The 72,089-nt window shown below is 32.7% G+C and overlaps 1 protein-coding gene and 1 pseudogene across 1 annotated transcript; one reads left to right on the top strand and one right to left on the bottom strand.

Annotated features, from left to right (window-relative positions):
- Nucleotides 1-16,259: 16,259 nt before the first annotated feature.
- On the bottom strand, nucleotides 16,260-66,423 carry LOC145259706 (glycerol-3-phosphate dehydrogenase [NAD(+)], cytoplasmic-like). Its single transcript, XM_080117382.1, has 9 exons — nucleotides 66,019-66,423; nucleotides 45,814-45,994; nucleotides 43,009-43,149; nucleotides 38,776-38,914; nucleotides 34,664-34,776; nucleotides 27,822-27,942; nucleotides 25,730-25,839; nucleotides 24,763-24,869; nucleotides 16,260-16,706 (listed from the first exon to the last, which is right to left on the bottom strand). Exons 1-9 carry the CDS (start codon nucleotides 66,372-66,374, stop codon nucleotides 16,604-16,606), a joined length of 1,371 nt encoding a protein of 456 aa, XP_079973508.1. The 5' UTR covers nucleotides 66,375-66,423; the 3' UTR covers nucleotides 16,260-16,603.
- LOC145260148 (5S ribosomal RNA) lies at nucleotides 46,146-46,262 on the top strand (annotated as a pseudogene).
- Nucleotides 66,424-72,089: the final 5,666 nt, after the last annotated feature.

Here is a 72,089-nt window from a genome sequence, read left to right as displayed (position 1 = left end):
ACCAATTTTTTAAACACCTCCCCCATCCCATCGGAGTTCCTTACTCGACCCAAGCAACGCCGAGGAACTCCACGACACTACCACTTTTTAACACCTTTCTTCACCCCCAAGTTTGGGTTTTGTCACCAAGGTGTGCAGACGTACTCAAAAGACCAGGAAGCGAGGCTAAACAAACATAACATGTAGACACATAATAAGACTCCAGTAAAACACTGAAACATCTGAAATAAATTTATATTTATAAAATATAAGGTCGTTGTTGTGTGTTTCACAAAGAAGAAAAGTCAGGTATGTCTCATATATAGCAGACTCCTGGGAAAACATGAGACAACTGGAATAAAAATGTATATCTATCTATATATATAAAAGCGAAAATGTATGTGTTTTCTGTATGTCTACAAAAGGCTTTTTTTCAAAGAAGCGGTCAGTCGCCTAACAACTTTTTAAAACTTTTTATATCACATGTAAATCGTAATATCTCAGAGTTAACAACGGAGCTCGCCTGTCTATTTAATTTGCTTGACTTCGGGGAGATAAATATTCAACAATTTTCGCTCGCCGCATTTGCGTTAGGCCTTTTCCTATAATAAAAGCGACACTAATTGTCTAGGTATTTTTCCGGTCTCGATCGCCGAAAATGTCCGAAAGCAACCAGCTTTGATCAATGTGGAAATATTATTTCCTTATATCAGAAGACAATTGCTATTCAATTTGGACAAGTGGAGCTGTTTCCTCCTACCCCCAACATCTTGGGGGAAAAAAGCGTTTCCGCACTAAATGAAATGCTACCCCGCAGTCAAAAGTTGACCTCATTAAGTCATTAAAACGTGCACCTGCTAATTTAAGTAATTAAATAAATTCAAACGTGTTTCCGTTAGCATCTCGCGGTGGCTCAATGGTTAACGTCGCACTCTTTTTTTTTCACAGTTTAATTTCCAACTTTGTCTCAAGGGTTCGGGTTCGATCCTCATACTTACCTACCAAAACATTTTTTATTTTAACCCCACCCCCCGGAGTTTTGATTTACCCAAAACCACACACACCTCCAAACACCCTGGAAACGCCGGGTACCCCTCGCTAGTTTATAAATATAAAAGCGAAAATGTGAGTATGTATTATGTATGTATGTATGTGTGTTTGTGTGTCCGCTAAAAACTTTCGACAGACAGAACAAAAATTCACAAACTTGGTATCATATTGAAGCTCCATCCTTCGCCCGAAAAATATCGAAAAATTGGCCAAAAAACGTTCATTTTTTTACCCTGAAATCAATAATTTTCTACAGGGGAGGGGGGGTCAACAAAAACCGTCCTCTCATGACGACGACCGGTTCTACACATGTATCAGATGACGTCCTGACCTGATTTAGTTTAAATTGTTGAAGAACTGACTAAATTTCATGTAAGTCGTGTTAGCTCAGTTGGTTAGAGCATCGGGTCATTATCTTACGTTTTGGATTCGAATCGTGGTGTGAGATGTCTTTTTTTTTTATTTTTTAAATTTAAATATTGAACCAGTGTTATTTAAGCCATTTTTTCACGTAATGTTCGTTTTTCTGTTTTTTTTTCACTTCACTTATTCTTAGGTTTTCATTAACACCCCCCCCCACCGACCACACACACCCAAAAACATCCGGCTACCCACCGATTTTTTAACTTTTAATATTGAAACAGGCTTATTTAAGTCATTTTTCACGTGTTTTTTTTTTCTCAGAAGTTTTAACGTCCGTTTTTCTGTTTTCTTTTTTATTTTTTCGATTTTTACATTTAACATCGTTCGTTTGCCTTACGTTAGTTTTTTTTGTGTGTTTTTTTTTTTTTTTTTGATGTTTTGATTATCCCTCCCCCCACCCCGGGTACCCCCGCTTAAGTGTTTTCTTTTTTTTTACTTCGCTTATTCTTACGTTTTCATTAACAACCACACACACCTACAAACACTCTGGCAACGCCGGGTACCCCCCCCCGCTAGTAAAATATAAACGGTTGCACTTGTAGTCCCTTAGAGACACGTATCCAGATTCTAGTATGTTTCATTGTCTGTTGTGAATTGTCGTACGTGTATATTTCATTTCACATCCAACTGCTGTGATCGACACCGAAGAAGACGCCGACCTATGATAAGAAAGGTATGAACTCTTCTCTCATATATTCTATCATCTAATATGAACCTCTATCTTATATTAAGTTGCTTATTTTTACATGTCGATAGTTTGGTAGGATAAAATATGATTTATCGCACTGTTCTGACCTTAGTGTTGGCTGCAAACAGTTGCATTAATGGTGGAATTATTTGTTGGTGATGATACATTGCTTGTTGAGCTGCCGCACGGGCTGAAGTATAAAGATTAAAAACTGGATCGTATTTTAAAAGTGCTAATAATAAAAGAAAACAAGTGTCACGTGTAAGTTACACGTGTATTGCAGTTGACAACGTACAAAAAAAACGCAAACATAACGTAACAATAATCAACACAGTTCTGTAATTTTAGTTTATAGAATAGTTTGGACAATATAGAATTCTTTAATCTTTTGTTGAATTCATGAATATTGTAATTTACTTTAACTTTTATCATTTTTCCCCCTTATGTAAAAGTTAGAAAGAAGAAACTCAACACAACTGGTTAGCCATTTCTCGTTATAATTTATTTCACCTCGCCAGATGCGACAGGAGGATCATTAAGTGGGGCTAGGTTAGCACTGGTTTAACTGGAGAATAATCCTATCATGCCGCAAATCAATACTGGTCAATAACCAAGATAATTTGATTGAAAGATTGGTCAATAATAACGTCGACGTGCAGATAAGTTTCCAGACATTTTTTTTTGTACATGCATTTAAAATTGTCGTAGACGCTTGAACATTCAGTATGTTGTTGCTTTGTATCCTATGAGATGACTGACCAATTTTTATGATTACAGGTTCACATCAACAGCTACAGCAGGAATTGGAATACACTCTAATAAAGCCTGATTGTCACAGTTGGTGAATTTAAAAAATGCTAGTTGGGCGTAAGAACACTTTAGAAGAACGATATGCAATAAAATCTGTTTTAAACTTAGAAACTGCCACAGAAACGTATGGAATGCTTCAGACTGCTTTTGGGCCATCTTGCATGAACTGAGCATCAGTTTTTGAGTGGCATAAGAGATTCAAGGAAGGCAGGGAGTCTCTGATGGATGATGAGAACATTAGAATTCATTGGCCAAATAAAGAATTTCGTGGATAAGTACCGTCGTGTGTCTATAAGTGTACAATATCAGTTTGTTCACAGAATTATTAGGTTGGCGCAAAAACAATATCGTTTTCTCACATACGTTACTTTTATATATGATTTCTGAATTAATTCATTGATATATATATATATATATATATATATATATATATATATATATAACCATGTTATATATCATTTTGAAGTGCGTTTTTCGCTCTATCGAATTGTGTTATTCGTTACCGTTCTCAATCTCTTCATTCATTTTTTTTTTTTTTTGCAGGTTTTTTGACAGCATGGACAAATTCAAATCTGTAAGTTTGTCTTGTTTCAGTTCAAACTAGGCCGAAAAGCTGCCAAGGCAGCTCGTGATGTAAATGATGCATTTAGCCCAGGAACTACTACCGAACATTCGAACATGTGGCACAACGGTGGTTCAAGAAATTTCGCAATGGTGATGAGAGCCTCGAAGATGAAAACGGTCGCAACCGGCCGACTGTGGATGATGACGAACATTCGAAAGCCTTAATCGTCCTTCAATGACTTCATCGCTTCCAGAACTCTGGATTTCTGTGCTAATGGGATAAATAAACTTGTTTCTCGTTGAATTGATTTTAATGGTTCTTGTTTCGATTAATAAAGTTTATTATGAAAGGAGTTTTGATCTTTTGAAGTTGGACATCAAAAAAACGACATTACTTTGCACCAACCTAATATTAGCAAGGAATTGAAGATGCGGAAAATTTGCGCAAATCCATCAGTCCACAACTCCATCTTCCTAACAGACTATTTGACCAAGATGGACCTCCAGACAGTTCCTCACCCTCCCTATAATCCAGATATTTTTTGGGTTTTTTTTTGTTTTGTTTTCTACATGGTAGTCACCACTTATCAAGGCCCGGAAGCCACTCAGGGATAAGGGTTATTGCGTGTACAGTAATCAATGAGATAATATCGTAGTAATCGTTAGTAATGGAGAGTTGATAAAGTGTCTTACTTAAGGGGGCGGTTTATCAGCAATTTGTTTATGTTGGACTTGAAGACATCTAAGTTGTAGTCAGGTGGGAAACAGGCAAACAGAACAGAGTTCTACAGACGTGCACTTCTAAGAAAGAAGCTTTTGCCCAAGCTCAAGAAAAATCTTAGAGGCTGTCGTTATGAGACAAATGAGGAGGTGAAAGAGGCTGTGATGAGGGTCATTGACTTGCTCACATAAGAAGACTTTAATGGGGCCTTCCAGAAGTTGTTGGAATGGTGCAACAAGTGCATTGCAGCCGGAGAAGATTACTTCGAAGGGGATAAGACTTTCAGACGTGCACTAACCCATACTTTTCGTATGGAAACATTGAATGCAACCCATGTATAGATTTTAACTTTTCATTTCTACGAAAAATAAACTATTAAAAATTCGTTGTGTAGGATAATAGTGCAACTCTAACCCTAGCGCGTTACTGAATCTTTTTCTTATCTTCAACTATCTGTATTTTATTTCCGCATTTTAAGAAAACTTTAAAACATCTCATTTTTTGCGTTCTGCATTAAATGCGATAAAATTCCAATGTATTCAAATTTATTGAGATTTATTCGAATTTACTCAAAATCCAAACGAATATTTCAAACGGAAAGAAACGAAAATTATTTCGTCTTAAAAATAGAATTTTTTTTTTTTAATGTGACTTGCAATTTTTCCATTCTGTAGACATTTGCGCGCATAAGAATTTTTCCCGTCGACGTAAACGCCCATTTTCATATATCTACCCCCCACCTCCGCCCCGTTGTTGTAAACGATAGAAGAAATGCCGTTTTATTCATAGATTATCGTCTGCTGTTTGAAAATCAACAACCAAGTTGATTTACGCGGGAACATCGTACATAAATAATGGCGACAGCGGAAACTTTCTTAAAGCGTAATTAATTATTAATCTTGTGAGCAGGATTTATGTTGTCGGCCATTAAGATTTGCCTTTTGGAGGACTTGTCGGCAGATGGTCAGCAAGAAAGGATTATTTTATGACTTGACCTCGTCATTACATGTGACTTCTCTTTCTCTACTTCCGTTTTCTCCTTCACCCTTTCTATATATTTTATTTTTCATTTTTTTTTCTTTCTTCTTGTTCATCATTGTAATAGAAGGTAGTAAGCGAATTTTTTTTCCAGAGGAATCATCATTTATCAAAGCCCAGAGGCCACTCGAGGATAAAGGTTAATGAGTGTACGGTAGTATGGTAGTATAAATGGGACAATATCATAGTGATCGTTACTAGTAGAAATTTGGTAAATTGGATTACTTAAGGGGACGACTCATCAAGAACTTGTTTACATTGGACTTGAAGACGACCACATTGCAGTCAGCTGGAAAGCAGGGAAACGGAACAGAGTTTCATGGGTGTGCATTTCTTAGAAAGAAGCTTTTTTTCATGGAATCTACATTTAGGTTTAGGCACGGATGAGTGGAGGAAATTATTGATAGTGGTTTAAGATAGACAAGTGTTTTTCGCAAAAGTTTGGCAAGGAGGGGGACCATAGATTGGAGCGCAGATTAACACTTGCCATGAAAATAACGACAAAATCTGTGAAATAAAGATTCGCTACAAATGTAATGGAAAATAATACGTGCAAAAAATGTACAAAAAATAATTAAAAACGAATCCAATAAATGATATTGATGAAAAAACAAGTTAAGCATGTATGGTCCTCCGTGCACAGTGAACGAGGCATGAAAAATGACTAAGTTCAGCATTTGCCCCCCCCCCCTCCCATTTAGACCCAAAAGTCTCCAGGGGACGTCAAATCCTAGTGAAAATGAACAAACGGTACAGTTTAATGCCTTAACATATGTAAATTTGAGTTCTGCACCATGCAAAAAAAAGAAATGACTAAGTCCACCATTTGCCCCTAGCCCCCCCCCCCATTTAGCCTCAAATGTCCTAAAGGCCTTATGATATTTAAATTTGAGTTCAACACCATGCAAAACTGCTAAATAGACATATACAGAAAATTTTAACAAATATGAAAAAAATAGCCGCAAACATAGAATATTTTTATTAGCCTTAAAAGAGTCTCTGGGGTATAAAAAATTCATAAAAATCCAAGGCATTAGTTTTTTTTTAATAAGCACAAAAGTGTCAATTTTAGCCATTTTACCCTGAGAGCACCCCTGGGGCAACCGGAGTTTTCCCGGAAAATCCGTTCTGTTACTTTTTTTACTCATATCATGCTTAATGTTTGTGCAAAATTTCCAAAAATTCCAAGGCGTAGTTATTGAGAAAAGTGGGGACAGACGAACAGCAAACAGACAAGGGTGAATTTACAGGTTCACCCTTCTTTTCTCGAGGAGACCAAAAATCGTTTTTTCAGAATTTTAACCTATTCTTCATAAGGAGGTAATTGTATTTTTATAAGAATTGTTAGAAAAAATGATTCAACTACTTTATTTAATGTAACTAAATTTTATAACATTAATAAATAAATACCTACAGACACAAGTGTTTCATCCTTTCGGGAATCATCAGTGCAGGGTGACACGATTAGTGCCAGTCTGGAGACTCAAACCCAGTAACGAAGTCATCTTTAACTATTAGCAAGGAACAAATCATTTCGGGTTACTTTAACCGTGAGAAATATCGTTGAAATTTAAATATTTATTTTTAAATTTCTTAAGATCTGTCAAAGTGATCAAATGATTATAATATCATGATTTGCGCATGCAAGCTAAAGTGGCCGACTTTATTTCAACTGTAAAAACTGTTAACTGCTCAACAATAAAAACCAAATTCTTAAAGGGTCTTACATAATTATTATAGTAAATAATTGTATATATATATATATATATATATATATATATATTATATATTGGCCGGGTTGGGTTCAGATCACCTGACTGACGGTAATCGTGAATCCCTGCACTGATGATTCCCGAAAGGATGAAACACTAGTGTCTGTAGGTATTAAAATAATTATTGATCAATGCGTTCGACCAATGTTAATACTGTTACCAGACATTTAAATCTCATTCAGCCTAAATTTCCAATCTGTGAAATATTAAACATTCCAATGGGAAAAGAATGTTTATATAAATCGTCATAAAGAGAAAGCGGGGCAGTTGGTCAGAGAGAAATCAAACAAGCTTGATACATTTCACATCGACCTCACGCACCTTCAGAGATGTCAAAACACCAGTACTAACTTTCAATCTAAAGCTGATTGTCGGTGTGAAATAAAAACATATTTATTTTATAGATCAGCTGTGTTGTGTTTTACTCGCTGTCAGAGTGTATATATCTTGGACCAGTGACACAAGTAGATGCTAATAATTATATAGACTGGAAAACGCATTTTCGAACAACCGGCCACAGCAAATACATAACAAACACAAAAGAAACTTTGCTTATTTGTTTTTTTAGTTTTCAGTAAAGAAAAAGAAAGCTAGATAAACAAATATTGTTCATGAAATGAGTACAAATTCACAATAATAAAAAAAAAATGAAATAATAATGATAATAATAATAATCAAAAATAATAATAATAATAATCAAAAATAATAATAATAATGATAATAATAATCAAAAATAATAATAATAATGATAATAATAATCAAAAATAATAACAATAATAATAATAATTATGATGATAATAATAATAATAATAATAACACTAATCATCATAATAATGATGATAATAATAATAATAATAATAACAATAATAATAATAATGATAATAATAATAATAATAATAATAATAATGATAATAATAATAATGATAATAATAATGTTTCTATGTTATTACATAGAAAAATAATATAGAAAGCATTTGATTATTTAAGAGGGTGGTTCAGAAAGAATTTGTTTACATTGGACTTGTAAACGATCATGTTGTAGTCAGCTGGGAAGCAGCCCCGTGACACCATGTTTTACAGACAAGCAATTTTAGGAAAAGAATCTTTGTTCATAGAAGATTTGCTTAGAGAAAGCGAAAGATAGGTAAACAAATACTACAATGATAAAATATAATAATATTATAATAAAAATAATATAAAAATAATACTATAAAAAATAATAATACAATTTAAATAATATAATGAAATAATATGATAAAAATATCATAAAAACATAATAGTATAATAAAAAAATAATATAAAATAATATAACAGAAAATAATCATAATATAAAATAATTATAATAAAATAATAATATAGAAAAATATTGAAAACTCAAAAAGACATACTTTTGTAGGTAATAATTTATTTCATCTGCATTAAGCCATTAAACAGCTTTTCAAGTGAAAGACTACAATTTCACCTTTCTGAAAGGTATGAACATCACTTTGCGATTTGGAAAACATCATCAGAATATCAGTGGGCCCCTTTCTCATTACATATCCTTTTCCCACATTTTTCTTTCATTTTTCTGTATTTTTCTATTTGAATTTGAACTGGTCGCTACTTCACAACTAGGTGTGAAAACATTGGAAGTTAGTGAACTCATAAAATATGAAACTGCCAGAATCATACAGTACCAAGCGTCATATACAGGTACATATGTCTAGCATCGTATGAACCTGCCTCCCCATCCCCGAATAATCCAAATAATATAAAACTAGCAGGACCTGTGGAAATTCCACGGAATGAGAAATATATTTAATCAACAAATGCTTTGATAAAATTGATATTTTTCTGAATAGCACAAAAAATTAGTTTTTTTTAAAGAAAAAAGCCAATAACATACAGCAGATATGAGTTTCTTATAATAATGTGCATTGCATTTTAAATATAGAACCGACCCAAATGAGATAAATTAATAAGTAATAATAAATACCCAGAAAGTAATATTGTGCTACATAGTTCAATACAAATAATAAAATCAAATTGCGAGAGACCATCTTTAATTTACTTTTTCAGTCCAGCACCTTTTCATAGACAATGTTCTTTTTTTTTTTGCCCCATTTCTTTTGAATGTTCCCCCTTTTTTTTTTACGTAACATTTCGTTGACTTCTTTCTCCAATGAAGAACTATTGCACATCAAAATTATTACGAGTTCCTTTCGTATACCATCACAACAACAATCATATACTATTGTAATGCTATTCGAAAACGAAACTACATCTTGTCTAGGGTTGCTAGATGGGCCTTTTAAAAGCAATTTGGGCTTTCAAAAGATTGTATTTAGCCTTTTTTTCAGTGTGTAAGACTAAGAAAGGAACAATAAAAATATGGCAAATGTGTAGTTTAGCGACGTAAATTATTTGACAGACAAAAAGTTATAAAAACTATTTATTTTTTTAGACCCTAATGCTGAAATAAAGGCCAAAAAATTTGATTTTTATTTTTTCAACATTTTTTATAAGTGTATGGCAATCGAGGCCGCCATATTGTTTTTATATTTTGACCTTTCTAAAGTTTGACATTGGCCTTTTTAAGGCCAAATTTGGCCTTTTTATGCTCTTTCATTACAAAAATGGCGGCCAAAACACTTTCAAGAGCGTAAAAAGAGACACATTTGGCCTTAAAAAGGCCAAGCTGTCAAACCTGAGAAAGGCTAAATTTTAAAAGCAATATGGCGGCCTCGAATGTCGTACAATAAGTACAAGTCTTATAAAAAAAATGATAAAAAAAATAATAAAAATGAATTTTTTCTGGTTTTATTTCAGCCTTTGGGTCTAATAATTTTTTTTTATATAAAAATAAATAGTTTTTATAATATTTTGTCTATCAAATAACTTACGCCGCTAAACTACACATTTGCCAAAAATATTACATAGATAAGTCCCCCACAATTTCTTCAGTTTAATTTGTAGTAAATCAATCTAGCTATCTATGTATTAAAGATTGTAATTATATTAATTCATGTAAATATATAACAGATCTGTATAACCTTATCTATCCCCCCCTCCCCCAATTTACTAAATCCATCATCTTATGCTACTTCCACTCACTTGTTTCCATGGAGATGAAATATACTTATCCAGAAAACACCTTCTAAGACGGTTATGAAAAAACAAACAGGAATCACATGATTGCCAGATTGGCCTTTTCAAAGCCATTTTTTTTTAGCCTTTTTAAAGCCAAATTTCCTAAATTTGGCTTTTTTTTGTAGCAATTTGGCCTTCAAAAATTATATTTGGTCAATTTCAAAGCGTAACGTACAGTGAAATACAATCCTCATGTGAATAATAAAAAAAAAATCTAGTAGCAACAAGTGTATGAAGATGCTACTGTGGATTGAAAATTTATATTATTGGATTATTCAGACAGCCACTTAGAACTTACGATTACTTAATACTTTATCCGTTGTGCCATGGGTCCTTGCAGAGTCTTCTGGAGATTAAAGTACAGGCGATACTAACAATGTTTTTTCTTTTTTCTTTCTTTTTTTTTTTTTACATTTTCACCCCAAACAAGGCACAGTGCCACTTTGGTGTAGGGGGCTGGGGACTACTAACAGGAACATAAGTTGCAGGGATACTATGTAGGGAGTTGAGCAGCAAGATGTCTGTTCACATTACACCTGAACTTCTGCATGTCAGTAAAATTGGGGAAGTAGGAACCCGGAAGGGAATTCCAAAGTCTAGCAGTTCTGGGGAAGAAACCATTGGAGTAGCAGACTTTCTTAAATCTAGGGATCACTATTGTGTAGGGGTGGGACTTTGCTGCTTGTGTTTTTCGGGGTATTTACGTCAGTGGGGGTACAAGGTCTTGCAGTTCATTGGAGCATTTACCATTAAAATACTTATAAAACATGCAGAGGGATGCAACATTTTGTCGATGGGACAGAGGTTAAAGCTCAGATGACAGTTAAGAACCTATTAGGCTGGCGACTCTCTTTCGAACCCTGTCCAGGAGTGAGAAACTAGTAGCAGATGAACCAGTCCCAATGTGGTCATGGCTGCCAGAACGAGAGCAAGTTACATGTTAGGATTAAATAAAGGGTTCGATTCTAAAATTTGTCCAGATTGCTGAGTTCAACAGAAAGATTCCAAAGTTTGACACGAAAGTCGGAGTTGGTCAAAATGTTGGGAATAATATCCAGTACAGCCGACTAATTCAAATGTAAATAGTTTATACCCATGCATCAAGTGACAAAGTAAAATCACACAAAGTTTCCTGAATTTCAGATTTTGAGGTCGATTTGTTGATTATGTTTAGTCACACTGAGAAGTTGTGGAACAGCGAAACAGCTACCTGAGGTGACTAATATATTCATATGCATATAAACATATACAGTATGCATACATATATATATTAATATATATATATGCATATATATATATATATATATATACACATGTACGTATATGCATATGATAATACGTTAGAATAAAAAAAATGAACAAGATAGGAGAAAAATAGAAAGTAAAAATATCAAAAAGATTCTAAGTGGCATTTAACGTTTCATCTTTATGTTGCAATGGCTTTTTCAAGAGTCAAAAAAGTAACAATAGATGAGAACTGATTCTTTAAATTGTTCGTTTTGAGGTTTTTGTTTTCTTGTCATTCTATTTCATACACACACACACACACACATATATATATTCATACACATATATATTTGTATAAAAAGGGGATGGAAGCCCTTCCTGAAAATTCAGACACCTCCAATATTTTGTAAAATGCTAACAATTAGCTATTAATCTATATTGTTACAATTTCAGTTTCTTTGGGGTATTTCGAAGGATTTTTAGGGACATTATATTGGCACAACCTCACATTTGAAAATACAAATATTTCAGATTTAGATTAAATTTGACAGAATTATTACACGTCATATTTATATTTGGGTTTTTTCCGGGGAAAATCGATGCAAAAGTGTGAAAATTATAAAAACTAGAATTTGCCAGGTGAAGGTCAAACGAAGGCATTACGAATATGCATGCATAACGTAATAGCTATCGGTTCATGTTTTAATTTTTAGCCTTGCAGCAAACATGTCTTCATGCATTAATGTCAAACGAAAAGGTAAATCATAAGCTTAAAGTTTTGGTTTTGATTCTCGGCGCACAAGTCATTTTTTTTAACTTATTAAATCATTATTACATATTGGGTTAAATATAATAATAAATATGAAATCTGCATTAATCAATATATTTAAGTGTATTTTATGACCGGGCAATGCTGGACGGCCTGCTAGTATATATAAGAGGATAAAATACATTCTACGGTATGAATTAAAAATGGAAATGTGAAAGATAAAAAAACTCAACGTTTTGCTCACTGATTTGTGGTCTGGAGAGAAAGTTGAGATTTTTAGTCTTTCAAATTTCCATTTTCAATTCACATATATATAAGTTTCAAATTTGATAAGATGTTGAAAATCTAAGCTATTAATTTTTCAGAACATAAAATACTACACAAAGTAAATTGATATGTTTACGAGTGAATATATATGAATGTGGAAAAAAAAAAAGAACACATACTTTTAATAAATACATGAAAAATGTCATCTGTAATATCAAGAAAATACTTTTTAATCAAGATACGTTAATATTTTTGTCCTGAATAAAAAACACAAAATATTTAAATATCCAAAAAAAGGCTTTGGTTTATCTCGCCTCCATAGAACAAGTTTTTTTTGTTTTTTTTTTAAATCAACTTATCTAGCTATATGCGGATTATCTCCCCTGTTAACATCAGTTGAAACAAATTACCTCCCTTTATTTTAATCTTTTATCTCATAAAAGCAATCTATTTTCTACTTATCGTACCTAAACTTCTAGTTTGAGGTTCTCCCTCGGCTCTAAAGCATTGTTGAGGCAGTTTGTTCTCCGAGGTATAGACATGGTCCTGTACAATTCTAGGGGGTCCATCCTACCAGGATTTGCCTCCCCAATCTTTGAGAAAAGATTAGTTTATTGCTAATCGCCTGAGGCGCCCCTACCAGTGAATGCCGATGGCTAGCCAGGTATTTTTTGCAAGCCGAAATGCTCTTCCTCTAGGGCACTAGCTATTCAAATCTCATTTTCCTAAATATGTGGTGTATTTTCCAACGACAGGAGGCAGATGAACATATCTATAAAAATATCTTGTTATATTTTCAAAGTTAGAGACCAATAGTTTCTGCCAATTTTTATTTGATATTGTTGTCTCATGTTATTGGCAATATAATAATTTATTTCAGTACTTTTAGTTCTTTTAAAAATACTTTGACCATCGCAAATAATTCATATTAAGCCATCGCAGATAATCTATATTTAGCAACGTTTTTAACTTATCACCAAAAAAAAATAAATGAATAAAACATGGCAGGAGGGAATAACTCATTATTTATTGCAGAATATAAAAACCGTTGCCTTAGAAGTAAAATGTTGCTTCTATTCCTATGTCAGATTAAAAACTTTACTGCATCACGATTAACACCGGTATGTGCAGCTACCTAAATTATATATATAATAATGAATAAATACATATCATAAAAAAAATATATATCATAATATATCATAAAATCAATATACATATATCATAAAATTAATATATATATATATATATATATATATATATATATATATATATATATATTGATGGCTACATATAGACCAATATACATAATGATTATTTAAAAAATAAAAAATGAAAATAAAGGCCAGCTAACCTGGTTTCGATCCTCACTCAACAGAGCCAAATCGAGGACAATACGATTAAAAAAAGAAATAAATAAAGTCCTGAATATGGCAAGGGAAAGGAGAAAAAAAAATATCAAAAAAAAACAGGGGAAACAAAATTACATAGAGACCAAATTAAGTCCGAGAAGATTTTCTTTTTGCTTGTAAATAGAAGGTCTCATCGACTTAATATAAATAGTCTCTAGAATTTTTAAATTACATAGAGACTTAATTTGGTCTCTATGTAATTTTGTTTCCCCTGTTTATTTTTGATAATTTTTTTTTTCTCCTTTCCCTTGCCATATTCAGGACTTTATTTATTTATTTTTTTTTTTTTTAATCGTATTGTCCTCGATTTGGCTCTGTTGAGCGAGGATCGAAACCAGGTTAGCTGGCCTTTATTTTCATTTTTTATTTTTTAAATAATCATTATGTATATTGGTCTATATGTAGCCATCATTAAATTCTGTACCCCTCGAAAGATTTTCATATATATATATATATATATATATATATATATATATATATATAGTCTTTGAAGTTTTTAACCTTTAAAACTATACAAAAAATTACTTTTTATCATTCGTTAAAAAACCATCCAGTCAGTAAGTCATTTAATCACCTACAATCACTGCATCAACTCTCTCGAATTTACTATAATACCAATTTTTTTTATTTTTCAAGGGATCATCAGTTGTTTACCATGAAACACTGTTTCGGGGATTTAAAAACAAAACAGTATATTACATCATGGCTCTCCAGCAGTGTTGATCAAACACCACCACCCTTAATCTTAGGAAGAAGACAAGTTACAAACATTTGATCCAATTTCCTATTCTTAATTGCGGAGAGAGAGGGAGGGGGGAGGGAAAGGGGGATCCTGCTCCCGAGAGGTGGGAAATGGGAGCTGGATAGTAACTGTGGTCTGTAGGGTGATCCCTACCTTGCCCAAGTTCAGATATTTTCTTGTTTTGGTTTTTGTAAATATATATATATATATATATATATATATATATATATACATATATATATATATACATATATATATATTTACAAAAATCAAAACAAGAAAAAAAGATTAAATCATACTTTTTGTATTTTTTCGAATGTTACAAATGTTTCAACATCAACTAGACAATTTTAAATTTATATTGTTCAAAAATCTTCAAGGTTAACATCTCATCAGACTTATTGAAAGAAATACAAGATTAATACGTATCTGAACATGTTTTCATCTTGTTCTTAACGATACCAAGATGGTAGGTCCCATTGCTTCGTACCATTAATAACAGGATGAAAACGTGTTCACATACATATTAACTTTGCATTTCTTTCAATAAGTCTGATGAGATGTTAACCTTGAAGATTTTTGAACAATAAAAGTTTTAAATTGTCTAGCTGATGTCGAAACGATTTGTAACATTTAAAAAAATAAAAAATGTAATTTTTTTTCCTTGTTGTTTTGGTTTTTGAAAAAATATATATGAAAGCTTAATTGCAGAAACGTTAATCATGTAGCTTAATATTTGAGTCAATTTACCTGGTTTCATTTTTCTTATATATGTATATTGCCACTGGCTAATAGATTTTAATATATTAAACCTTCGGGAAAAGTTTTCTCATAATATATCATAATTTAGTAATTTAAATTTTATTATATGAAACGGTTAAATTTCAAATCTAGAATTTTTATTATATGCAAAACAAAAAATACATTTCAATAAGTATATCTACTTAACCTATAGGTTTTCGATGTCTACCTATCTCCTCTGAGGAAAAATATTAACAAATATTATAATGGTTTATACCTAATTTGCTAAATACTATATTTTTTTTTTTAATTTTAATGTATTTAGCAAATTATAAAATCATAAAATTTAAATTACTAAATTATGATTTATTTGCTCTATCTGGTATATTGAGCAATTTTTATTTAGCTGGGATTGTCTTTATAAAACATTACTGCCAATAGTATTTTGTAAGACTGATTAATCACTGGATTTCCATACCAGTAAATCTATGGTATTACATAATTCTGAAGTATATATATATCATAAAAGCAATGACTTGTTTTTTTACAGTGAAAAAGAAATCATGCATATGATGCAGGAGGTTTAACCCAAATTAGGGATTTTTTTTCAATTATATAGATAATTTAATCCCAACCAATTAAAAAAGCTCAATATACAATAGAGAGTAGAGCTTATTATAAGAGAAAGTAAATTAAAACTAAGTTGAACTTTACAATCAAAATTTATTGTTCGACTAAATACTCCAAAAACCACGACTTTGTAAATTGTTTTTTGGAGTATTCAGTTGGACAATAAATTTTTATTGTAAAGTGGAACTTACAGTTTTAATTTTCTTTCTTTTATATATATATATATATATATATATATATATATATCATAAAAGCAATGACTTGTTTTACAGTGAAAAAGAAATCATGCACATGATGTCAGAGGTTAAACCCAAATTAGAAAATTTTTTTTAATTATTTCTAAAACTGTAAGTTCAACATTCAACACACCGGGGTTACATTTATATCACTTATAAATCAATTTAAATCTTTTAATTTAAATTTTTCAATCAATCTAACAACTCATCACACCTTGTAATCAATCTCGAGTCTCACAGATGAAAACTTTTAAAAAAGGATAAAAAAAAATAAAAAAATGTATAAATCGGCTTTTGTTTGTTGTTGTAGTTAAATCTTTTAGTTTGTTGCTTGTTTTTAACATTTTTAAAATAATATTTGATATATTTAACAGAAATCTTTAAAAAAAACACAGTTGTTGCATATTAATTGGCTTTGTATTCTGGATGGTTTTTAAGTAAATCAATGAATTTGCTAGGCTCCATCTCACGCTGACATATAAGATGAACTGCCACAAACATTGGACACCTGAAAAAGAAGAAAAAAAAACACAATAAAAAGAAAATTGGATTATTTAGTGAGACGTTTGTTTCTTTGTTTATTGTTTTTTTTTGCTAAGAAAAAATTTCACACATGGAAAAAGATGAAAATAATTAAATTCCTTTCTCCAATATCAATCTATGCTTTCTAATGGCAATACCGTGAAACTGCAGTAAAGTTTTAAAGCTACATGCAGGCAAATCGAACATGCATATATCCAAGGTACTGGATGCATCCTTCGAAAACGACCTGTCGTCTATAGTCGAATAGCACCAAAAACGAATAGTTATATTCAATCCGACTAAGACAAACATTCTTTCCTTTTACAATTACAAAAAACTTTTGCAACCAACAATTGCCATGTTTTAACAAAGCCACCATTAGCCCATGTCTGGAGTAGAGTTGTCACAGTTGGGCTTGTGTACGAACCACTAGTTACTGAATCAACCGAAATATTGGTTCTGGGTTTGTGTTCTTATTTCTAATGTTGCATTGTTGAATATAAATATAATTTTCTAGCTGCACTTCAAAATGGATGCTTAAATCATATATACACACTGACAATTCTTTAGTCGCTATTCTCGAACTCAACACAGAGACGAATTTATCAAAGTATAATTTTATTTACAATTAAGCTTCTTGTTCATTGACAAAGCGAGACATTTAATGTAGGAGTTGGTTAGTGTGTGGCTCACCAACAGAAAGGTGTCAAGTTGTCAATCACACTTGCCACTGTCAGTATTTTTCTCTTATATATTCACAAATTGACGTTCCTGGAATTGTAAACATCAAGATAGTATATTCTTCTTTTCTATTTTGCATTGCGCAATTCATACCTTCTCACCTTAGAATGTAAACAGTTCTTTGTTTTCATTTAATCACAATTTCAATTGTTATGGGACAGAAAAATGTAGATCAACTCCATCTGGAATGTGCATGTGTGCATATGTCTGCTTTCAAATGTGCGTCGCCACATCTCTATATCCAACACTAATAGTCTGTCATCATGCTTATCCAATATTCCATATACTAAACACTTCTACAAAGCACCATGAAAAAAGATCAAAATAATTCAATTTCTTTCTTCAAGGATCACCTGAAATGCCATGAAACTGCAGTAAAATGTCAAAGCTACATGTAGGCAAACCAAACACACATATATCCAAGATAATGGATGAATCCTTAGAAAGTGTAGTTGAATGGGGTCAAAATTATAAGAAACTTTTTCAATGTCCAATAATCATATTTTTACAAAGCCACCATTAACTCATGCATGGAGTATTGTTGTCACTAAATCGACCAAAATATCTTTAAAGATGTGTTTCTTATTTCTAATAGTCTGTCACCATGCTTTTCCACTATTCCATGTACTAAACATTCCATATCTTTCTACAGAGAACCGGTAACACTATGATGCTGTATATTGTAAACCTACCACAAACATTACTGCAATCATTTTTACTAAATTTCCTAAAACATTGTCTACAAATTTTTTTATGACATTAACCGCTTTTCAATTCCTGTAATGAAAGTAGAGCCATATTAATTTCAATAAAGGTGCATAACTATACACACATATATACACACTATACATACGTACAAATATTTAAATATTAAAATGTAAGGACATAAATACTGGCATGATCCTATTTCCAAAATTACTTATCAATGTGACCCCCCCCCCTAAAGGGAAAAACAGACTTTTCGCCTGATGAGATCTTAGTCATTAATCACTATAGATTGAAACATCGTCATGTCAGTGTTGCAAAGTTTGTATATGTTAGTATAAAAAGATATGAATATAAATAGCTCTATTTATTACAGAACACTACCATATAAACCCAGTGGATATTCTCTAGATTTTTATCCTACAAATACAGTCTTAACTTGGTCTACTATATACTACGTGTATATTTGTGTGTGTGTATATGTGTATTGGGGTGGAGAGGGCTCCCGTAAGCCGTGGTGAAGGCAACCTTTCTAGGAGAAGCAAATCTCTGATTTAAAAACCATAAAGCGGAAGACCATTACCCGCATTAAGCTGGTCTGCAGTTTAATTTGTTGCTGGCTATCTTGCTCTTGCTTGTTGCTGGATCTCAACATTTTGAACTGAGAGAGAGACTTAGCTGTCGTACAAAGCTAAGACTCTGTAACATCATATTTGTATAGATATTCCCTCAGGCATTTGGGCTCATGGATTTTAAATGTCTGAGGGAGTGGCACTCGTCTGACAAGACGTTGCAATCATCATATATATACTAGTAGGGTAACTCGACGTTGCCCAAGATTGAATGATGATCAACGAATATTTCACACTCCCACACATTTATTTTAATCAAAAGTTGCAAACAAGGCAAATTGCCACTTTGGTGTAGGGGGCTACTATCAGGGGCAACAACTACTGGGGTACTATGTAGGGATTTGGGCAGCAAGATGTTGTTCACGTTACACTTGAACTTCTGCACGTCAGTACTGTTGGGGAAGCAGGGACCTGGAATGGAATTCCAAAGTCTAGCGGTTCTGGATGTTGCACTGTAGAGAACCTACTGTTGATTTTATAAAATTATTTTTTACATAAGAGCTTAAATTAATATTAAAAATCAAGTATCATGGTTCGACTGCACACTAAACTGAAACATTCATTTCGAACATGCCCCTGTCATATCAAAGAGCCTACTGTTGATTTTATATGCTGGACCTTTCTGATTGTGCAGTAATAAAACTTCTTGAATGCACTTGTGATGTTAGGCTGTTTAAGTTGTTAACTTTGGTCAAAATCGCTTGTTCATTCTTTTTTCGATTCTTGATTATCGATACTTATCGAAGACATTCCGATACAAAACCTATCTGCCAGATACATAAAGTACATTTGTGTGAAAATTTCAAAAAATTGGCTCAGCCGTTTAGGAATTCATAGGGAATGAACTTACACACACATACACAAAGTTCCTTTTATATAATAGTAGATGTGTGTGGTGGGGCAACTATCTTGGACGTATCTCCCATTCTGAAAAGTTGAGAAGTTTTACATAACAAGGGGCGTAACTCTGTTCCCATCTGACAACGAGCTGTGCCTGTCTATCGATTTAAAAGGAATTGCCATTTCGGATTTTTAAGTCATTGATTTGTAATGTTGCAACACATTTTTGACTAGCAATTCGATAAAATCCGAAATCTATAAGTCAAGATGTGTAGAAAAAAAGAAAAAGATAAATATTTTTCCTCTGCAGACAGAATTATTTTTTCTCCAACGGCAATTCTTCCAGGCTTCTTCACTTCACGTTACTTATTGCTGACAAAGCAAGGGGGATAACTCAATCCGATTTTATGTTCGTATTTAGTAATAACTTATTTCCACCTTTTTCCATTTAAAGCAAAATTTAAAAATAACAATGATTGCTAGACATAAGAATTTTTTTTTAATGGCCGCTTATGTCAACGCTCATTAAATCTAAGGGAGATAACCAGCATAAACATAGCAAAATAAGCATATTTTGCAAGATATAATTTGGGACGTTGAAACAATCAGCAGAACAATGAAAGAATGTTAAATGAAAAAAAAAAAAAAAAAATGATTACACGGTTACTGTAGCCGAGTTCCGGAAATTGCTGAAGCAGTTTATGAAAAGGAAACAAGTTAGCGAAGTTAATCTACGAACTTAAAATATAACAATGTTAAGTAACAAAATAAACTTATTAATTAATAAACTTAATTTCCTAAAGGAAAAAAATATTTGTATATGTGAAAAAAAAGTTATGAAAAATGTTTTCACAGCGAGCTAATCAATGCAGCTAAATTTTGAAGTTAAATAAATTCATTGTAAAAATCCTTTAAAAGATAAATATTAGTTTTCTGGGTCTATTTCAAAGATAATTAGTAAAGTCCTAAGATATTAAATTAAATAGAAAAAAAAACACCTTGTTTGTGCAAAAAAACTTAATTAGCCCTCAACAAGCAGGTAATTTACCGTTCACCAAAAACGCAACAAATTAAAAAAATGTAAACAAAATTATAAGGAGGCCCAAAATTTCAGCCAATTGAAACGCTGTTTCAAAATGAAGTCATGATAGTAAAAGGAGGTAGGGGTGTCAGATTTTTTTCCCCCCCAAACGTGCATCCATACATTCCTATTCTGAACGTTTGTATCAATTTTTATCATTTTTTTAATTTAATTATTTTTTTTTATGTTCCTGTTTTTAAATTTTTTTTTTTTAAATTTATTGTTCGAGATTATATAAAAATCATGTTATGCTGAAAGTTTCACATATTTGCGAACAAGGAAATTATTAAAATCTTGCATATAAAAATTATGTAAAATCTAATTTAAACAAAAAAGTAGAAATATTTTTGCTATTATAATTTTTTGTGTGAAAATATAAAATAAACAATACTTAATTCAATGGTAATATCGGTAGTTTGAGAAATTTATTTTTCTTCGAGTTATATCGAATTCATTAATACAGACTTTAGGGGCTTTTTTTTTAATGTTCCTGTAAAAATTTTTTTTTTTTTTTTTTTTTTTTACAAATTACGATGCTTTATTTATATAAAAAAAAGCAAAAATAAATTCTTGCGTTTTTTATTTGCTACTAAAAACCATAACTTTAGTAAAGGTATTTTTTGTTTAAACAAAATAATACATTTCCACTAAGATTTAAATAAAAATAATTAGTTCATTATATTCCGCGATTATTATTTGATAAATACTGAAAATTTCATTAAAATTGGTTAATTTCCTGATTTTTGGTGATTTTTTAAAGTAAAGTGAGGGGGGTCAAAATGTTTATACATTTTGAGCATTGGCATTCATTTTGCACGTACATAACGTACTTTCATTTTACACGTACATAACGTACTTTCATTTTGCACATACATAACGTACTTTCATTTTGCACGTACATAACGTACTTTCATTTTACACGTACATAACGTACTTTCATTTTGCACATACATAACGTACTTTCATTTTGCACGTACATAACGTACTTTCATTTTACACGTACATAACGTACTTTCATTTTGCACGTACATAACGTACTTTCATTTTGCACGTACATAACGTACTTTCATTTTACACGTACATAACGTACTTTCATTTTGCACGTACATAACGTACTTTCATTTTGCACGTACATAACGTACTTTCATTTTGCACGTACATAACATACCTTCATTTTGCACATACATAACGTACACAAAACAAAAGTAAATTGTTAAAATGTTCCGATGTTAATTAATCCACAACAAAAAATTAAATAAACTTGTTTGAAACGATGGTACTTAATCAAAAGCAAAAATTAAATAAACTTGTTAATTAACGAAAATAAAACTTTTTTTAAGAAGATTTTGAAGTATTTAAACCATCATTTTAATTTTTTTTAAACGAAAATAAAAAAATTAAAAAACAATAAATTTGTTTTTCTTTATTTTAGGTAATCAGTCAACGTCAGGATGATTAAAACTTTTTTGAAGGAGATTTTGAAGTATTTAAACTGTCAATGATTAAAGTTTAATTTAATTTTTTTTTACTATTCTGTAGTTTCATTTTGCAAGGTATAATTTGGGGCACATAATAATTAACGCACACAAAACAACGAAAATAGAAAACTTTTTTTTTTCATTTAACAATCTTTCATTGTTCTACTGATTGTTTCATTGTTCCCAAATTATATCTTGCAAAATATGCTTATCTTTGTTATGTCTATACTGGTTATCTCCCTTAGATTTAATGATCCGTTGACATAAGCGCCCATTTCTGAATTTTAGGTTTTCAGAACAATTTTTGGTACTTATCTAGAATTCAACCTAATTAATAAAAAAAAAAAAAAACAAATACAGGAAAATCGTTATGATGTACATATCCATCACAGAACAAAAAATGCCATCTTCCAAAAATCATCTAAATTGATAAAGTGGTTTTATTTGAATTAAAAAAATCAAATTTTATGAGGAATCAAAGATTGCCTCTAGATATGTGAAGGGATGAGGGGGGGGTCAAAGTACAGGAAAGCTGCTAATTTTTATAAAATTTTCAGTAACAATCACAGAATATAATGAACTGAATATTTTCTTTTAAATCTTAGTGAAAAGTTTTTAAAAAATAATAAAAAAAACACATGAATTTATGAAATACCCTAAAGTCTGTGTTAATGAAATCAATATAAATTGTAAAAAAAAATAATAATTTTACAAACTATTGATATTATCATTGAATTAAACATTATTTTCTCCCAAAAAAAATTATTGCAAAAAATATTTCATGTGATTTTGATAATAGTTTCTGGGAAAATTTAAAATATGATGTCGTAATATTTCCTTTGTACACATGAACGTGTAAACATTAGCGGAAGAAATTTTTTTTGAAAATCGAAAAAATAGAAACAATCAAAGAAAAAAAATATTTTAGAAAATGGGATAATTTCTATTAACGATTAATTTGAAGAAATATGGGTGGACAGAATGGCTATAAAAGTTATAAACTTATATATTTATAAGTTTATAACTTTCATTAATAAATAATTTTCTTTCAAATTTGAATTCTATTTAATCAATAACAAATAATTGTTTTAGCATATTTTTTAATGGATAATATAATTTCAGAATAAATCGAGCAATGCAATTGACTTTTTGATCAACATTTCACAAACTCAATAATTTTAGATTATCATTAAATAAAAAAAAACTTATGCCAAGTTAAATATGAAACATTTTTTTAAAGAAAAATAGATAAATTCTTACTTGTGTAGATTTTAAAATATTCTAATTAAATAAGAATTTCCTGTGTTATCACAACAAAATTAAATTAATTAAATAAAATTAATACACTTATTATGATCCATACTTTTGTGAAAATTAGCAGGAATTGTGTTTAGACTTGAATTATATGTTTATTTATGTCATAAATCACTTTTGAGAGAATAATTATACAATTTTTAGTAAAAGAAAAGTATATGCGTTTTCTTTAATATGGTATATTAAGAGTTTAATTTACTAATTACTGTCGAAATAGTCTCAGAAAACTGATAATTATTTTTCCAGAGATTTTTTAAAAATGATTCATTCAGACTTGAAATTTGAATACATTTTTGTTTGTTCAACATTTGTCACATTAATTTCTTTTTTTTTTTTTTTCCTTTTGAAGATTAACTTTGGTATTTTATTTTTCAAGCACAATCAAAATTTAAATCTAAAACTAAAAAAAATTATGATTTTAAGAAGCAGTGTCATGTGATTTTTCGAAAATTTTTGCCAGCACTTCTATTATATCTTGCTTTGCCATTTTTAAAATTCATCATTGGTTACCTCCCTTTAACAACCTCTCTAGAGACAGAGATTAAAATCAAGTTTGTTATGATTAATAAATCACTAATATAAAAAAAAAAACAATACTTGATTAATGTTAATTGAAGATAAGTCATCTTCAATTGCTTGTTTGTCTTGTTAGAATTTTTCATGATCAAGATATCTACTGGCATTTCATAAACAATGTAGATACTTTGTTTGCTTCATCAATTTTTGGTTCTATCAATACGAGCTTTGTTTTTTTTTTTTTACTACAACTAATGTTTTCATAAAAAAATATCAAAAACTGTTGTAAAAGTATATCGAATGGTTTTGATTTGTTCGTCAGGTGAAATTAAAAAATAATGAAAGAGACACTGTAAAGAATAAACTGAAAAACAATTTCATTGACAATAACTAAGTGTTTTTCGCAATATGACATATCGTTCTCTGATAGGTACAGGCATCATAAAGATTTTTTTCTGTGTTTTTTTTTGGGGGGGGAGGTTAATGAGGTTGAATTCTACATAAAAAAGATTTTTTAAAATGATTTTTACAATATGACATTTTCGTTCTCTGATGGGTACAGACATCTTAAAGATTTTTTTCCGTGTTTTGGTTTTTGTCTTTTTTAAATTATGTTGAATTCTACATAAAAAAATAAATAAAAATTTGGATGCGAATGCATTATCTTCAAATTTCTGTTGCTTTAGTGTAACACATAATTACAAAAATTGTCGATTGTATACGAAATAAACTTACTGATCTAACATATCTTTTTCTTTAAGAATCGCATAAACCTCTTTCGCTGTGGGTGGGCCTTGAAAACTCTGTCCATTTAAGATTTCTTTTTCAAGTTCAGGTACCGTCTGCAAGTAAGAGGAGGAAATAATCAAAGCAAAAGTCTGTTTAAGTAAATTGAAGTGTTAGTCGCTGTAGGCCTCTGTTAATCATGGGTGATGCATCTTTTTTGGGTGCTAGCCTGAGTGGTTTGATATGAACGGCATACTATTGCCTATATAGCATGCTCCCCCCCCCTCTCCATATTGCTGATGGATCAAAAAGAACAGAAATAAACCAAACAAAAGATTATAGTAAACAATAACAAAAAAAAAAGAACAGTGGAAATAAAGATAGATTAACCAACATGGAAAGGCCATCTCATGTCTAATATGTGGACAGGGGGGAGCAAAAACAAAAGCAACTATAAACAACTTTAAGTGCCAGGAAGTTAAAAATAAGAGGAAAATATATATGTACATAAAAGGAAAAATATAATAAAAAAAAGAAAAAATATAACAAAAAAAGATTAAATAAGTTTATAAACAGAACAAATGTATATAAAGTTGTTCACCAAGGTACACAAAAGGTAGTTGAAATAGGATTGTTAATCAAGATATGCCGAAAACCTTTTTTTTTCTTTTTTTTTCTGTCTCTTATTTTCTCTCTATTTTTCATTGACAGCCTCATTCTTTCCTTATGTATTTCTGCCCTTTCTTTTTTTTTTTTTTTTTTTTTTTTTTACTTCTAACATGTTTTTCTTCTTTTTTATTTCATTTTTTTTTTTTTCATTAATCACGTCCAAAGCATTACAGGCTTAGTGGGGCCTGGCTCATTTCTCTGACCCAAGCTTGCCACATTAGCATATAAATGTCTGAAGCCCTAATCATGGGTTTAAAGTTTGTGTTGTAATATTCCCCTTGTACATAGTTTGAATAAATAGACTTACCTTTTTTGTTTTCACAAGGGCTTCACCAAGTTTTCTGTTCCTGCCTCCATGACATGTGGTCACAAGATCTGCAAGGCCACTGCTTTCAAAAAACGTCCTCAATTTGGCCCCTAAATAATAAAAACAAAGAAATGGGATGAAAAAGAAATATCAATTTGGCCATTTGCTTTAATGAGTAGCCAGCAATTCAAATTTCTTGTTCTCATATATATATATATATATATATATATATATATATATATATATATATATATAGATAGATAGATAATATTATTTATCTACATATTTATAAAAGTGAAATTGTCTGTGTGTGTACATTTCCCTACCAAACTACTCTGTCAATTTTCAGTCTCCAGACTCGAGATTTGACATAATGGGTATTGAGATTTGGGAAAATCTTTTAAATTGATTTTTGGCCAGAAATTTAGCTGTCAAGGGGTCAAAGTTCAACGATTTAACTTTTGAAAACTCTACCAAACTTCTGTCAATTCTTGGTCTAAACACTTGAAATATTAGATGTAGGTTACTTAGACATGGATCAAACTTTTTAACTTGATTTGAACCCAAAACAATAAATGTTAAGGGGTCAAAGTTAAAAAAAAAATTTTACCTTTGAGGTCTCTACCAAATTACTCAGCCAATTTTTGGTCTAAACATTTGAAATTTTACATAAAGTGTATTCAAACATAGGGCAAACTTCTTAATCAGTTTTTGGCTGAAAATTTGGCTGCCAAGGGGTCAAAGTATAAAAGATTTTAAATTTGCGATCTCTAGCAAACTATTCAGCCAATTTTGGGTCTAAATATTTGTAATTTTACATAAAAGATATTCAGACATGCAGCCAGCTTTTTAAAAAATTTGGGGGCTGCCAAGGGGTCAAAGTTGAAAGATACAACCTTTACAGACTATATCAAACTCCTTTCCAATTTTGGGTCTAAACACCTGAAATTTTAGATGTAGAACATGAGTCAAACTTATATATATATATATATATATGTGTGTGTGTACATAAAGTTATGAACAGTACATAGGGCCCAAGCAAAGCTGGGCTGAACTGCTAGTATATATATATATATATATATATATACAAGTTGATGAACCCGGCGTTGCCCTATATTAATGCTAAATTCTTTATAAAAAAAAAAAAAAAAAAAAAACTGAGACGCGTGCATGCAAGTATTATGTTTTTTCTTGTAAGTAAAAATAAAATACACAAGCTAAGATCCAAACTAAAATCTAAAGGCAGTGTGTCAAGTACGATAACCATTAGACCAACATGACATGCTGTTTATAAAGTGTTTTCAAACCTACTTATTCTTAATATAATGTGTACGATTCACACATGCATCCTCATGAAACAGTTGACAAACAAATAAAAATCTGGTGGGCCCCCCCCCCACGTACCAATTTTTCAATTTTTACCCCTTAGTAGCCCATTTTTCTGGATGAAAACCCAATTAAAAAGTTTCCCACATATCTGAATATCCTACATACCAAATTTCAAGTCTGTAGATCAAAACTCCGTTGAGTATATAGGTTGAGAAGTGTCCTCACAGACACACATTCTCACTTATCTATATATTAATACGATAGCGTGTGTTATTTTCTGTGTCGCACTTACATCCGGGTCGTTTAATTGTTATGTACTTCCATTTCTTGTCATAAATAATTTTACCAAGAATTCTTCATAAGTTTTGGTTTCAGTTTCAATTATAGCTGATGGTACTCGCATATAATATAACCGAAATGTATATACATGCATATATACCTACATGAATATACAGCTAATATATAACCCCCCCCCCCCCCACACTATTTGAGAAGAGGATTGAAAATAATGATCAACAAAATTTGATTACTTATGAGAACGGTTTATGACAAATAGTTGTTGACATTGTATTTGAAGATAACCATGTTGTAGTTTGCAGGGAAGCAGTTTCATGATAATGTGACTTACAGATGGGAAGTTCTTGGAAAGAAACTCTGTTCATCTAAATTCTGTTGCTGGCATTACAAAAATACAATTAACAGGACTTTCTTGAGCAGAAAGTTCCGAGCAAGACTATCATTAGATACAAGTTTAAATACGAACCTTTGAAGAACATATTGATGAAGTCTATCATTTCCATCATTCCGAGCCGGAGTACGGCAGCCTTTGTGTTGTCGCCCATGTTGAGGCCGTCAGTGATACCGGACCCGACAGCAACCACATTCTGGAAATTAGACAAGGTTAAGAGGAGATAAAATGAAATAAATGAGTTATGTTCGACTCGATTATTTTTTTCAAAAGTTTTGGAGGCAGTTTACATTTTTTATAGTATGACCCGTAAAAAATGCCATCGATGAAATCGTTAATAAAATCCACAATTCTTTCTAAAATCCAATCATATTTGTTACAAATAAAATTAAGCCTATACTGACTTGTTCACCAAGTTCCACATAAATGTCCAACAGCTTTTCTTTTATCATTGTTTAATAATAAGTACACCTAGATAATTTGGTGCAAAGATTTTGGTACTATCTCATTTTTTTAGCTGTGATGATCCTATTTCATTCAAAAATAGTCTGGTGTTTTTTTAATTTGATAAATATTATCTTTGAAATAATATTTATCAAAAGAAAATAATAATAATCACCAGACTACAGATAAATATCTATAAATGGTCTAGTGAGTATGAAGCCCATTCAAGATCACACCTACTGATGAGATAATCACCAAAGTGCCCCTCATCTCATTGAACAGCAATGAAACAAAAACTGTTGAAAATTCATGACTATGACATATTAACCTTTTGGTAGGTTATTTACTTAATATTGAAATCTAAGATGATCCTAAAAAGTCTCACTCATGGAATTGTTGATAAAATTTACAATCCTTTCTGCAATCCAACCATATTTGGTACAACTTTACTATATGCCTGACTTGACCACCATATTTCAATTGTGAATGTCCAACAGTTTTCGTTTTATCATTGTTAAATGGTAAGCACACCTGATTATAATCGTATGGCATTCAATTCTTGCAGCTATCACAAAATAAAACATGCAATCCATCATTTGTAAGATTTCCATATTCATAGATATTGCAATAACATTCTACTATTTTGTCATGGCTTTGAAAACTAATGCAACCAGAAATAATTCAATATTATAGTGACTAAGTTCACTATTTGATATACATATTATCATGCAAATTTGATCAATCTGTTTAAAAAAATATTAAAGTTGCAAAAATTTAATATTTTATAACTATAAATTATAAACTTACATATAGAAGAATCTTCGTAATACAGAGTGACCTACCCACCCCCACAAAAAAATGCCATCTATGGAATTCTTAATAAAAATCATATTTTACCAAATTATTCGCCCCAAAATGGCACAAAGTTTTCCCTCTAAAAAATACCATGTAATCATTAATGAAATTTACAATTCTTTCAGAAATCCAATCATATTTGGTATAAATAAACTTCAGTATATGCCTGACTTGTCCACCAACTTTCAGTCATTAATGTACAATGTAAGACTTTGTTTTACTGACATTCAAAAATAAACACACCTGATTACAATATGCAAAATTGTCAAGAATCCTGACACACATCTCGCTCTTGGCAATGTCCTGATTTTAGCTGTGATAGTCCACTTCAGTTCAGGAATAGTCTCAGGATTGTTTTCATAAACATCATCTTTGAAATGACTCCACAGATAAAAATCTGGAAAGTTAAGGTCTAAAGAGGATGAAAACTATGCATTCACACCTCCAACTGATGAAACGATCACTAAAGTGTTTCAGCATATCAACATATAAAACAAAGACTGTCAGACATTCATAACTTAGTGGACAAGTGAGGCATGAACTGAAATTTATTTCTACCAAATATGGTCGGATTGCAAACCATCCCCATAAATAATATGCCACTGATGGAACCGTTAATAAAATTCACAATTCATTCGACAATCCAACCATATTTGTTACGAGTTAACTTAATCTTATGCTGACTTGTCCACCAAGACTCACTTACGAAAGTCCAACAGTCTTTGTTTCATTGGCATTCAATGATATAGTGGGACACTTTGCAGATCATTTTACCAGTAGGGAGAATGATCCTGAATGGACTTCACACTCAACGGACCTTCGTTGATTTTTATCTGTAGAATTATGTATCTTTATCAAAACCATTCCCGGACTATTTCGGAACTGAAGAGTGGCATTATGACCAAAATGAGGGCAGTGAGAGCATCAAAGGGAAGCAACCAATACCAGAAAATAAGCATAACTGATATAAATGGGAGGAAGAGGGAAGGAGGGTTATTGGTAGTATTAGTTAGGTTGATGAGGTCTGGTGCTGGTAATGCTCCTCATAACCCCTCTTTCTAAGGTGTAGTGATTGCCACGGGGTCACTGCTTGGCTTTCCAGGCAGGAAACCACTTGCACATGGCCTCTCCTACATTATTGTGCTCATGGCAACACCTTCACGTGGTGCCCTCGTTTTCACTGAGCTTGCTATGTCATGGCATGACCAAGTACCAGGTGTAAAGGGTGAAGCCAACATTGCGCTCACTGTACTCCACCTAAAAACTCCATTGTCCAGGCCGAAGGACATGCCTACGTCTTCGACTCATGAAAATAAAAATTAGTTAGGTTGCAGTGTGACATAATCTCTCTATCTTCCTCTCGTTCTATTCTCTTTAGTTTTCTCCTCACCTTCTCCAAGTATTTCTCCCATCCCATCTCTCAGAATTTTCCACTCTTCCTCCTTAATATTCTCTCTTTCTTTCTCTGAATTCTTCCTCTTTCGCACCCTACTTTATCTCAGTATTATCCTCTTCCTTCTTCTCTCTTAGTATTTTCTCTTTCTCTCTCTCCTAATTTTTTTTTTTTTTTGTGTGTGTGTGTGTGTGTGTGTGTGTGTGTGTGTGTGTTTGTTTCTCTCCGTATTCTCCTCTAACAATATTTTTCTCTCCAAAAAAAAAATAAATAAATAAAATAAGTAAATACATAACTGGCCTGAGGCCAGAAAGCAATTAACAAGTATTTTTCCCCTACACACAATCAATGGACAACTCCAGCATTAAGAAAAAATAAGACTGATTAAAACAGATTAACAGAATGGGTAAAGGATTAAACAAATAATTAGTTAGAGATAAACAAAATTATAATGAACTAGCAGGACCTGTGGAAATTCCACAGGGGACTCATTCATATGTAATATATTGATGTTGACATTCTGTAGATGTTCAGTGCAAATGGAGACGTTCTGATATTATTGTAGCTTTTTTGTTAAAACTGCAAAAGTATTTATCTAAGCTAGCACGAACACCCGGCAAAGCCCGGTCGTAAAGTATGCTTAAATATGATATTTTAATTCTTGCAGATTTTGTATATATTATAGAGTTAATGTTCTATCGATTTTTATATATTATAAAGTTGTGATTTCAAAATAAAAAAAAATATATCCATATGACTTGGGTGCATTAGCTTGAATCGAAACTGAAATAAAAACTTAATGAAAAAAATATATGTATATATATATATATATATATAACGAGTTCCTTCAGCCATAATCGAATCCGAAACCAAAACTTCAGAAGAATTCTTGATAAAATTATTGATAAAAAATAATAGATTACTGGAGTGCCATCAATTTTAACCGAAACCAAAACTTCTGAAGAATTCTTGGTAAAATTATTTAGTACAAAAAATTGAAGCACGTAACAATTAAACGACCCAGATGTAAGCATGACACAGAAAATAACACACAAGCTATCTGTATACATAGATCCGAAAAAGTTTTCAAAAAACAAATATATAACAAATAAATGTTATCAAAGGCAAGATAAGTTACTTTTCTACCAAACTGAATATATTTTTCGTGTTTTTATTCAATGTAAGATGTTTATTCAGCGCGAAAAACATAGTGTTTACCAATGTATTTGAAAATTCAAGATGGCGCCTCACTCTCTCTTTACCACGGTAAGTTTGGGAAAAGGTGTTATAAATAAAAAACTAGACAAAATACTATTAAAACCCCGCCGAATATATGTCAACCTATGTCACGGTTACATATATTGAGCGGGTTTTTAACAGTATTTTATCCAGTTTTTTATTTATAACACCTTTTCCCAAAATTACCGTGTTAAAGAGAGTCAGACACCATCTTGAATTTTCGAATACATCAGTAAACACTGTATGTTTTTCGATCTGAATAAACATCTTACATTGAATAAAAACACGAAAAATATATTCAGTTTGGTAGAAAAGTAACTTATCTTGCCTTTGATAACATTTATTTGTTATATATTTGTTTTTTGACAACTTTTTCGAATCTATGTGTACAGTAATACAAACCCGATTTTTTTATATAAATATAAAAAGTACGATTTTTTTTTATACAAATATAAAAAGTACAATTTTTTTATATAAATATAAAAAGTCCGATTATTGAATTTTTTTTCTTTCAATTACTTTCGATTTTTGGGGCGCATGCACAATTTTAAAAAGAAAGATTAAAACAGTACGAAATTGAAATTTCCGTTCCATTTACAACCGTAAAACAGAGCGTTCTCCGCAAGTTTTACCATTTTCACGTGAAATGCGTTGGTTTAAGCAATATCTACACATTCACCTGATTGTCAATCAACTCTAAGTAAAATGGGTTATTTATTCTGATCCCTAAAAAAGTTGGATGCAAACGTTTTCGTATTTTAAAATATAGGAAGCCACTCGCTTTTTCTCAAACTTTTTAAATTTATTCCATCGACAATAGGCAAAAGCCTAATTAGTTGTTTGGGCATGAGCGAAACGGGTTTCAAGTAAAAAACTCAGTGCTTGTACAGAATTCAACCTAATTAAAAAAAAAAAAATGCAGAAACATCTGTATGATGTACATACCTGTCACAGAAACGAAAATGTCATATTCCAAACCTCATGTAAACTGATAAAGTGTTTTTTTTTCATAAAAAATCATTTTCTTTTTTTATGATTTTTAACAATTTACTGTTAATTGTAGCCATTACAACACGAATTCTGATCTCTATTTCTGGCAAGATTGTTAAGGAGAAAATAACCAGCGATGAACTTTAAAAATGGCCGAAGCAAAAGACACACCATCCTTGTTTCTTCATAAAATTTAGTTTCTTAGTTTAAAAAAATTACTTGATCAATTTATGATTATCGGAATATGGCATTTTTGTTCAGTGATGTAAATTTTTCTGTATTTCTTTTTTTTTTTTTTTTAACTAGGTTGAATTTTAGATAAGCACCAAAAACTCTTTGATAGACATACGTATCATGCAAACATAAATATCTTTACCAAAAATTTAAAAAAATGAAGTTTAATTAAATATAAAAATCGATTTTCGTATTTTGCTGATCCACTATTTATTAAATGAGGGACTGAATTTATTTCCCCTTGCTCTATGGGATTTCTGGTTTTATCAATGGCTGATTGAAAAAAAAAAACAAAAAAAAAAACGATAAAACTGATTTTTATTTTTAATTAAAATTCTATGATGCTTATTTGGAATTGCACTTGATTAAAAAATATATATATATGTTTATGGTGACGGACTCATCACGGAATGAAAAGGTCATATTCCAAAAATCACGTAAACTGATAAAGGAGGGCTTTTTTAATTAAGGAAATCAAATTTTATGAAAAAGTGAGGAGGAGATAGGGAACGGCCATATTGTTTTAAATTTGCTAAACTTCAAGGGCGACAATTCAATTCGACGACAGAGATTTTGTTAAAAACTTTTTAATGGCTAAAAATCGTAAAATTTTATTTTAATTTTTAAAAAATCCTTCGTCAATTTACAGGATAAAACACTATGCTTGCTGTTTCCTTTGCACTTGCTTAAAATTAAACATTTATAGCTTAATTTTTAACCAATCATATCCATCAGTTCATAGCTTAAACGGTAACAACACTAGAGAGATAAATAATAACTAAGGCCAGAGCATGAAAAATTCTGATTTCGATTCTAGCAGATGATACCCAAGTCATATTTTTTTTAAAACTTTTGAAATCATTATCTCTTGAATAATAATCAATAGATAATTGGTTCCGTAATAAGAAATCTACATGATTTAAAATATAATATTTATGTGACCGGGCAATGCTAGGCAGCCTGTTAGCATACATACAAAGTTTTTAGGCAGTTCTTGACAATTTTACAAAAGCCAGGGATTCCTATCATACGTGAGAGTGACAGCATGCAAAACACATTGCAATGTGAAAGTCTCGCTAAGAAACAAAGAAAATAATTTTTTTTTAAAGGAAAGAAAATGCATTTATTACTTGTCATTTCCACACCAAGCCGCCTGACCTGTATTTTCCAAGTTAGCAAAAATATGGTTGTTCAAAAATTTTGTTAAAAGTTTAAAGAATAAAAGGAGTCATGCATCTTGCTTAAAAATCCATGTCGTGCTGCCATGTGGTTAAAAAAAAAAAAAAAAAAAAAACTCTGCCATGTCAACACATGCTTAAAAATCTTTTTTTCTTCTTTGTTTTCTTCATTTTCTCCCATTCTGCATTGTTGCATAGTTGCAAGACGTGTTGAGGATGAAACATCAAAATGACATGATCATGGCCTCAGCGCATCGGATGAAGAAAATTGTTCCCCTCATTCTACAGGAATCCATGAAAACAATATGTCTTACAACGATGTATCAGTTGGTACGGCCACATCACTCACCATCAGTCATCTAAAATGCTCCAAAGCATGTCCCTCTTTTGACGCTAATAACCCATAGCTTTGTGGTAGGTGACTTAAAACAGAGAAGGGATCAGTTGATAATAACCTGATCCTGGCAGGCGACACAAGCAAAATGGCAACAGACAGAAAAAAAATTCATGTATGAAATATCTAACCTCAACATGAGAAAAGAAAACGAAAAATTAAAATAATAAAAAAAATTAAAAATTCTTACTTTCAGAGCACCACAGGCCTCAACAGTATGAGCATCGGTGACGACAGAGCAACGAAAATAATCAGCGTCAAAAAGACTTTTCAAGACGTTTCCCGTTTCCTTATTTGCTGCACCTGAACAATAAAAAAGCAAAGAAATTCAATTTTCATGTCATAAAATTTAGACCATGCCAATAATATGAATTGCAAACATATCTGTATTAAATATATATATATATATATATATTCATATAAATTTTTGTATGTGTATATGTTCATATATTTGTGTGTATTGATTATATATCTATTTATATAAAGTTGTGTGTGTGTGTGTCTATATATCTATTTATGATTATTTTTTTTTACATAAGAATCACCACTTATCAAGGTCCAGAGGCCACTCGAGGATAAAGGTTAAAGAGTGTACAGTAGTCAATGGAAAATATTGTAGTAATCGTTAGTAGTGGAAATTTGGTAAATTGGATTACTTAAGGGGAATGGGTCATCAAGAACTTGTTTACATTGGACTTGAAGACGATCATATTGTAGTCTATTTATCTATTTATATAAATTTGTGTATGTGTATATGTTCATACATTTGTGTGTATTGAATATATATCTATTTATATAAAGCTGTGTGTGTGTATATGTACATATATTTATATGTATAGGATTCACTCCTAAACTAATTAAACAATCATTATAAACACCTAGTTTTTTTTTTTTTAAATATTTTAATTGACCCATGATACTTGACTTTTGCATTTTAGAGTTTATTTCAAGCTATTATATAAGAATAATTCTATAAAATCAACAGTAGGTTCTTTACAGTGCAATGTAGAATACAGTATATTATTGACTAAGTCATTGCAGGGGGGAAGGGGGCATGTGAAGCTTCTTCTCAGTGCACCACAATGAGTCTTCAACTAGAGTAGGCAATTAATCGATTTGATTGAAAATAGGCTAGTTCACGGATTTTGATGATAATGCTAGGTAATCGAAGTATGAAACATTCATTGATCCTTATTCAATACTGGGCTAATATATATATATATATATATATATATATATATATATAATTATTGATTTTTTTTTTATCTAAAGACACTAGTGTTTCATGCTTATGCGGTCATCAGTGTAGGATAACAATTCCATTTGCCAAGCTTCTACCTCAGAGCCACCAAACAATTGCCATATGAACGAAGGGAATTAAGAACTATTAAACACTGAATTTGAGCGAATACATTAAGTAATCTAGAATGTTCACATGAGCAGAAGTTGTGAACCTTGCATAGACGCGAACTGATTGCCTTAGTTATAATTCCATTAAATTGATTAGGCAGAAAACCGTTATTTAAGCAGGTTTGGTTGAAAAGCAGTGAATTTGTTTAGTTTTTGTTTTTTTTTTTGTAATTTTTGGGGGTTATGTTCTCAACATGGCAAGCAATTTTTTTCTGATTTCAGTTCGTAGATTATATAATGTTGTGAGTCCGAGTGTCTTTGTTTCGACCATTACTCTAGCGCTTTCGATCTTCATCAAGAGTAGGTATTTTAGAAGGGGCTTTGTTCGATTGATTTTATATGCACATATATTCATTTTTTTTTTATAAATTTTGTTTAGTTGTATTATTTATTTACTTATGTTATTTTTTTATTTTATATATTTATTTATTATCTTTAATTGTGAAATACTTATAATATATCAGCATATATTTCTACTATTATATAAAAGTCACTTTGTGTGTGTGTGTGTGTGTGTGTGTGTGTGTGGGTTTTTTTCCTTATATGTTCTGAAATGGCTGAGCCTATATTTTGCAAATTTCGCACATGCTAATTTATATGTCTGAGAGTGTTCTTAGATATGTTTTGTACAAAAACTCATCGAAAAAATCTGATCTGAAAAATAGATTTCCTCTCTTCTAGATAAAAAAGAATTTTTACAGGGGAATATTTTACATTATACCGGTCAAGGAAGATAATAAAATTGCAGCAAATCATTTCTTTTAAAAAAAAAAAACAGATTTATTGCCATCTAGAGATATAGCTTAGCGGTATATCATTCGACCACTAATCGAATGATTCTCTGTTCAAACCCGGGTATACGCCACCATTTTATTTTAATTTTCCTTATTAATGAGTTCAATTTACGATAAAAGAAGAGGTCCCATTTAAAATCGCCACAAATCATATCTTCGTTTGCATATTTTAAAACTAAACATTAATCAGAAGTGACTTTTCCAGGGCATTCATTGTCAAGCCCAAATATCAGCTGACGTAATATTGTAAATAAACACAGAAGGAATTTTATGAATGACATTATCGTTATTATCATTTTATTTCTTTTTCAAATTAGTAGCAAATAGTCTACCAGGCAAATTATTACACTTATTGATTCTATAATAATACATGTGTTGGGGACAGGACGTCTGCAGTGTGTTAGACGATCCCGTCCCCATGTAGATAATGGTGAAGTGATGCATTTAATAGTAGAGGAATTGAAAAGACAAAAGGTCGCATAATAAAGATGAAAATATACCGCTATATATCAACGAAACAAATGCAATTTACTTCCATAAATATATACAGGAAAGAGTGATAGAAAGAATCAGAGTTCATTGAAGGATGAGTAACGTTACTTGCGGTTGACTGGCTAGTCAGGATGCGGTGGTGGCTCATCGCTCCACCGGAACGGTGTTTGTCACATCTTGACTGGTCGAGCGTTCAGCGGAAAAGAGGGTGAAATATGAGAAACAGGAAGTGACGTAGCTAGGTCGCTCTCCTGAGTTAAAGGGCGAGAGTTTTCAACTCCCACACATACACAATCTACATAAATTAAAATATCATGTTTAAGCGTATTGTATGACCAAACAATGGCACATTGCCAGCTAGTATATATATATATAAGAATTACAATTAAATTTACCAAAATGATCCAAGATGGCAAAACTAAAGTAAATTATAAATATTAAAGAATTAATATTTATAAAGTAATCTCAACCAGATGTAAAAGCTCGATAAAACCAAATAGGAGATAGAGCTTATAATAAGAACAAGTAGTTAATAAAACATGTTAAAAAACACTTTGAAAAAAAGAGTTAAAAACATTTAAATTTTAAAAAGGAAGCACAAAATAAGTGGATAGTCCTTAATCCGCAGAGTTTTGAAGAAATACTTTCCTTCTCATCAGAAGGTAAATCCTACCCTCTGATGAGAAGGAAAGTAATTCTTCAAAACTCCGCAGATTAAGGACTATCCACTTATTTTGTGCTTCCTTTTTAAAATTTAAATGTTTTTAACTCTTTTTTTCAGAGTGTTTTTTAACATGTTTTATTAACTACTTGTTCTTATATATATATATATATATATATATATATATATATATATATATATATCAACACTGCTGGGGAGCAATGATGTAATATACTGTTTTGTTTTTAAATCCCCGAAACAGTGTTTCATGGTAAACAACTGATGATCCCTTAAAAAATAAATTATTGGTATTATAGTAAATTTGAGAGCGAGTTGATGCAGTGATTGCAGGTGATTAAATGACTTACTGACTAGATGGTTTTCTAACGAATTATAAAAAAATATTTTTTTGTATAGTTTTAAAGGTTAAAAACTTCAGAGACTATATATATATATATATATATATATATATATATATATATATATAAAATCAAATGAACAAAATCTACTCTTGATGGTAATCATGAAGATCAAAAATGCTAGAGTAATGACCCAATTAAGATGAAGGGGAGTATAATGTGGACCTTGGGTTTACTTTCGGCAGCTTTATTTTGTCCTTTACTCTTCGCATGCCATCAGCAATGTTTCTGGCAAAGAGGGGAAAATTGCTGTTTTCTGGGTCAGAATCTTTTCCATTTAATACTTATCATTGGATAGTTGGTTTTACATTGAAGTTTTTTTGTTTTTTTTGCTCCAAACTCCCAACATCAAGTAGTTTTATGCTTCATCTGGAGCAATACCACAAATTTTTTTTTTTTTTTTTTTAAAGTAACGCTTCTACTTGATTATTACAGCCAAACTATTATATGCTTATCGGAAGAGTCCATTGTTTACCGCAGTAGGTTTAATACCACAACAATAAGTTAAAAACCAATTCCAACCTACCAATGGTAGATTCACAAAAAGCTTCTGAAGCAACTTCATGGGCCAAATTTGCTCCCATCAAAACGGCACATTCAATGTCTAAGGATTCGGAAATTACATTGGACAGCAACTTGATCCCACCATCAGACGTATCAAAACCCTGAAATGATAAAAAAAAAAAAAATGATGTTAAATAATCGAATTAAAATTATTTCTCTGACAAGAACCCCAATAGAAAACATCAGTTCCATGTTGTAACTACCTGCGATGATAAAGACATGTTGAACAAAGCATAACTAGATGTGATAGTTATCTCTCTCCCACGGCAGGAAGACGTGACACAAGGTTGGAAAAGTAAGATTTGAAAAAATCAGTGCCTTAAAGGAAGAGCACTCTGGTTTGCAAAATATGTCTGGAGAGCCTCATCATGCAATTAGCAATATATTAACCCATTCTCAAATGGTGAGAAGGTGAATCCTGGGAGGAGACAGAACCGCAGAATAAGATGTTGACAAACGTTGCATGTTCGCCATCTTGTTATGACTCCTCAAAATGTAGACAACCATATTGTCATTTTATTAGAATGAGACTTCTTGTCTTTTTTTTTTTCTACATTTTGGTGATTCCCGACACGATGGCAAACATGCAACGTTTCTAACGTTTCAAAACAGCTTTATTGATTATTTTCATTAGTAGGTTTAAGGAAACGGGTTAGTCATTAAAAAAGAAAATTATCGGGGAAACCAATGCTTGCTGTCTCATAACGTTTCTCCACTGTTATCTCTGATTGTGTAAGTGGCTTTTCAGACCCCCTGCTGCTTCTCTGCATGGCTTGTAGCACAGGTGGCAGCCAAAAATAATTCTTTCAAATGTTGGTTGCCAGATGAGATTCCAGATGGACATCTATACATCAATGGATTATATCTACTATATTTCACCTCCTACAAATACCAGATGTCTTTCAAGAATTCTGACTAGAATATTATCAGGGAAACCAATGCCAGAAATAGAATCTTTGGATTTATATGATATGATGATGATCTTGCTTCCATCAATCATCTTTTTACCAACACGTACTTCTTCTGTGGACCTAATATCAAACAGGTTTTCCATGAACAGAGTTTCTTTCAAAGAACTTTCCACCTGTAGAAAACCGAATGTTTCTCTACTGACTACAATATGGTCGTCTTCAAGTTTAATGTCAACAAATATCTCGAGCCATCACGTGAATTATTTTTAGAATAAGGTGTCGACGAGCGTTGTATGTTCGCCATCATGTCAGGAGTCGCCAAAACGTAGACATGAAATCTCATTCTAACATTTAAAAACAACTTTATTGGTTATCTTTGTTAGTAGGAATAAGAGGTTAGTCGTGGAAAGCGTTCGTGTATGGAGATATAGATTAAAGATTAGACAGGCCTGTTGACAGAGAAAAGTGTTTATGTGTGTGTGTGTGTGTGTGTGTGTTTAAGTTATGGTCCGTAGCTATGATGTATATTTGTCTTTTTGAAGTTAGTCGTAGAAACGTGCGTCCATGTGTAAAAGATTAGAGACAGCTCTGTAGGAAGAGAGAGTTTGGGTGTGTACCACATTGAAGTCCGTGTGTGAAGATAGCTATGTTTGGTTGTTTGTATTCACGTCTTAGTCAAACCCTGAGCCCAAAGGCCGGGTGAGGTCTGTTGTGTCCCAAGAGAGAAGTTAGGAGGGACAGGTCCATTCTACATGGGGTTGTTGTCGGTCCAACATCCAAGAAAAAAAGAGAGAGAGAGAGAGTGTGTTGCCGGTTTAACCTTTTATAAACTCAGTCACATGACTGAGAGCTGGCTTCTGATTGGTCTTTGCCAGAAAGGAAGTGTATTCAAAATTTCGAGCCATGAGAATTTGCTCCTGCTTGTGTTCCTAGCAATTTCATCTGCTACAGAACAATACATCTCAGCCAGCAGAACAAAGCACCTAAACAATAAACCTAGATTCTGATTACTTTAGAGTGATGAGAAAACTCAAAGGTTGGAACTTGCCAAGGCTGCTGGAAAAATGGTTGGATCGCTCTACTGCTGCAGTAGATATCTCCCTGCTGATGCAATTCTCTACCTTTATAGAGCCAAGTACATTCAAGGATGAAGTACTGTTGCTATGTTTGGGCAGGAGCTGCTAAAAGTAGCCTATCCTGCCTTGACCGAGTTTAAAATAGACTTCGTAGCTTAGTGGGGGATGCCCTTTTCTCTTCCCTGCAACCTCTTTCCCATAGAAGAGACGTTGCAAGCATGTCTTTACTTTATCGTTATTTTCATGGCAAGTGCTCCAATCTATGCTTCCCCTGTCCTGACGTTCATAAAATACACTCGTCTAACTGAAACCACTATCAATAATTTCCCCCACTCTTTATCTGTGCCTAAACCTAAATGTAGATTCCATAAACAAAGCTTCTTTCTTAGAACTGCATGCTTGAGAAACTCTGTTCCATTTTCCTGTTTTTCAATATGGTCGTCTTCAAGTCCAATGTTAACAAGTTCTTGATAAGCCGTTCCTTTTAAGTAACCCAATTTACCAAATTTCCACTACTAACGATTACTACAACATTTTCTCATTAACCCTTATCCTCAAATGGCCTCAGGGCCTTGATAAGTGGTGAGTCCTTTATAAAAAAAAAAAATTAAAAAAATAGATGTATGCACCTTCCAATTGAGAGCAAGCAAGGGAAAAGCAGGCTGAGAAAGACTTGTAATGACTCAAACAACAGCACATCGAAATAGACATAAACGATAGAATTTCATAGAAGTGATTCATGATGCTCATCTGATGCAGAAGAAACAAAATAATACTGGTAACTTTATTCTTACATACATTCTTACAAGCATCCAATTAAGGGCAAAAGAGAAAAGCGTCAAGAAAGACTTGAAATGACTTGATCAAAGATGACCTCAAACAATCACACATCGGAATCAAGAGAAATGATAGCGTTTCACAGGGAAAATGGGATACAGCGATTAACGGCACCGACTGATGACCTCAGTGTTCCAAGTTTGAATCCAATTCATTCCACAAAAATCACTTTCACTCAAGAGGTTAACAACTTTCTTGTGGTCCCTCCTGTGAGTACCTGATGTCTTTCTAGAAAGAATTCAGACTAGAAAAATTTTCGGGGAAACCAATTCCAACAATAAAATCTTCTGATTCATACGATATGATGATGACTTTAGCTAAAATGACTTTGTATCGCCATAGTCAACATGCAACCCACATCTGACAAGAAAGAGACCCGTTAAACGAAGAATACTGTTCACAAACATGTCCCATTTTCTTCCACCTAGCTGTTGTTTTATCTCATCTTTTAAAATTTGTCGGTTATTTTGTTTTACGGCATATCAACCCTTTTCGCATTCTTTAATGCTGAATTCAATCATTTTGGTAAAAGTTTTTATGCTTCAACTTCCTTATATCTTTGAATATTTATTCATGGTGTTTGGTTTGGTTGTTTTGTAAAGGAAAACTGTTGTTTTTATTCATAGCTTTGCATAACATGATTGACTTTTGCAAAGAAAAAGGGAACAAAAGCATCAATATTTGATGCATTTTAGTCAGGAAGCCAGTACCTTCAGACAGCCTGATCTGGTACCACCAGCTAAAATCGGTCAGAGTCCATGCATGCAAATTACTGACATTCACTTTTAATTTACGAATGGCTGCTCAACAAACACGGCACTACAGTGTGATTATCATTACACAACTCCCTCCACTTTAGAAGTGTAACGTGGCTGTTACGCTTGAATCGTGTTCATTACAGTTCAAACTTTTCTTGGACCCCCCACGCCGTCTGGTACTGTCGAAAAGGAACAAATCCGACTTTTCTGCTTTTATTTTCTGTTTTAACAAAAGGCATTTATTACCATTTCTTTCCGAAAAATGCGTTATTTTTGTTTATTCTAACTCTTCATTTCGTCTGCCATGAGCTTAACAAAAGTCTTGGTGTCTCGACACCAACTTAAAAGTCTCTCGCTGCACCACGGGGGGGGGGGGGGTCTCACATGTCTATCTCACCCAGAGGGCGTTATTTTCTTCCCCCCCCCACCGATCACATGCTGTCTTCCTTTATTTTTTATCACGCAAGCCCACACACGGTTGCTAAATTGCATAGTGCTCAAAACGACCACTGCTGCTGCTAATACCGTTGACTGCTGCTGCTATTTTCACACGTGCTCATATGCACTCCGTTACAGAAGAACAAGAACAGAACGATATATTTTGAATACTTACCTTGATTAAAGATACGGCAATGGCGTCCGCTTTGATTTTCCCCTTGATAGTTTTGCAAATGCCGCTCACAAACTGATGCGGAAGGACAAATACTAAGATATCTGCACCACTGGTCGCCTCGACAACATCAGGCACAGCGACCTGGAAATGACAAAAGGTTTGTTTAAAAAAAAAAATGTTTGCAATATTTTTTATATAATCAGAAGGTATGATTAAATAAATTTGAAAGGTTCTATCAGGTTGACAAGAAAGTTCTTGCAGTTTTTAACTTTTAAATTTAAATGAACATATTTCGACTCGGACAAAAATTTATTGATCAAAATAAGCACCATCAGAATCAACACACTTTTGCCAACGCAAAACAAGTGCATTTATGCCAGCAACATGAAAATCTTGTGTTCTGGTGGCGATGAAGTCACTAAAGACGTTTTTGATATCGCTTAGGATTTTGAAGAATTCCTCATGCAGAAAGTTGTCAAGATGCTTGAAAAGGGGGTAGTCGGTAGGTGAGAGGTCTGGAGAGAATGGCGGATGAGGTAAAAATTTTTAGCCCAATTTGTTCAACTTCTCCAGTGTCGGTTGAGCAATGTGCAGTTGGGCTTGTCGTGGAGGAGAATTGGACCTTTTTTGTTGACTAATGCTGGGTGTTGTTGTCGAAGTTTCTGGTGCATTTCATCCATTTGTTGACAGTAATTCTCCAAAGTAATGGTTTCACCTGTATACAAAAAGCTAATGGATGAGACCGGTCGCAGACCACCAAACAGTCAGCATGACCTTCTTTTGGTGCAACTTTGGCTTTAGGAAGTGTCGTGGAGATTTGTCGGTGTCTAACCACTGAACTGAGTGCGATTGGTTATCGTAAAGAACCCTCTTTTCATTGCAAGTCACAACCCGGTCAAGAAACAGGTCATTCTTGTTGCGTAAAAGAAGGGAAGATGACACTTCATAATGGCGTTTCTTTTGGTTGTCGTTCAATTTATCAAGTTTTTTCTTTGTCTTTCCAATCTCTTTGAAGTGGTTGGAAACCATTGTATACGTTACGTCTAATTCAGAAGCAAGTTCTCAAACAGTTGTGCATGGATTGGCTTCAACTAAGGCTCTTAATTGATCATTGTCAACATCCAATGGCCGATTACTACGCTCATAATCTTTAAGACTTGTCGCCTAAATGAAATTTCTTAAATAACAATTGTGCTGTGCATTCAGTAGTAGTTTCTGGGCCAAACGTTTCATTGATATCGCGAGCTGTTTCAGCAGCTTTTCGGCCTAGCTTGAATTGAAATAAGAAAATTGTGTGAATTTGCTTTTTTTCCATCTTGTATTCAACATTCTCAAAAGCAGACATAATTGTTTTAAAACGATTGTAATTTAAACGATTAGATAGAGCGAAAAATGATATATAAAGTAAAGGTATTATAACGAAAACTTGTTTGAAAATACATTTGAAATCAAAATTTAAAGTTTCGCAAGAACTTTCTTCTTAACCTAATATGTATAGACACTGGCAATAGGAACTGACCAATCAAATGGAACCATCAGAAAGCGGAATTGCTCCATAAAAATATTGAATCTTTTAGAATTCCAGCACATAATTTTTCATGTCTACATAAGAAAGATCTTTGCTCTTTGTCTGCAAACTTTTGAAGTTCAACCCACTGAAAACTCTTTTTCATCTCTAGAACTTATATAGATTATCTACCCATCAGAAACTGTTTTTCATCTCCAGGACTTATACAGATCAGCTACCCATTGGTAACTTTTCTGAAATTAATCATGACTTTCAATTCAAAAGAAGAATTACAAAAAGACTCAAATGGTCATCCATCTAGAAACTAACTGATATAATATTTAATCTTTGTGTTATCAATCGATGCTTAGAATACTGCATGACAGGATATTAGTCTGTCACCAGTCATATCTCCAAACAATGCTAGTACTAGTGATGAGATAATTCCAATATTTCTTCTTGATTTTGATAAAATTACTGATTCTGTTCTAAATTAACAATTTCGATTCCGATTCTAAAATCGCCTAAAAAAGTATAAATTTTTTAGGGGGAGGAAAGGGGGACATTTGGCAGAGAATCCTCATCTATACTGTATATAATTTTATATAAACTGTATATAATTTTATTTTTTTAATTTCATAAACTTTTTAATATTTCCCTTTATGTATTGTATCCAAGATTTTGATGAACTCATTGTGATATTTTCATCTATATTTTACAGATGTGCCATTTTCCTATTTATCCATTCATACCATCTTTACATCTTTACATGTGCCATTTTTACCCGCAAATTTTTTCTGGTACCATTTTTGCAAAAATTCATTGTTACTAATAATAGAAAATCCAGTATAAAAAAAAAAAAAAAGAATTGTTTTGGGAATTGGAAATTTAGCTTAAATTTTTACAATTCCAATACTAATTCTGTTCAGATATTTCCAATTTGTGATTCTGTTTGTCATTTTTCAAAGACTCGCATGGCCCTGAACATGCACCCCTTCCCAACCTCATTTAAATCATGCCAGCTGCCCTGGTTTAATTCTATTTGTCGCCAGATCATCCTTACCAAAATTCATACTCGTTAACATAATCTTTACTTACTGGCATAGGGTCCCAACATGTAGCCTGCAACACGTAGTTAACATGTGATGCTAACAGCAAAGGAAAAGAAGGGCAGCCATTAAAACTACTTTAGTCACCTTCTACAACGAGCAGCAGATCCAACTATGCCACAAGAACACAAACGTCATATGTTCACTCGCTGTGAAAAAGGTTTGCAACAGATAACATTAAATACTTACCACATTTTCCGGTAGTTTTATGCCAGGTAGATATTTGACATTCTCATGGGTTGTGTTGATGATTTCGGTTAGTTTCTTGCCGTCCAATACTTCCTCATAGACATACATGTTTATCTGTGTTTCAAACAGCGTCGTACGGCTACGGACATTGTTCCCAGTAATCTTAGCGATTGCTGAACCCCTGAAATAAAAACAGGAAATTATTAAATCAACAAAATGAAAAAAGTAAAACAAACATTCGGTTTTTAAACATATATTCAGCAGCTCAATTATACCATCAGCTGAAAAAGACGTGTTCAGCATATCGGCACCATATCTCTTTCTCTACTATTATATTTGGCATAATCGCGTTGACACACCGGTTCTCGTTAGATCACCGAAGTTAAGCAATGTTGAACCTGGTTAGTACCAGATGGGTGACCATTTGGGAATTCTAGGCACTGTATGTGCTCTCCGCTTATCTCAGCATTTGTTTCCAGTTGTCCTGTACATACATTTCACTTGCCATTGGTATTTAACAATGCTGACTCAGGAGAGGTGTGGTTGGAGATTGTGCACCTCCTGCCGCAAAAATTTCACACACAGATACCCCTTTGTGAGTATCCATAGTCCGTCAAAGATTGAAGGAGCCTGTGTGTGTATTATATAAAAGGAACTTTTTCTTTGTGTGTGTGTGTGTGTGTGTGTGTGTGTGTGTGTGTGTGTGTGTGTGTGTGTGTGTGCCCTATAGACTCGAAAACAGCTGAGCTGATTTTTATGAAATTTCACACAAAGATACTTTATGTGCCTGGCTGTGTTCTTAGATAGGTTTTCAATCTGAATGTATTCAATCAGTATCAATAATCAAAAAAAATCCGATGAAAGAAGAAACAGGCGATTTTGACCAAAGTTAACACCTTATACAGCCTAACATCACAAGTGTATTTCAGAAGTTTTATTACCACACAAGCCGAAAGGCCAGGCATATAAAATCAACAGTAGGTTCTTTGATATAACAGGGGTGTGTTTGAAATGAATGTTTCTGCTTAGAGCACAACTGAATCATGATATTTGATTTTTGTACGTTAAACTTAATTTTCAAGCCATTATATAAAAATAATTTTATAAAATCAACAGTAGGTTCTCTACAGTGCAATGCAGACTATAATCTATTGTGCACTAAGTCACTGCAGGGAGGTATATGAGCTTCCTCCTGGCGCACCGTGATGGGTCACTAACTAGAGCAGGCAATCAATCGCTTTGATTGGAAAATGGGTGATTTCACTGATTTCAATGACAATAAAAATATGGGAGTGTGAAACATTTGTTGATCATCATTTAATCAGAGAAAACGTTGGGTCTCCCTGCTAGTTATATATTTCTGCTGTTTTTAAAAGAATGACAATAATGTTATATAACTGTGTGTATATGCAATACGGGCCAAACCGTATATGTTGTATAGCTGTGTATATAGCGGGAGCTACATGTTCATGTAATTGTATTACCTATATAACGAGTGTATATGCATATTTATATATTTATAACAGTCTATCTATCATTGTCTAATATGAACTTGTGTATGCATAATGCATGAGTGTCTGTGTTTACACATAAAATACAGTTAATTTAATACGGGACAATTAAACATCTTTGTCTGCTTAGCACCAGACAAAGGAGGCACATACCTTCTTCATAGTCACAACACACTGGACAAAAAGACACATACTTTCTTCTAAGTTGCAACTCTTTGACATATCCTTCTTGACATGCTCATGAAATTGCAACCAGATATTATGCCTCCAGCCAGGTGGGTGTCTCTATGTCAACTAACCAGATGTTATTTCCTTTGCACAGGTTTTGACTCTAGTATCCCAGACTTGATATTCAACAATATTCGATGTCACTCACATGTAATGCTTTTCACAAAAACATGTTTAATTAACTCTGTTAAGGTTATAATCTGTCAATATTACTATGTAACCCAACGCAAATTATAAACATATCTATTTTAACTTTTAAAACACATAAGCACCAGGTAATACTTAAATTCTTAAATCAATTTTACAGTATTTGCTGGACCAATTTTATATTTAGTACCCCAATTATGCTAATAGCTGAAAGGACCATGGTAAGCATCACTCAAAGATCACATTTTTTCTACACATATTTTGAAATTAATTTAATAAATCAGGGGTTTCTCATCAGCAAGGGCATTACCAGCCGTGTTTTCAGTGTTTTTTGGACTGCCCAGCCTCTGGAAAATTTGACCAAATTTTTTTTCCCCTAATTTAAAGTGCCAGTAGGACAGCCAGAGATAGGCAGGCAGGTATTTGCCTTGTTGTAAATAATTTGCCTGGAGGAATTATTAAGTGCTTGTGAAATAATTTTGCCTGCTATTTCACAATAATGCGTCCAAGTTTACCCACCTTTTTGCAGGGTTTGATTCATGTCATTTTGTTTCATTCAAATATTTACTAATTTATTTTCATTTTTTTTTTTTTGTATGAAAACAAAACAAAACTTTTCATATCGTTTGGTTATTTTTTTTTCCGTTTTACTTCATATATCAGTATTTAATTATAACCAGAATGTGGCAAAAGGTACGAAAGCTTAACAAAAGAAAATCTGTGAAATATGAAAAGCTATAATTAGGGCAACCTAAAAATTGCATTTTATTTTTATCGGGTTGAGTAATTTTGACAAAGTAATTATATAAAAAAAAATTACATAAATCAAAATATTTTGACAAAGTAATTATGTAAAAAAATTACATAAATCAAAATATTTAAATTTCATGCTATAAGCACATTCAATGAGTATTAATCGCAATTTTTAGATTATAATAAAAAAAATGAACAAAACAAAACTTTACTGAAACGAACGAAACATTATATTTTGTAAAATTTTTAGTACATAAGTTTGAACCCTCCTTTGATCCTTCCTGGCTACACACTTGCTGATCAGCTCAAAGCAAAGGTTGAGTTGGATAATAAGAGTGGTGAAAGGGACATGGATATAGACTGACAAACTGAGCAACTACTACTACTATTACTATTGCATGTTTATCATTACTTGTTCCCCTGAGTTCGAGAATTGGACGTTTGAGTTGTCAACATGGTCGAATGTTGACTGCATCATTGAGTGCCAAAGAGTGTACATTTTAATGCTTCTGTAGTTTGTTTAGGTTGGTTGATTGGTTGTTTTACGGCATATCAACCCTTTTCAGGTTATTTAATGCCGAATCCAGTGATTTTGAAGAAAATTTTTTTAATAGAATATATTTGTTTTTTGCAAGTCAGTTTCTATTTAACCCATAGTTGGGGCCCTAACAGGTACTATCACTCCGGGTCAGAGTGGACATGGGAGCAATGGCAATTAAAGGGTGGCTCCACACTCCCCAGAGCCCGCAAGCTGGGGCCTCACCATCGGATATAGTTTAAGGTCATATTCAGGACCCCAGTTTGTTTAGACAACACCCACTACTACTACTACTACTACTACTACATCGTCATTTTGTGTTTGGTTGTTTTGTTTTATAGCATATCAACCGTTTCAGGTTAGTTAATGTTGAACCAGAAATTTTGAAAAAGTTTTTTTATGCTTCAAATTGTTTATATCTTCAAATATTTATTCACAGCGTTCAGTTTGGTTGTTTTGTAGAGAAAAATTGTTGTTTTTGTCTTTGGCTTTGCAGAACATGACAGTTTTGCAAAGAGAAAAGAAAAAAAAACAATATCAATATTTGGTACATTTAAGTCAGGAAGCCAATATCTTCAGACAGACTGCTCTACTCTTACTACTAGTGCACCTTTATTGTCGCTTGTTCTTGGAGTTCAAAAGTCAGATGTTTGGTTGTCGACTTGATCGAATGGCTTATCTCCACTTGATTCGATCCATTTCCAATGCTTCTGTTAACCTTATCACTTCAACTCTTCGTAGGTCAGTCTCTTGGACAGGCTCCAGGGAAATCAAAGTTAATAAATCTTCTTGACCGTTAGTCGGTTGCCATGCATTGGATGTGTCCAAGTCATGTGGCAAGTCAAGTGCAAATCCTGTAGGTTCCATAGCTGCATTTTCACTTATGGATGCGGGCAACCTTCATGTGGTCTATTCTGCAAGTATTTTATTCCGGAAATTATCAGAGATACCAATATCAACACCAGCCGATCAAAAAAAAAAAAAAAGCCGTAACATGCTGATTTTAACAAATTTATTTTTTTTAACAATCAGTAAACAAATGAATTGAATAGCTGAATCTGAATAATACCCGTTCTTATTAACTTGAATGAAACTAAGATTTTAAAAATAAGAATAAATATTCATTCGAACTCCTTGTTAACTCCTGACTTCAACCGTGATCATCGTCCGTCCACTCTATCTCTCTCAACTGCCCCCCCACACACACACACCACAAAAAATGGACTACTCTGTGCTTTCCCGTTCATCCTTTTCACAACTGTCATTGTCCTAATATACAAATTAATGCCACATATCTGTTAATATATCTTAAAACATTTGAAGAAATTAACTAGATCTGTTAACATTTGACGATATCAAATAGATTTGAACACATTTGACAATATCAAATAGATTTGAACACATTTGACGATATCAAATAGATTTGAACACATTTGACGATATCAAATAGATTTGAACACATTTGACGATATCAAATAGATTTGAACACATTTGACGATATCAAATAGATTTGAACACATTTGACGATATCAAATAGATTTGAACACATTTGACGATATCAAATAGATTTGAACACATTTGACGATATCAAATAGATTTGAACACATTTGACGATATCAAATAGATTTGAACACATTTGACGATATCAAATAGATTTGAACACATTTGACGATATCAAATAGATTTGAACACATTTGACGATATCAAATAGATTTGAACACATTTGACAACATCAAATAGATTTGAACACATTTGACAACATCAAATAGATTTGAACACATTTGACGACATCAAATAGATTTGAACACATTTGACGACATCAAATAGATTTGAACACATTTGACGACATCAAATAGATTTGAACACATTTGACAACATCAAATAGATTTGAACACATTTGACAACATCAAATAGATTTGAACACATTTGACGATATCAAATAGATTTGAACACATCTGACGATATCAAATACATTTGCAAACATTTGACGATATCAAATACATTTGCAAACATTTGACGATATCAAATACATTTGCAAACATTTGACGATATCAAATACATTTGCAAACATTTGACGATATCAAATACATTTGCAAACATTTGACGATATCAAACACATTTGCAAACATTTGACGATATCAAACACATTTTAAAACGTTTGACGATATCAAACACATTTTAAAACGTTTGACGATATCAAACACATTTTAAAACGTTTGACGATATCAAACACATTTTAAAACGTTTGACGATATCAAACACATTTTAAAACGTTTGACGATATCAAACACATTTTAAAACGTTTGACGATATCAAACACATTTTAAAACGTTTGACGATATCAAACACATTTTAAAACGTTTGACGATATCAAACACATTTTAAAACGTTTGACGATATCAAACACATTTTAAAACGTTTGACGATATCAAACACATTTTAAAACGTTTGACGATATCAAACACATTTTAAAACGTTTGACGATATCAAACACATTTTAAAACGTTTGACGATATCAAACACATTTTAAAACGTTTGACGATATCAAACACATTTTAAAACGTTTGACGATATCAAACACATTTTAAAACGTTTGACGATATCAAACACATTTTAAAACGTTTGACGATATCAAACACATTTTAAAACGTTTGACGATATCAAACACATTTTAAAACGTTTGACGATATCAAACACATTTTAAAACGTTTGACGATATCAAACACATTTTAAAACGTTTGACGATATCAAACACATTTGAAAACGTTTGACGATATCAAACACATTTGAAAACGTTTGACGATATCAAACACATTTTAAAACGTTTGTACGATATCAAACACATTTTAAAACGTTTGACGATATCAAACACATTTTAAAACGTTTGACGATATCAAACACATTTTAAAACGTTTGACGATATCAAACACATTTTAAAACGTTTGACGATATCAAACACATTTTAAAACGTTTGACGATATCAAACACATTTTAAAACGTTTGACGATATCAAACACATTTTAAAACGTTTGACGATATCAAACACATTTTAAAACGTTTGACGATATCAAACACATTTTAAAACGTTTGACGATATCAAACACATTTTAAAACGTTTGACGATATCAAATATATTTTAAAACGTTTGACGATATCAAATAGGTTTGAAAACAGTTTACGATATCAAATAGATTTGCAAACATTTGACGATACCAGATTTTTAAAAACTGCTTCAAATATCAAATTGCAGTTTGTTTGATATCTAAAATATTTATCACAAATATACCAACCATTTTATTAGGCTTGATAATTACGATGCCTTTTAGTCAGGTCTAAGTACTTATACAAAAATTCTAGGTCATTCGTTTAGGTTTTGTAGGAACTGGGGTACTGGATACTGGAGAGTTGCCAAATAAGAATTGGGAAGTTGATAACAGTGTACTATGGGATCCTCAACATATGAGGCAATGTATTTCAGGCACCAGAAAGTAATTCATCCTTCTTACCAAACCAAAACGTAAAAAAAGAAGCAAAACTACCCAAAGAAATTCTTCTTTCCAAGAATGTGAAAACTGAGCATTTAGCACAAGTACACAAAACAAGAATATCATCTTTTTATCCCCTTCTTTTAAACATTTCAGATCAAATAGCTACCACGCAAAATATCTACCTTTTTATTAAGTTGAATTAATCAATGTTTGTTTTCAAAAAAAATTTTATATATATATATTTTAACCATATAAAATACTAGCAGGGAGGCCCAATGTTGCTTGGAATTTAATTAGGATCTACAAAAGGTCCACACTTCCAATACTTTCATTGTCATCGAAATCGGTGTAATTGTCTATTTTTCAATCAAATCGATTGATTACCTGTTCTAGGGATATTGATGGAGGTGGATTTTGGTGTAAGATATTTTCTTTATCACGGTTAAATACATCACAGATTTTTTTTTTATTGGGAGGATTCTGAAGAAGCACTAAATTTTCTTCTTTTTTTTATCTATACTCCTATAAATTTGGATTTTTTGTGTATTATTTTCATATCAAAAATCTTTTTTGTTCTATTTATTTAGTTATTTATTTGCTTCCCCACTAAGCAAACAAGGCATAAGGCCGTTTTTTAATGTGGAGAGTGAGGGGAGGGAGACCAGTTCCCCCAAGAGGGAATTGGATAGTGACAATTGGTATGAAGGGTTTCCCCTTCATTGGCCTAAACTGATTGCTCAAGAGCAATATTCTGATATGTGGGGTTACCCCCACATATTACTTTGAATGCAACACCTGTTGAAACAGATACTACACTTTGATAACAGAAAAAAGATCTTGGCCTTCAAGCCAAGAAGAAAAAAGGCGAACTTTTTTTTTTGTTTATCTAAAAAGAAAATACAACTTTGTTTATATATGGGTTGCAGAAATGCATTCACTAGCAAAAGATCTAGCTAATTTGCATATTCTTTTAAACATTCATTTGAATTCCCTATTAGTTTTTTCGGTTTTCTTATGGGATGATCAACTTTAATTAACTATTACGTGTAATTATATTCATGAAGATATTCTACACGATTTATACTTGCGTAATATTTGCGTAAAAAGATTATAGTAAACACAAATTTCTTTCTATATATATTTATGTATGTGTATATATATTTGTTTAAAAAATTTTACCTACAAAACTTCTGTCAGTTTTTGGTCTACAGACATGAAACTTAATATATAGGGTATTCAAACCCATGTGAAACTTTATATTTGGGTTTTAACTGGGGAAAATCGGTGCAAAAGTGTGAAAATTAAAAAAATGGAATTTTTTTAAACTTTTTAAATCATTACTACATATTTGAGTCCAATATAATAATAAATACGAAATCTGCATTAATGAAAATATCATATTTAAGCGCATTTTACCACCAGGCAATGTCGGGAGGCCTGCCAGTTTATACTAAATTTAAAAATCCTTGGAAAGAAGCTACTAGAATAGGAAACTGTATTACAATGAGGTATTAAAACATCAAATTGATGGCGACCACTAGACTAACGATGTATATCTAGAAAAGTCTTCAGGGAGGTCAGAGTTCTTGATTTTCTCTTTTAGGATCTCATTCGAAGTTCTGCTCCATTTTTCAAACTTTGAATAATGGTAGCAATATAATAATACCTTCTTTTGTGCAACTGTCCAGGGTTGGGTTTTTAGGCCTCTTCTGTTTCCTTTTTTTGTAGTTGCACATAATGGTTTGGGGCCAGGATCTAATTCACGATCTGTTGGCTGATCCAAGTGGACCTCTGTCATGGTAGTACCATTATCCGATTATACCTTTTCTCAAATACCTTTTCTCGTCTGGTGTGTAAACAAGTTAAGGGACCCTTTTTATCCTGGGCGATGGTCAGCCAGTATGGATTATTTTTGGTATTCATTTTCATATAATTTCCTCATTGTCAGCGGCTTCTAATTTAATATTCAAAGCTGCCCTCTATAAATAGAGGGGTTTCCCCAATCCGCAACCTGGGGATGCTCTGTATGGCTTGAGGATACAGCACAATAAAAGTGAGAATATGTGAATATGTAAGGGCACTTTTCAACCTTTATACTCAACGAATTGTTGACTTGAAAGTTAGTATGTAGTGTATTCAGGCATTTAGAAAACTTTTTAATCAGGTTTTATCTGGACATAAGGATTGCTAAGAAGGTAAAATTGAAAACTTGATACTTGGGGGGGGGCATCGCATTTTTACCTGTTTGTCAACTGTTTCATGACTGTGTATGCCCGAATCGTTCACATTATCTTAAGAATAAGTAGGTTTAAAAACACTTTTTAAAGCACATGTCAAACTGGCCTAATGGTTATCATATTTAACTCACTGTCTTTAAGTTTTGGTTTGGATCTCAGCTCGAGTATTTTCTTTTTATTTACAAGAAATGAATTGTTTAGAAAAAACATAATACTCGATTGCACGTGTCTCAGTTTCTGTATGAATTAAAATATAATATTTATGCGTATTTTACGACCGGGAAACGCCGGCCGGCCTGCTAGTTAGCAATAAAAGTACCCCACCACCAATGGAAACATGAATTTTACAAAATTAACTCAATTAAAAAGCCTCATCAGTCATGTGCAGTAAATGCATCCGTCCATGACCTATTTTTGCGAGTTTGATTAATTCAGACAAAAAGGTCATGGTTAATAACACCATATAAAATGCAGAAATACAAGAGAAACGATCTTTTTTTTATAAATGGATCGCCTCCTCTATATTCCCTGGAAGTAATATGATTTGTTTATATATATATATATATATATATATATATATATGAACAAATGATTAACAAATGATTAATAAAATATGTTTAATAAAAGATATTATAAGTTCTATTTCCTTTTCGGTTTTATTGAGCTTTTTATATCTGGCCGAGTTTATTTTACTTGTAAATATTAACTCTTTAATATTTATAATATATTTTAAGTTTACCATTTTGATTACCTTAGTAAACTTATTGTAACTTTTATTTTTTATTTTTATATATATATATAGATAGATAGAGAGAGAGAGAGAGTGTGTGTGTTGATAAAAATAACATTTTTATTAAATGTCTTTCATCAAATTCTGTCTGTGTTTGTTTACAATATCACGTCAGCTGATATTTGGGCTTGACGATGAATGCCCCGGAAAATTCACGTCTGATTAATGTTTAGTTTTAAAATATGCAAACAAAGAAATGATTTGCAGCGATTTTAAATGGTGACTAATCTTTTATCGTAAATTGAACTCATTAATAAGAAAAAAATTAAAATAAAATGGTGAGGTACACCCTGCTTAAACAGGGGATCATCGATCTGTAATTGAATGTTCTACCACCAAGCTATACCTCCAGATTATAATAAATCCGTTTTTGTTTTTTTTAGAAGAAGTGATTTGCTGAAATTTTATTATCTCCCTTGCCCAGTGTAACATAAAATATTCCTTTGTAATTTTTGGATTTTTAATCATGTTCAAACGCATTTTATTTCCTTTTAGTGGATTGATTGTTGCTATTTCTTCTGATGAGTTAAGGGCAAAATAGATTCACTGATTGATATAATAATTAAGTGATTGATTTTGTGCTATGAAACAGATACTGTAAAGAATTGTAAATGTCAACTGAATTAAAGGAATAAATTGTAAGACGGTCAACATCATAGAATTTAGAATATAGACTTTTGTTATTCATTCATTATATGCTCTGTAATTACATTGAGCTTCTTAAATAATGATTGGCTTATATAAAAAGGAAATATAAGTGAATAAAGTATATTTTCACAGAAGTATATATAACAAAAAAAACGTAATTTGCAATTAGCTGACCAACTAATTCTCACTGCATTTTAGTCTATCACTTTCATCCTTTCTCACTGTATGTTGATTAATGCTCTCACCCATCGCTCTTATTATTAAATGTCTCTCTCTCTCCACCCCCAAGATAATAAAACTTAAGGCTGGAATTGTTCATTATAAACAAGTAAAAAAGAAAGGAAATATAACCACAAATAATAATACTATTTAACCTTTAGCTATAGAAAAATAGACAAATGTTGGTACTTGTGCAAGATTAGGGACCGTAATGTTTTTGGATAGGATTTTCAAGTTAAATTTAATTTTTAGGATAGCTTTTGTTTATCATATTTTTCAGTGAAAGTACAGAATGGTTGTTAAAAAAAGCACCTCTTCCCATGTTAAGAATGGATTTCTAAATAATAATGCGATTATTTTCAGCACGGTTCATGTTCTGCATAAATACCCTAAGTTTCAACTTTGTCACTTTTTTATTATTATTATTAAGTGGCTCTGCTAACCTATTCTTTTCCAGAATGAAACAATCTAACCCAAGTTAAATGGCTGACCTAACGAGTTACTTTTTTTCTAATTCATTACATGTCGTCGAGTTTCAAATTTCAACCGGACTTTCTGATCCACTTTTAACGAGTGAATGATTTCTGAATGAAACAAGCACATTGTATCTTATTTGAACAGAGAAAAAGGTTGTAACATTTATTGTTTTAGTGCACTAGTTGACATTGTGACAAAGGTAGGTCCACCAGTAATTACTAAAAACGGCAGTAATTACTAATGCAAATTTGGAAACTGAAACTATACTATTAATTCTATTACTAAGGGAAATTTGGTATCTGTCTGAAACTGAAACTATATTATTAATTCTATTACTAATGGAAATTTGTATCTGTCTGAAACTGAAACTATACTATTAATTCTATTACTAACTAGTGGGGGGTACCCGGCGTTGCCCAGGTGTTTGGAGGTGTGTGTGGTTTAGGGTAAATCAAAAATCCGAGGGGGGGGGGGTAAAAGAAAAAAAGAAAAAGTTTTGGTAGGTGAGTATGAGGATCGAACCCGAACCTTGAGGCAAAGTTGGAAATTAAAGTGTGAAAAGAAAATCGTGTGACGTTAACCACTGAGCCACCGTGACATACTAACAGAGACATGTTTGAATTTAAGTAATAAAAAAAGAATTGACCCGTGGGCGCAATAAAAATTAACTCTACTGCTTCTATTTAACCTCATTAATGAGGTCATAGAAGTAGCCGACTTAACTTTTGCTCTGTTTCTATTTGACCTCATTAATGAGGCCAAATAGAAGGAGCAAACTTAACTATTGCTGTGGGGTAGCTTTTGGGTTTGTTTACACAACTTTGCCTGTTTTTTTCCCCAAGATATTGGGCAGGGGGAAACCAGCTCCCCATTGTCCAGATTGAATAGCAATTGTCTGATATATGGAGTTTGGCCCCACATTGATCAAAGCTGATTGCTTCTGGACGTTTCCCGGTGCGATTGTCGGGAACAGTGCCTTAGCTTTGAATTAGTTTCGTTTTTTATACGAAAAAGCTGAACGAACACAAGACGAGCTGAAATAGCAATAATTTTGTAAAAATCAAATAAATAAATCTAGACGTAACACGCATTCCCAAATCCTAGATATTATTATCTAGTGGGTATATAAACAATTCTAAGTGATCGTAACCCCCCCCCATGAGCGTTTACGAAAAAAGCCTTTGTGAGACATACACGAAATGGTCACACAGATTTTGCCTTTATAGATGGAAATTTGGTATCTGTCTGAAACTGAAACTATACTATTAATTCTATTACTAATGGAAATTTGGTATCTGTCTGAAACTGAAACTATACTATTAATTCTATTACTAATAGAAATTTGGTATCTGTCTGAAACTGAAACTATACTATTAATTCTATTACTAATGGAAATTTGGTATCCGTCTGAAACTAAAACTATACTATTAATTCTATTACTAATGGAAATTTGGTATCTGTCTGAAACCATAATATTAATTCTATTACTAATGGAAATTTGGTATCCGTCTGAAACTGAAACTATACTATTAATTCTATTACTAATGGTAATTTGGTATCTGTCTGAAACTGATACTATACTATTAATTCTATTACTAATGGTAATTTGGTATCTGTCTGAAACTGATACTATACTATTAATTCTATTACTAATGGAAATTTTGTATCCGTCTGAAACTGAAACTATACTATTAATTCTATTACTAATGGAAATTTTGTATCCGTCTGAAACTGAAACTATACTATTAATTCTATTACTAATGGAAATTTGGTATCCGTCTGAAACTGAAACTATACTATTAATTCTATTACTAATGGTAATTTGGTATCTGTCTGAAACTGAAACTATACTATTAATTCTATTACTAATGGAAATTTGGTATCTGTCTGAAACTATACTTTTAATTCTATTACTAATGGTAATTTGGTATCTGTCTGAAACTGAAACTATACTATTAATTCTATTACTAATGGAAATTTGGTATCTGTCTGAAACTGAAACTATACTATTAATTCTATTACTAATGTAAATTTGGTATCCGTCTGAAACTGAAACTATACTATTAATTCTATTACTAATGGAAATTTGGTATCTGTCTGAAACTGAAACTATACTATTAATTCTATTACTAATGTAAATTTGGTATCTGTCTGAAACTATACTATTAATTCTATTACTAATGGAAATTTGGTATCCGTCTGAAACTGAAACTATACTATTAATTCTATTACTAATGGTAATTTGGTATCTGTCTGAAACTGATACTATACTATTAATTCTATTACTAATGGAAATTTGGTATCCGTCTGAAACTGAAACTATACTATTAATTCTATTACTAATGGTAATTTGGTATCTGTCTGAAACTGATACTATACTATTAATTCTATTACTAATGTAAATTTGGTATCCGTCTGAAACTGAAACTATACTATTAATTCTATTACTAATGGAAATTTGGTATCTGTCTGAAACTGAAACTATACTATTAATTCTATTACTAATGTAAATTTGGTATCTGTCTGAAACTATACTATTAATTCTATTACTAATGGAAATTTGGTATCCGTCTGAAACTGAAACTATACTATTAATTCTATTACTAATGGTAATTTGGTATCTGTCTGAAACTGAAACTATACTATTAATTCTATTACTAATGGAAATTTGGTATCCGTCTGAAACTGAAACTATACTATTAATTCTATTACTAATGGTAATTTGGTATCTGTCTGAAACTGAAACTATACTATTAATTCTATTACTAATGGAAATTTGGTATCTGTCTGAAACTATACTTTTAATTCTATTACTAATGGTAATTTGGTATCTGTCTGAAACTGAAACTATACTATTAATTCTATTACTAATGGAAATTTGGTATCTGTCTGAAACTATACTTTTAATTCTATTACTAATGGTAATTTGGTATCCGTCTGAAACTGAAACTATACTATTAATTCTATTACTAATGGAAATTTGGTATCTGTCTGAAACTGAAACTATACTATTAATTCTATTACTAATGGAAATTTGGTATCTGTCTGAAACTGAAACTATACTATTAATTCTATTACTAATGGAAATTTGGTATCTGTCTGAAACTATACTATTAATTCTATTATTAATGGTAATTTGGTATCTGTCTGAAACTGAAACTATACTATTAATTCTATTACTAATGGAAATTTGGTATCTGTCTGAAACTGAAACTATACTATTAATTCTATTACTAATGGTAATTTGGTATCTGTCTGAAACTGAAACTATACTATTAATTCTATTACTAATGGTAATTTGGTATCTGTCTGAAACTGAAACTATACTATTAATTCTATTACTAATGGAAATTTGGTATCTGTCTGAAACTGAAACTATACTATTAATTCTATTACTAATGGAAATTTTGTATTCGTCTGAAACTGAAACTATACTATTAATTCTATTACTAATGGAAATTTTGTATCCGTCTGAAACTGAAACTATACTATTAATTCTATTACTAATGGAAATTTGGTATCTGTCTGAAACTGAAACTATACTATTAATTCTATTACTAATGGAAATTTGGTATCCGTCTGAAACTGAAACTATACTATTAATTCTATTACTAATGGAATCTTTTTTACTTGGGTTGTTTGGGGTGTCTTGCCACCCAGACTTGGGGTTAGTGGTAGAGTTAAGGAAAGGTATGCTTTATTTTGTAATAAATTACTAACAAAATTGGAGAACAAATTGATATTTGCAAAATAAGTAGTAAAAATCAGCAAACAAACCAATATTTACAACAAATTTTTTTTTTTTTTTAAATTACATTAAAACAAAGCAAAAACATACTGAAGTCAAATTAACATTTGCATAAATATGCACAGTAGTTTAATTTTTCCTGCAACCACTTAAAAAAAAAATAGTTGATAAAATTTGGCACATATTTAGAGAGTAACCGCTTCAATATACATGCATTTTAATAAATTCAAACTTTTATATTAAATCTTTCTAAAGACAGACATTAAACAAAAATGTTGGCACTTATTTAAATTATTGATCCATTTACTTAAATTTTTTTATTTCTTTAAATTGGCTGAAATATCATAAAACGTCTGTATATATATTCTATCTACTTTTTGGCCTTTTGGCGAAGATCAAAGTATCTGTTCCGGCAGATGCTGCAAGCTATGACTAGCTAGGACTAGCAAAGACCAGATGTGGGGGCAACCCCACATGCCTGACCATTAACCAGCTCCCATTTCCCACCTCTCGGGAGCTGGTCCCCTTTTTCCCTTCCCCCTCCCTTCACTCCTCACATTAAAAATTGGCCTTGTGCCTAATTTGCTCGGTGGGGGAGCAAATAAATACCATCTGTTCCGGCAGATACTGCAAGCAAAGACCAGATGTGGGGGCAACCCCACATGCCTGACCTTTAACCAGCTCCCATTTCCCACCTCTCGGGAGCTGGTCCCCTTTTTCCCTTCCCCCTCCCTTCACTCCTCACATTAAAAATTGGCCTTGTGCCTAATTTGCTCGGTGGGAGAGCAAATAAATACCATCTGTTCCGGCAGATACTGCAAGCAAAGACCATATGTGGGGGCGACCCCACATATAAGACCTTGGTCAATGTAGGGGAAACCCTTCATACCAATTGTCACTATCCAGCTCCCCTACTCCCCGGGGAGATGGTCCCCATTTCCCCTTCACTCCTCACTTTAAAAATCAGCCTTGTGCCTAATTTGCTCGGTGGGGGAGCAAATAAATACCTCAAAGTGTAGTATCTGTTCTGGCAGATGCTGCAAGCAAAGACCAGATGTGGGAGAAACCCCACATACCTGACCTTTAACCAGCTCCCATTTCCCACCTCTCGGGAGCTGGTCCCCTTTTCCCCTTCCCCCTCCCTTCACTCCTCACATTAAAAATCGGCCTTGTGCCTAATTTGCTCGGTGGGGGAGCAAATAAATACCATCTGTTCTTCAGATGCTGCACTTCCATTTTTCGGTGGAGGAACAGTCCTTCACGACTGAGACAATTTTTTATTTTTGTACCTTTTCTCCACATTAGAAAACGACCCTGATGTCTAACTTTGTCCCGGTGGGAGGCATTGTAAATAGGTACTATTATATAAAAGTAACATTGTGTGTGTGTGAGTTCCTACTTCATAAGTTTCCAAACACCTGAGCTTATCCTTTGCAAATTTCACACAAATGTAATTTATATGTCTGGCAGTGTCTTTAGATATGTTTTGTACAGAAATTCATCCAATGAATATAAAAAATCGAAAAACTCTGATCTTAAAAATAGCTTTTTTTATAGATAAAAAAGAATTTTTATATGTTACACCGGCAAGGGAGATAATAAAATCTTAGCAAATGATATCTTCTTAAAAACAGATTTATTGACATCAGGAAATATAGCTGAGTGGTAGAGCATTCGACTACAAGTCAAATGATCCTATGTTCAAGCCCGGGTGTCCTTCACCATTTTATTTTTAATTTTTTCTTATTAATGAGTTCAATTTACGATAAAAGAAGAGGTACTATTTAAAATTGCCACAAATCATTTCTTCATTTGCATATTTTAAAAGTAAACATTAATCAGAAGTAACTTTCCAGGGCATTCATCATCAAATCTAAATATCAGCTGACATGATATTCTAAAACAAACAGAAATGGAATTTGATGAACATTATCATTATTATTTTATTTTATTTTTTGAATTAGTCGACCGGGCAAATTATTCAATAGAGAATAGTATTCAATAGAGAATTGATTCTATAATAATACATATGCAATCTGCATGAATTAAAATACCATGTTTAAGCGTATTGTACAATCGGGCAACGCCGGGTGACCAGCTAGTATAGAATATGAAGAAAATAAAAAAAAAAAACAATATAAAAATATATACTAATGCATATAGATATACTTGTTTATTCAGTAAGGATATTACATAAATTAGAGGTGTAGAATAAATAAAATTCTTTATACTATGGTATTTCGAAGCCTAATGCTTCTCATCAGAAGAAAAGAGAAGATGCTAGCTAACATATTAGGAATGCCACATCTAGCAATAGCTTTGTTAGGAGTGAAATAATTGTGCGTGAGAGGAAAATGGTAATATATTGAAACTGGGGGGGGGGGATGGGAGAACTACAGTGATTTATGTGATAGAGGAGAAATATAACGTTTATTAGAAAATGAAGATAGGTGTATACCACGTATGCCATGGTAGATTCAATATTTTATAAAAAAGCTATATTTCTCCTCTATCACATAGATCGCTGTAGTTCTCCCATTTCCCTCCCCCAACAGTTTCAATATATATTACCATTTTCCTCTCACTCACAATTATTTCGCTCCTAATGTACCTATTTACTATGCCTCCCCACGGGACAGAGTTAGACACCAGGGTCGTTTTTTAACGTGGAGAAAAGGTACAAAAATTAAAATTGTCTCAGTCGTGAAGGATTTCTCCTCCACCGAAAGAGAACAAGAAATAGAAGTGCAGCATCTGAAGAACAGATGGTATTTATTTGCTCCCCCACCGAGCAAATTAGGCACAAGGCCAATTTTTAATGTGAGGAGTGAAGGGAGGGGGAAGGGAAAAAGGGGACCAGCTCCCGAGAGGTGGGAAATGGGAGCTGGTTAAAGGTCAGGCATGTGAGGTTGCCCCCACATCTGGTCTTTGCTAGTCATAGCTAGTCCTAGCTAGTCATAGCTTGCAGTATCTGCCGGAACAGATACTACACTTTGATCTTGTCCCGAAGGCCAAGCTCCTAATGTACCTATTTACTATGCCTCCCCACGGGACAGAGTTAGACACCAGGGTCGTTTTTTAACGTGGAGAAAAGGTACAAAAATAAAAATTGTCTCAGTCGTGAAGGATTTCTCCTCCACCGAAAGAGAACAAGAAATAGAAGTGCAGCATATGTAGCTATCATTAGACGTCGCATCCTTAATATGTTACCTAGCATCTTCTCTCCTCTTCTGATGAGAAGCATTAGGCTTCGAAATAGCACGGTATAAAGAGTTTTACTTATCCTACACCCTTGATTGGTGCAACATCCATATTGAATAAATGAATAAATCTATATGCATTAGAATATATTTTTATATTGCCGTATCTTTATTTTCTGCAAAGAATTTTAGAAAACTTGAAAATTCACGCGTTTTATTTTTTGGGGTTTTTTATTGCATGACGTGGTCTGTAGGTTCAAACCCCGCACGTAAATTTCTTAATGTTTTTTTTTTTTTCGTTAACTGGAAAGAAGTTTATACAAAATAATTTTATAAAAGAAACAGTAGGTTCTCTAGAGTGCAATGTAGAATAACATATTTTGGACCGAGTTACTGCATGGAGACATGTGAAGCTTCCTCCCAGGCGATTTCACGGATTTCGATGACAATAAAAATATAAGAGTGTGAAATATTCATTGATCATCATTCAATCCTTGGCAACGTCGGGTTTCCTTGCTAGTATATATATATATATATATATATATATATATACACTCACAATATAATTTATGATCAACGACCAATTTTACCTAAAATTAAGATGAAAACAATTTTAAAAAAATATATATCAAAAAGACTAAGTTTAATCGTTCACGTGAAACGTCGAAATTATGAAACTAGGCCGGAAAAATATAGTTGTCATCTTTATAAACACGTTGAGAAAGAGGCTAGTTAAGGAAGAACAATAACTCAAGTTCATAACATTCTGGTTCACGGTTCCACATTTAGAAAATTATGAATTCGAGTTATCGTTCTTTCTTAGCTAGCCATTTTGTCGACATCTTTATAAAGATGGCGACTATATTTTTCTGAACTATTTTGGCATTTCACGTGTACGACGAAATTCACTCTAAGTCAGTATTTTTATTTATTTTTAAACATGGTGAGGATAAGTTGTCTCGGTGGAATACTAAAATCGATTTTACTCTAATAATTTACGTGACTGAAATAGGATTTGAAGCAAATAATTCATTTACGAACAAACACAGATAGGTATCAAAACACCAGAACTTCCTCTTCTTTAGGGTGAGATCTCAGGAAGCAATCTTCCCAGGCATTATCTCTTCTTTCGAGAGGGTTGGTCTATCGCCTGTTTAAATGATCTCACAAAAGAACGCCGACAGGGCCGATCATAGCTATCTTTTTCATCCATCCAGAGTACCACTATTTGTTGGGGAAGGGTCCTCCATTATAAATTGACCTTGTGCCCGACTTTACTACTGAAAAGGGAAAGGATGTGGGTAAACAAACCTATTTATTTTTTTAGTTACCAACAATTATAAAATAAAATGTTATGCAACCGACCAGTCCGACCACAATGTCTCCTTGAGTTTTGACATTTCTAGCGTCGGTTCAGGTTCACCAAAATAAAGGATTAACTCCCACCCCACACTCATGGTGCTATTCGGTCTGAGGAAACCATCTTCTCACATATTACCTTACTCTTCAGAAGTGAGGGATTGGTTTATTTTCGGTTACCTGAGGTGCCCTAAACGGGAACTCCTGATAAGTCCAATCACAGAAATTTTTGTGTGTCGCGTTTTGTGGAGGGGGGAGACTATTCAACACTACAGACTGACACTGTCTCTGACTTTTACAGTGAGATGGAATAAGTATCGGTATGTTTTTCGCCTTAATATTTTCCTTTAAAGTGACAACTATTTAAGGTTTACGTGTATGCTGAAAACGAATATTGCATTTAAAGTTTCCGCAAATAAGTAGTTTTCCAGATATTAAGCAACGACATTTATGTTATTGCTGGTGGTCATCTTGGTACGCGCTTGTGCGAGTAAACGCAATCTCAGGAAAGCGCGCGTACCAAGATAGCCACTAGCAATAACAGAAATTATATTGCTTCGTATCCGGAAAACTACTTATTCGCGGAAAATTTGAATGCGATATTCGTTTTCAGCATACTCGAAAACCTTAAAATGTCGTCATTTTAAAGGAAAACCAGGTAAAGAATTTACTAATTATGATGTATGTACCCGTCATATAAAAATAAAACTATTCGATCAACTTACGTAATTTTTGGAATATGATATTTCGGTTCCGTAGCGAGTACGTTACATCATAAAGATTTTCCTATAATTTTTTTTTTTTTTTTTTTTTTTTTTTTTTTTAGGTTAAATTCTTAGTAAGAACCAATATTAACACTTACCAATTTCCAGATCCGATAATACAAACTCTCTTCTTAGAAGCCATTATAATGTTTGTGTTGTTGTCTGTCGGTGTGTTGGAAAACTGCGCGCTCGTTAGTTGTCGCCCACTTCTTTTCTGTTCCTGGGTACAATGCGTGAACAGTGGGAAATAATGGTTGTTCTTGTTAAGTGGGTTCCTGAAGCTAGAAGACGGCCGATAGCAGACGATACCCTTCAGTCGGCTGACAAGGACGTTTCTGTTGATTGTTGATAGCGAACAAGCGGAGTCGAAGCAGCTGCGACTTGGTTTGGTTGCTGCTGGCACAAGTAAACGCAATGCAGCGGCGGCAACAGACGACGACGACGTTAGTTTCATCACTATGCTATTAGACGTCGTAATGACCTCCACCTGGGGAGACCACTATATCGCAACTGGTCCTCACGCGAACGCAATTAAATTTCAACTAGTCGTCATTATACCAGCCGAGGAGGACCTTATTTAGAATTCAACCTAATTTTAAAAAAATGAAAATTACAGAAAAATCTTTATAATGTACGTACCAGTCACGACACGTAAATGCCACATTCCAAAAATCACGTAAATTCATGAAGATTGTTTTTATTTTTACAAAGAAAATTTTTTAAGCGATTTAATGCGATTAATGTGAAATCGGTAGCATTATAAAGCTGATCTCGCAAATTTTAATTATTGTTGACTTATCTGCCCTTGATGGCGATGCGAGATAGTTCCTTTTGGCTTACTTATAAACTTGATTTTCATAGTTAAAAAATAAAACTATTTGATCAATTTCCATGTTTTTTGGGAATATGATATCTTCGTTCTGTGACCAGTAGTACAATAGTACATACATCAAAAGGATTTTTTTGGTGCTTCTTGTGTAGGGAAGTTATTTTTTAATTAGTGTTTTCAAGTTAAATTCAAGATTAACAGTATTTTTTGTTTATTAGGTTGGGGCAAAAACAATGTCGTTTTTTTCCCGTTCAACTATATATATATAAAAAAAAAAAACGGCATTATTTTTACACCAACCTAATATTTGTCAAGTGAAAGTACAGAATAGTTAACAAAACACCCTCCCTTCCCCATGTTAAGAATGGGTTTCTCAATAACGTTATTATGTCAGTACGGTACCTTATCTGTATAAGTACCAGATTTTTCTCTATTTTTGCATTTTTTTTTTTTTATTAGACTAAATTCTAAATAAGAAAGACCACCTATCTCGCTGATGAGCAAACTCTTCTTTTATCAAAATGGGATATAAATTGAACTTGTGACTGACTTTACAACTGAAAAAGAGGGGGTTTAGGCAAACAAACCTATTTAGTTTTTAGTTAGATACAATTAAAAAAATGTCATGCAACCAATCATGGTCTCCATATTATTTGTTTGGTTGGTTGTTTCTGTTTTACGGCATATCAACCCTTTTCAGATTATTTGATGTCGAATCCAGTAATTTTGAAGAAAAATTTTTTAATAGAATATATATTTTTTTTCAAGTCATTTTCTATTTAACCCATAGTTGGGACCCTAACAGGGTCAGAGTGGACCTGGAAGCAATTACAATTAAAGGGTGGCTCCACACTCCCCAAAGCTCCCAAGCTGAGGCCTCACCATCGGATATAGTTTAAGGTCACATCCAAAACCCATATTATTTGTATTCATTGGACTACTGCTCTCATCTTGAGTTTCATTTTCACAAAGTTTCGGTTGATGTAACATCCGATCTTCTTCACCTGTATCTTGTCAAACTCTGGAATGTTTCTGGCGAACTTGGGAATTTGGACAGAATTTCGAACAGAACCCTTTATTAACTTCACAGGGGTAGCATGCTCTTGTTCTTGTCAGCCATGATTCGATAGAGGGCCTAAGTAATTCGCAATTGTATTTTTTCATTGCCAACAATGATAATTGAACCAGGACCCATGGCATAGTGGTTAGAGTACTTGGAAAAGCTACTTATTAGTTTATATGAGTTTTGGAATATGACTGTACCAGAACGCATATGAACGCATGTGAAAATATCAGCAGCAGCAAAACGATAAATGGCTAAAAAAAAGATATTAGCAGCATTTGATCTAAATCTATAAAACCTTTTAAAAAATAATGTTGTTGAATTAATGTATATTTGCATATGTGTAGAAATAACGCGTTTTGTTAACTTATACCTGCCAAGTTCTATTTTTTTTTTCAATTTTGACCCCATAGCAGCTATTTTTACCAGCTAAAAACCAAATGGAATTTATCAACAGGTCCAAATCTGTGATTACTTCACAAGATCACTAGCTGTGGAATAGCTGAAAATGTCCTCTCAGTTATTAAATCCTTTCTCTTGATAGGCTCATAAGAGTAGTCGTTGATGGACAAAAATCAGAAACTCATAGTATTAACGCTGGTGTCCCTCAAGGTTCCATCCTGGGCTCAACTCTCTTCCCGATCTTCATCAATGATCTCCCAAATCACATTCTTAAATCACTCGTAGACATTTATGCAGATGACACCACCATCTATGGTGACATTTCAAAGGCCAGCAATGACCAAGATCTTTCTGAGTCTTTCTCTTCTAATCTAGAGAACGTGGTGCAATGGGGAAAACAGGGGCTGGTTAATTTTAATGCATCAAAAACCAAGCTTCTCTCCTTTCATCATAATCGCTCTGACACCCATCATATCCGAATTTAAATGAATGGCTCTTTTCTTGGGTAAGCACTATATCTTGATAAGCTTCTGAGATTGACCTTAACTCCTGATCTGAAATGGGACACATATATCAAATCTGTTGCCAAGATCGCTGGAAAAATGGTCGGATCATACTGTTCCAGAAGGTATCTCTGCCAATGTCATTTTCCTTAATTTCCCTACACTACGGGAATTAGGGAAAATGACGCCGATCATAAATATACGGGTGGGTGGTTTCCCTTGGCTTGGTATGCAGAGAGCTGATAAGGGAATTGGAAAAGCACATTCTCTCATACAGTAGGTCCAAACACATGTAAGAGAAAGCATTCAACCTCAGAGGGTAGAACATACTTACCTTCCATGTTAGATACAAGCTTTACATTAACGGAACATATCCATCCTATAAATGATAGAGGTCTTCACCCAGTGGGTGAGTTATGAACATTTGTATTGCTCTGTTACGGTTAGCAAATGAAGGTGCTCGATCCGTAATGTGGGAGCAGAGTTGGCTTCAGTCCATTAGTATCTTCTGCTCTTCTTCACATCTATTAAGGTTTTGTGGCAGAATCAGTCCTTGCGTCAAGCCGGTGCGTATAAGACGTTTTTTTATTCAGTCTCTGATCATGGATGTGTCAACATCCGGTTCGTAGCCAACTCTCATTAATCCCCACAAAACCAATACATTTCAGGTGAAAACATTATTACATACTTAGGTGTCATGTCGAAATCACTATAAAATTCCAAATATTACGAAAAATGATCCAGTAGAAAAATAATTCAAAGTAAAACTGGAATTAAGCGAATTATCGTGTTTTACCATATGTTTTAATGAGAGAGAATTATGCGACCAATTCAAAATGACAAACTTATTTACCTCCCTTGATTTAAACTTACAAATTAAAGGTCCGTCATTTTTAAACCAACACATTTTAAAAAGTTAAAGGGTGATTTTTTTTTATTTAAAATATTTCTAACAAATATGCTGGATCATTTTTATGTAATTTTTAGAAATTTATACTTGACTTTAATTTAACAAATTAAGAGTCTGCCGTTTTTAAACCAACACATTTCAAAACATAATTGTGGGTGATTTTTTTTTATTTAAAATACTTCTGAAACATCATATGCCGGATCATTTTTATGTAATTTTTGCAAATTATACTAATTTCACCATGACACGTAAGTACATGGTAATGTCTTTAACCTGAAATACGTTGATTTAGAAGATCATTAATGTAAACTAACACTAACACTTTTTTTATTAATTTATTCAAACGGCGATGTTTTTCTGACAAAAACAAAAAAAATGTCCTTCACACTGATTATGTACTGAGAAAACTTTTTGTTTTGTTTTGTTCTATGCGTCATGCCAGACTTTAATTGCTTGCCGGTAAATTGAGGACTTGAGAGAGCTTCTTTGTTCAAGCAAATCTTAAATTCATTCATTGTATATTTATCTGCTGTTCATAACCTACGATGTTAATGTTGTGCCTGTTTTACAAGTATTTCAATGGCAAGTGCTCTGACGAACTCTGAAAAGTAGTACCCCCTCGACGACAATACCCTCGACAAACCCGACCAGCAGCAAAATCTCACCCTTACACTGTAGAGATCCCTAGACGCCATAAAAGACTTCTACTCGAATAGCTTTTTTCCTCAGACTGCTGTACTTTGGAATTCCCTTCCAGGCTCCTGCTTTCACTGACTGTACTAACAGGTAGAAATTCAAGTGTAATGTGAACAGACATCTCGCTGCCCAACCCCCTAAATAATACCCCTGCAAATCTGGTCCCAAATAGTAGCCCCTCACGACTAAATGGCCCCGTGCTTTGTTTGGGGTGAAATAACAATAATGAAAAAAAAAGGGACTGGTCACTAGTATTGCCATATCAAGGCCCAAAGGCCACTCGAGGATAAGGGTTAATGAATGTAAGGTGGTAGTCTAGTAATCGTTAATGGTATGGATTGGTCAGAATTTGGATTATTTAAGGCTCACCAAGAACTTGTTTACATTGGACTTGAAAGCTACCATATTGTAATCGGTCAGGAAGCAAGCCAGTTGACAGTGTTTGGCATGAGGGCAGTTCTAGGAAAGAAGTTTTGTTCATGGGACCTGCGTTTATATTTAGGGACAGATAGAGAGTGGGGAAAATTGTTAATAGTGGTTGTAGCTAGTCGAGTGTTCATAAGTCATAATGCTAATCTGAACAAATAAATGGTCGCTAGCTTTACCATCGACAAAATAAAATATTTTAAAGGAAATACCATTTGGAAACCAAATTAAATTTATTTAACAAAAAAAAAAAATACCAAATGATGCCAGGTAGAAAGTTATTTAATCTACATCTTACTGCTCAACTCCCTACATAGTATTGCTGCAAATTATGTCTCAGATAGTAGCCCCCTAAATCAAAGTGACACCGTGCCTTGTTTCAAGTGAAAATGCAACAAAAAAAAAAAGTATATAACCATGTAGCGAATCATTATTTCACAAACAGATTCGCTGTATACGTTCAAAGGAAAATAACGCAAATGAAACTATTTCAAGTTTTTAAATAGACGCAAGATCAAGAGAACAGCGGTTCACTAACGTGAACAGATGGTGGAATGTTCCGTGCGTGTTTCGTCCCAAAGTCATGTAAATTCTACGGGGACTAATTTTTGTTTTTTCACACATGGGTACAGTAAACAGACTGGGGGCGTTATAATTTCAATCATAAATACAGTATGCGGGAAAAATCAAATCAGTTTAGTAAGCAACCACCAGTCCTCCTAACTCCATCGCATGATGTAAAATTTATTAACCAGGAAATATGGATGCTGAGGATTCACACCAGTGGATAAATACCTTCCAAACAATTTTTATTCATGCAAGTAGCAATGAATGACTTCCTTTAAATCTTTCCCTTTTATTTAGGCACATGGATTTATGCATAGCGTCTACATGAAAACATTTCTAAGCCTGTCCTAATTATAGTGAGCCTTACGACTGCTGAAGCAGGTTTTTGTCTAGCTCAAACACACAGACACAAAGCAAGCTACATACTTGTAGCACACACAATGTCACCCTGCAGTTGACATGTGATATAATACATGTGTCAACTACTTTGACCTTTGACCTTTCACGATCCATTTCAGTTTATTTCCCTTTTCTTTCTCTTCTTTGCCTCGACACAACAATGAATAGATGCTACTGACCTTTGCTCCATGAATTCACCCAGCCAAAGAACAAACTCTCGCATGTACACATGCATACATTCTTAAGGGAAAAGAACGTGATTTCGTCAAGAACATTAATGGTTTGTCATGAACAATCCAATTACTTCTATATAACAATATTAACGAACTTACCAGTCATATGTGTATACGCACAACGAACGTATCAACTTTATT

The sequence above is a fragment of the Euprymna scolopes genome, chromosome 35 (assembly GCF_053919585.1).
Source record: "Euprymna scolopes isolate OS-2025 chromosome 35, ASM5391958v1, whole genome shotgun sequence".
Classification (NCBI taxonomy): Eukaryota; Metazoa; Mollusca; class Cephalopoda; order Sepiida; family Sepiolidae; genus Euprymna; species Euprymna scolopes.
This window is presented reverse-complemented; position numbering and strand designations above follow the sequence as displayed.

Coding starts and splice junctions, on each gene's coding strand:
- LOC145259706 (XM_080117382.1), bottom strand. CDS start 66,374: ATGAAACTAACGTCGTCGTCGTCTGTTGCCGCCGCTGCATTGCGTTTA. Junction 38,915..43,008: donor TTGCCGTATCTTTAATCAAG/GTAAGTATTCAA, acceptor TTATCATTTCAG/GGTTTTGATACGTCTGATGG. Junction 24,870..25,729: donor CCCTTGTGAAAACAAAAAAG/GTAAGTCTATTT, acceptor TCTTACTTGCAG/ACGGTACCTGAACTTGAAAA.